At 31.8% G+C, this 72,089-nt stretch overlaps 1 protein-coding gene across 1 annotated transcript; it reads left to right on the top strand.

Annotated features, from left to right (window-relative positions):
- Nucleotides 1–30,410: 30,410 nt before the first annotated feature.
- LOC124355856 lies at nt 30,411–31,820 on the top strand. The gene has a single exon (XM_046807011.1). The coding sequence runs from the start codon at nt 30,411–30,413 to the stop codon at nt 31,818–31,820; it is 1,410 nt and encodes a 469-aa protein (XP_046662967.1).
- The last annotated feature ends 40,269 nt before the right edge of the window (nt 31,821–72,089 follow it).

Below are 72,089 nucleotides of genomic sequence, written 5' to 3'. Positions count from 1 at the left end.
GGTCGGAACAGACTGACTGAAGCTGCCATATTAACCATACAAAAATATTATGGTCTAGCAATTCGAAGAAATGCAAGCAATTTAGAAGACATGCGAAAAGCTGTTTGGGCTGAGTATTACCATTTGCTATCCAGCAATACAAATCCTCAACACGGACTTTGCCCAATAGGGAGTGAAAGTTGGTGCAAGTACCAAAAGGCTATGGCTTGTAATGAAACTTATGACCATTCCAAACATTTTCACCTTCCTGCTGTCATCATGAACAAGATAAAGCCTATTTTTACAGACCTAAGTGCACCTGATTTGCTTCGTAAATGTCTCCACGGTAAGTCACAAAACCCAAATGAGTCCGTAAACCAAGTAATCTGGTCTCGTCTGCCAAAAACTGTCTTTGTTGGCATACACACCTTGCACTTAGGAGTGTATGATGCCATAAGCTCCTTCAATAAAGGAAATATGGCAAAATGTATGGTTTTACAACATCTTGGAATGACTGTTGGACATAATTTTTGTGAAGCAATGAAAAAGCTGGACATAGCTCGCTTACAAAAAGCTCAACGCATGGCTACCGAAGTCGCAAAAAATCAAGGCAAGCTCGCTCAAGTGCCAAGAGGAAGCTGGAAGATCAGTGGGAAGAGTTGGAGGATCCTGATAACCCTATTTATGCAGCTGGATGTCATTAATATTATAATAAAGGTCAGTGAATTCACTTATTTGATGTGTGTTGCCTTTAGCTGCGATTTCCCGAAAATTAACTTTTTTATCACTTATGTACCTTTTTCTCAAGATCCACTGATCAGATTAACATAAAAAAATACACATGTACTTAAGACCAGTACACACATTTAGAGCGGAAGACATTATAAAAATCTATTTTAAATTTTTATTAAAAAAATTATAATTATAAATTATTTTACAAAAAATTAATAATTTTTTTATTTACAACAAATTAAATAAAAACTTCTTTTTTTTAACTTTGTTCCGCTCTAAATGTTAACAAAGGTCTAAATAGTAGTGTCCTAAAGTTTGATGATGATAGCTTTAAAGGTTTCTAAGAAAAAGGTACATAAAATTGGCCAAATTAACATGGGAAGGATAGGGCATACCGAACCCCCTTAATGAACAATTATTTTTACAAAGAGTATCACACATATTAATATTTTATGCATATAAGCGCTTCATGTAAACGTTCAACAGTTTCGTAAATAAACGTCAAATATACTACACTAGCATTTACCCGCGGCGTTGCACACTATTAATATTGAATAATAGGTACGTCAAAGGCATGTACTTTTTTAATGCCATAATGAATACTCCTGAAAATAAGGGATGGCCACTTGAAGATATTACAGCTTCTTGATCAAATTCAGAATAATTACTATTTGAGTTCAAATTATAATGCATTTGGGCCCTAAATTCTTACAGGAAAAGTTGGATTTTATGAATACTACTGGAATAAATAATATTCTCTGCAATATTCTATTATATTTTTATGAATAGTTCCAATAATTGCGGTATCACTTAATACACGTTAGGCAAGGGTTGATGAATACTAAGTCGGTAGAAAAATTAGTGAAAGGACTTACGACGGAATATAAGTATAATAGAACGTACACATAGAATAGAATAGAAACACTTCTTTATTAAGACGAAATCTCCACCATATGGTCCTTTCTTACATTTAACCTCTTAAAAAAATATTCTTAATAGTAAAAGATAAGGCCTTATTAATTAAAACTTGCTAACACAATATTCAATTTACTCTTCTATTTGCACAGTCACGATTCAAAGAGTAGCCCCACCTACCGCCATGATCATCCATCCGGTCCAGGTATCTTCGTCTCAGCTCCGCCACAAACTGTTCTTGGCTCTCAATTTGTTTGGCAGAATGGGATAGGGAGTTCCACAATCTACAGGCAGTGATTGTGACAAATTCTGAGACTTAGTCCACCAGACTGAGTTTTTCTTGCGCCATCTGAAAATTATCTGATAAATATTTCGGTTAATCTGTATTAATAATAGAGTACAACAATTACAAAACACGAAGCGATCCTGAATCGGCTAATTTTAGATTTGATGTCCAAGTAAAATACGGCGTAACATGATCGCTTCGACATAAATCAAACATAAAGCGAATGCAGTAATTTTGTCCTCTTTGCAGTTTAGTGCTAGAGTCATGTCAGTGATTACAGAGTTTTAGTAGTGAAAGTAGGGAAACACAAGTGATTTGAGCAACATAAATTTAATGTGAAATGGTAGAAGTCATTACATTTTTTTCAGTGTGTACACAGCAGCGAACACCCAGTTACAGGTTTAAACCACTGCATGGGTCCATCCAAGCGTGTTGTTTATGATTAGTCTTAGCCTTTTCACCCTTCCAATGTATGGTAAGAGTTTATCGTTTACAGTTATTTTCGGTGTAAATACACCAAAATTGTAGGCCACTGGACTTGGCAAGTCGTTGGCAGACAATAAAGAGTTTTGTTTTGTCCGGGTTAAGCAAGCATTTTGTAGTTTGTTTATGAACATCTATGATTTTGTAGCAACGTCTTTCAGTATTCTCATTCAATATTCTAAAGAAATGATAAATTGCTCTCTCCATCTGCACGACACTGAGAAGTTATATTTCACAGATTACCTAATCAGTAGTTTTATATCTGAGTAAATATTTTCCGTATGAGTGTTAATATTGTATAAACGGTTTAGCTACTTTTAAGTTTCCTGATGTGTAATTAAATTTATAAATTGAATTAAATTTAAACTTTAATACTTAAGTGAAACCAAGTGTTATTTCTTTTACAGGTATTAAACACATCTCAAATTATTTGTAACATTCAACAGAATTTTTTTAGACAAATTTTGAATAAAATGAGCCAATTACTTGAAACTTTATGTGTATTAATTATAGTAAAATGAGATGCACTCGTATCTATTATTCTAAGGTGTTTTTGCAGATTATCTCTCCGATTTATGTGTATGAAAATTTGAATTGATAATATTTATATTTATCTTCAAATTCACAGTACTTTAAGGCATTAGATATCCAAACATTTCCTTCCTAAAAGCAATTCAAGTTTGAAGTTATTCTAGAGAGTAATATCTCCTGATTTAAAAGACAGGATGTCAGCTCAGTTAAACAATATCTTCCAAGAACTGTTACTTACCTGCCAGTTCGATTAACTTTTATTAAAACTGCGACAAGTTACACAGCCCTCGTTATCATTTTAATGAAAAAAACATTATTGGTTTGCTTAAGAACTTCTTCTCTCAGTTTGTTTGTATAATGTATTATGAATTAAATTTATGATATAATTTATATAAGAATCTTAAAATAAAATTACAAACAATGAATTGGAAATGTAATAAATTAACAACAAAATTATATGTGAAACTATATTTTACAACACTAAATAACTGCATATCCTTTCATAATATATGCTCTATGAATATTAGGTAAACTAACATAGTACAAGTACTCGAAATAAATATTTTTATTCTTTTAATTTCTTAATTCTCTTCTTCATCGCAATTCCCACATACGGGATGGGTGAATGGATTATATTACCTCACATATGCCCTAATGACTTTTGTTAATATAAAAAATCCATATGTCTAAGTTTATTTAGAAGTTTATGTTCTCAGATAACCATAATCCAGAATATCCAATCATTTAATTGGAAAATATGATGATTAACACATTAAAAATAACCTAATGATGTACTTTTGAGGCAGTCTTTCTTAGGTTGGTATAAACTGATTATACAAAACATAAGTAACACAGGTATGAATTTATTATTTATTTTCATATTTAGTCTACACGAGGCCACTTATGGCTATTCACCTATGACATTCTTGTGCAAAGAAATAAATTCCAAAATATAGCATGCTTGATACATTTGTGTAGAACAGCAAAATATAAACTATCTAGGAAAATACTGCTTGAGTGTACAAAATACCAAGGAATTTATTAATCACTGATAGAAAACGAAATAAAAATGAATCCTAATTTTTATACTACAACAAGGACAAAAGTAATATACAAAATTAATTCCAACAAAACTAACGCCTTTAAACCAACAAATTGTTATAGCGGTCGTATTGTCATTGTTGTTGCACATGCAATACATGGATGCATTGTTTGAATGGATTGTGCTGGTTGTTAATATTTAAAAAATGTATAGTCAATAACATCATCTCAGATTATTTTAATAGTTTAAGATTTATGCTCATGATATTTTAATTTGAAATTAAATCCAATAAATACAGATATCTATTACTCTTTTTAATGTAATAAACAAACTAAGATATACATTTTTTTACGCCAGTGGTAATAAAATATACACAACAATACAGTAAAACCAAAAATAGAGCTTTTTCACGTACCTAAGAAACAACAATGAAGTCCGAAATATGGTTGAATAGTCTTAGATTATAACTGAATAAAATCCATGCCCACGTCCACATAGTGACCTAAAATTGCATTCCATGTACTTAGTAAGACCACATATTAGTATATTAGTATTTCATAAAACCATTCTTAAATAATGTAGCGAACGTTATTCTGACGCTGGTGTGTATCGGATTACCGTTACGTACCATTAGCCACGTACTTATTACCATTAAGGGCTGGCTGTCTTGACTGAACTGAACATTACCGAGTATTTTCAGTAAAATAAGTCACCTGACTAATACAATTTAGATTGTAATGAGTAATAAGATCCACCAATCCTTAAATATAATTTTGTATCTGAGCTTTGAATATAATTCTTTGGAACAAAATTAATTATAGGCCTCAATTTTATCAGACTAAAGAACAGCTTAACTCGTTTAAGCTTTTGTAGTGCTCAAAAAATCATCACAGATTTACTAGTAGTATACAAGGTAACATATATGTAGTAAGTATATGATTTCTAATTTAAAGTTTGGATACAAGTGGAAAGTGGAATTGTATTACATATTTAATTCAATAGTAACACCTTCCAATACCAAGTCATGCATGTTCTTCCCGGTTATTCCGCTTATTTACGTTTACAAGTTCTGCAGGTGCCTTGTGTTATTACGAGGGAGCTTCGTCTAAGTGGTATCAATAAAACCTTAAGAAACTGTGTAAATAACAATGTGAAATATTCTGTATACAGTCTTTTAAAAATTAAACTGCTAAAAATGAAACAGTACCGCTCAGAGCAAAATAGTTTTACTATTACAAGGAAGGCTTCATTGAAATAGTATCAAGCTGCCCCAATAGATTTTTAACATTGTTTTAGGCCTGTATTCACGATAGAAAAAAAACCAAGAGGAGAAAATGCTTTAGAGGGAACGGGTTTTAGGTGAGATTATAGGATTTTATTCTTTATTGTACGGTTGTTATACGGTGGATTGAGGTATCTCGGTCGAAAACGCTCACTGTGATAACTCGCGCACCACAAGCTAGTGACTTTTGTATAGGGTTCAAATTAATTAGTATTTGGTGAATAGAAAAATGCGTTTAACAAGAAATGCAAGTGTTACACTTTAAAATCATACGACAGCTATCATCTTGCTATCTAATTTCTCCAAATCTATAAATTCATAGAAATATTTGTGGACATGGTATGTCACGAAATCGTAAAAAACTATCAAAACTACGCACGCTTGGGAAGAAGAGTATAACGTTAAGTTTCTGTGGATGCTGTGTATGACTTTCTTCTTTCCATTGCGGATTGCTGTTGTCCCAATACCGACAATTATGTCTATTGACACTGCCATTCAACATAAATGTTGCCTCATCAGAAAATAAAATATCGTTCAAAAGGATTCGTTTTCGGTCAATTATATCCATCATTACTTCACAAAATTCGAGCCGCCGATCGAAGTCGTCTTCGTTCAGTTCCTGAATCAGATGTACTCGGTACGCCTTGAAAGCTGCATTTTTTAACACTTTTCTGACTGACTCACGAGACATTTCATGAGTTTCTGCTGCAGATCTAACTGATTCATTTGGATTCTTGACGAAAGACTGAAGAACATCTAATGATGCGGTTTCACCCGTCACTATTGTTGGTCTTCCAGTTCTGACACGATCGTTAACGCTACCAGTCTCTACAAAACGGGCCACTGTCTTTATTACTGTGGACTTAGAGATAGTATATCTCTCTGGAAATGTATCATTGAATAGATTTTTAACTGCTTCATATGATCTTTCATTATCTCCCCACCCACGCATCAAGAGTTATCCTTTCACGCTCACTAAGTGATATAACGGTAAATAAACAAATTAATAACCAATTTTAAACTTGTTAATGACTGAAAATTATTCCATCTGCATAACTAAATCCGCTGAAAGCTTCAGTGCAACTGAACTTTTACCTTTCTAACAAAATACAGATAACAACGGTTGCAGTCAAAGTTCACTTGGGGGTCAAAGTTCACTCTTCGGGAAAACCTAAAGAGCCACTTTCACATTCTAACAGTAGTTGTGCTATTGGTAATAATTATTGTTTCCTAGCTTCGATTACTACATTGTCAGATGATGGGAGGGGAACATTTTGAACACTTACTTTGATCACAGGTAACTTAAAAATTGGTTTTTACTTGTAATAATTAATAATTTAACAATTGTTCAATAGTTTTAAAATTCAAACAGCTATAACTACTGAATTATTCCACCTTTTGAAATCCGGTTTGCGGCATTGTACTCTGCTAAGTAATACCTTTAATTTGATACCAAACCTGACCTATGCTGCTATTTAAGAATTTTGTCTGACTCCTTGTGGACCGTCCCCCAAAGGGGTTATCCGGTCGGTAATTGGGCAGATGTGTGCGTTACTATCACCAGTAAGCACGTGCGAACTTTGGTATTTTTGTTATATTGTGGTTTAAAAATTAAAAAAGAGGTTCCAGACTTAATTGTCACCCTGTATAATGTTGTAATTATATGGTTTGGCTGTGAATTTAGTATAGTATTATATAAGGTTTCATGTACACATTGAGTAGTATCACCAATTTAAAACCAACGTGACGAATAATAAAGAAGACGTACAATGTGAGTGATGTGTATTCAGAATACTTTATTGTTGGAAATATTCCAATACCAAGCTGCATTTTAAAGCATTATGTACCACATTTTCCGAATTTTGCTATGAGTTCCTTACAAATATTCCCGGCCGATGGATATTTGTAACCAAATTGTGAATGTCCCTTTTCACTGCCAGGTTTCATTTAATCATTGCGTTGAAGCTCTGTTCAACTTTACAAAATGTTTCCTGAAAGGGTTTTCTGTACTAAAACATAATACATAGGAACCATGTGATATTATCGTATAAGGTTTTGCATAATAGACATTACTTTAAAATATATATTTGAAAACAATGGTTTTCAATTTATCATGTACTAAGTTAAAACAAGTTTAGTTTATTTTTATTTGTGTATGATTTTTACATTTCAGGTGACTCTGATGTCGATTCCATATTAAATGTTTGTTTCGAACTTTGTTTATTCATGGTCGAATTTTTTCCACCTCTTCATATGAACATGGTTCCAGATTCCAGAAGTCAAGTCTCTAACAGCAATACATTCCAGACGCTGGATCAAAGGAAGGTGAACTGGATCTAAACTCAACTTCTCACAAATATAATACACTACATACACCATTCAGAAAATATAACATTATTATGGGGTTTCGTATTTGTACATGGCTTTCTATAGTCTGCGTATGTCTAACATTAAGTAAATTAATTATTCTTGTGTTACTGTTACACATATAATACACTACATACACCATTCAGAAAATATAACATTATTATGGGGTTTCGTATTTGTACATGGCTTTCTATAGTCTGCGTATGTCTAACATTACGTAAATTAATTATTCTTGTGTTACTGTTACACATATAATACACTACATACACCATTCAGAAAATATAACATTATTATGGGGTTTCGTATTTGTACATGGCTTTCTATAGTCTGCGTATGTCTAACATTACGTAAATTAATTATTCTTGTGTTACTGTTACACATACAATCACCGCATTCTAGAACATGTTTAGGCTCGAAAGTGTGAAACCAATGGTCGTTTATATGCAATCTGCTGTTAGAAAACCTTACAAAAAACACATAATTTACTAATGGGTGAAAATAGAGATGAAATGATATTAGTTCCAATCTAGTAAAAGTAAACCCAAGTAAACACCATCACCTGATCCATCTTAGTTAGATTACTGTATACGTTTAGTAATATTCATGCTAAAAATATACAAATTATTTATTATTAGCTCATTACTGTAAATCAAAAACTTTTGTCTATCGAGTCTACTGTGTGGCTTAACTGAAAAACAAGAAATAATATCTAATTCTCAGGGATACAAATTACTTTCAGAAAATGTACTATAATGAAACTCATAACTGGATCGTAAGTTAATTTAGGATTATGAATACGGAATTAAAAAGAAACCAAGAGAGTTATAAGGTTACATTTTAGGTTACATGTTTGCAATGTACAGATATAACCTAGTTCAGTGGAATATTTAATAAGCACTTATAAATATTGAACATAATAAGGCCGTATTTAACAAGGCACTCCCTTATATTTGTAATTTATGTCCTGAATTCAAGATCCAATTAACTGTTCAATCACAGAGCATACATTTTTGCAAACAATAGACAAATATTTTTATGTTTATTTGAGTATTTTCTTAAAGCTAGATTTGGCACCCCTTCTTTTTTAGAATTCTAACGTGTAGCGTAATTTAAAAGATCAACAATCAATATCAATAAGGCTTTTGATTTGGTAAAGATTCACAGACCTATGAATTTTGGATGTCATTCGAAGTAAAGGCATAATTTTACCTAAATATACAACGGTAATATAAATTAAATAAGATTAGTTTGCTTGTAATGTTGAGTACACTAACATAAAAAATTTACTTTAAATACATGCTGATAGTCCTTTTATGCTGATAAATTTTCCTTTAAGTTAAATGTCAAAGACTATGCTGAAAAGTAAACGATTAGGTAATATTTAGCTTAGGCAGTGAAGGGCATTTATATTGCAATTAATTCTTGGCAGCAAACCAACCTCATCTCCTCCTTACTTCAGTGGTTTTGTAATTGACCTGTAGAAGGGGTCGTATATCTGTAACTGTCTACCTAATTCCGTTTAAAGATTCTGATAATGTTAACGTAATTTTTTTCACATTATTTAAACAAATTAAGCTTTAATTACACGTATTTACTTACCGAAATACGCATATTTGGCCTTAGGAACTAAAATTGTTATTTTAAAAACGTTAAACTTTATATGATATTATGGTGATTTGAAATTCTGAGATGCAATAGGTTTTTTTCCGCGCTTTCAGAGACTATTAATATAATATATAATACAGAGACTATTTTTCTTTACAATTTTTTATCTCAATACTTAGTAAATGTTATAATAAGAGCATATTTGAGATAGAAGAAAATCCTATTCCTAAGCTTACTGTAAAGATGTCACGTATTCCTTTAATTTGGTTGGTTTCATAAAAGGATGACTATCTTATATATGATGCTGAATTGTATGGTAAAATGTTAAATATAATATTTAAATGTTAAATATATACGAGTGAAATATTTAGGGTATAGTGATGTTAATATTAATTACACGTGTATTTAGCAAAATAAATGTTTTCAATTAATAACCCAAAATGTAAAAGAATACATTAAAAATAAACGTACTTTCCCTATGTAGATTGCACTAAAGCTACTATAAAACGCAAGATATCGAGTATAATCTTTTCTTCAGTTGATGTTACAATGATAAATGGACTGTGGTTCCGCTTCTAATTTATATCTTTGAGTAATTTCCGAAAGTAAGTGTTTTTCTTGGCTTTGACGTTGATAAAGTTTTGTACTCAACAGACTCTACTATCTGAAACCCACAGAGGCTCTGTTCTGAAATTATGGAGTTTAGACAGTAACGTCGTGGTTCTTTGTATTTGGTCGATAAAGTGAGAACATTTTTCAGATGGTATCTGTGTCTATGACCCACGCAAAATTTTATTTGATATTCTAGCGTATAAATAAGAAATAAAAGCATGTAATAGAAATAAAACAAGCAGAAAAGTAAAGTGTTTTTTAAATGATTTTTTATTTCTGCCGAGCACTTCAATTTTAATAAGTTATATCAAACAATATTATTAGTCTGTTTTCATTAAATCTTGTTACATAGAAACAAACCCTTACAATATAGCTACATCTCGTAACTCAACATGAGTAAAGAAAAATGTAACAATATAAATGTCTGCATGGATTAGCTATATACTCGTATCTGTAATTTTACTTGACTCGGACTTATTTTACTACCTGTATTTTCTAATTGCGTATCATTAATTTAAGTTTAAGCTATTAAATCCATATTTATATTAATAAAACTATATTAAAAAGTTAATATATTGAATCCAAAATTTATATTTATCTTGAATCTTATATTTTCTACAGAAGATATATAGAAATAGACAAATAATTGTTACTCCCGTTTCGTAATAATCAATTGGTATGTATGACACTATAGCGTATGAAGCAACATCTAAAAGCCGTTTCTTGTAACAAAGTTTTCTGATATATCCATAAATAAGGATAGTGTTAAATTAAATACTGATTTGGGTCCGTGGTATCTCTTACCATGGAAATGGTAGAATACAAAGTAGCTGTAAAGACATGTCATTTAAGCTGATAGAGTACCCAGTTTTTATGATCCATATGGAAAATATAACATATGAATTTAGTTGATTCCTCATTCTTTTTCGATATATAATTTCTAAAAGGAAAAACGAATATCACTATCTGTGTTGCTTTATTTACGGACAGATACGACATTGTAAGATTAGTTAGATTATAAATATTTAGATTGAATACATAATAAAAGAGTGTAACGTTATTTTCAGTTATACAAACATATATGAGATTAAATGTATTGTAAATTTAGGATTAAATTTAATAGATCCTCAGCAGGATTTAAAATACTGCAATTCTATTTTATTATATTGATTTACATGGTAATATCGTAACCGAATTACTTTATACTTGTTGGAAACTGCAGTAAATGTTTAAACATGAAGTATTCTTAGATAATTAGTGATTATATAATTACATTGTTGCATTCCTATTTTAAATGCTGTTGGTATTATCTACAGTACGAAGAATTTGTGTATCATATATGAAAGTAATTAATAGGCAGGTACAATATACTTTGTTTGGAGGACTATACCTTTCATATCAGTTAAAAAAAAAAACAGGAAATATTTTATGAAAGAAACTTTTAAGATTGTATTTCACAGTTCAAAACTTTTGTCTATTTTGTGACAAAACCCGTTTTCATATAATATTTATTATTTCGTATCATAAACGGTGTTCAAACCTCTGTAATTGTAGAGTTTCTGTCAAATCATATAAGATGACATATAGCTTATAAATCGAAATTCTAAAAATATATATCGAAATTTCACATAAAATTTATATTAACAGTATCATGCAGATAAACTTACATCAACAATGTAGTCAATTATGTACAGGGAATCCTCTGTAGTTGTCCTCTTGGAAAACGATCACACAATGCTACTGTGGTCTATTTGAATAACATTTAGATACCTAATTTCTGGCCTTTTCTAGAAGAGTCAATTGTTAGAAGATTGTTTCACTCCTATAGACAGCATTCCAATATTTCTAGCCCTTTTATCCGCATGATAATAGAGAAAATTAAGTCCAATCGGGTAGACTTCCTATATGGTTTTTAGAGAAAAAACATATAAATTATCACCACAGTGGTGCTTTGTATAATGAAAACACATTTTTCGTGATAAATGGAGTTTTTTGTAGTGTTTTCTTTAACTAAAACCTTTGTCATGCGCAATTAATACGTATATGGGAGGTTATATTCCATAAGGAGAAAGTGTTTGGCTTAACATCACCTTTCCTCCACTCCTAATTCATTCCCCGAGATACTGGCCGCCAAATACATCGGTCCATACAAGATATTGAACAAAGTAGGAGCTAATATTTATACTCTTACTGATCAACTTAACCACGAACTCGGAAAACCGTACTTCAAGAACTTAAATATGTATGTAACTTAGCCTGAGGCAAGTTTAACGGAGCTGTTGCAGAAGCAGTTAGACTCTCATAAGAAGCATGCAATTAATTAACAAAATATTCTTCTTAATTACTGTCTATAAACATTAATTCACAATTATGTTACCCTTCCCAAGTTAACCCTCTTTGTATAATGTATTTCCGTGCATACGCCTTATGAAAAACTTTCTATTGTCGCATAATGTTTTGCGTATTCTTTTAAAATAAGGAAATGTTTAAGAATAATATGGTTCCACATGAGGCGCATTCGTTATACATATCAAACTCATTGTTAGAGTTGAGAACTTGCTTGTCGTTCGTGAATATTTATGGTAAAAATTAACATTCCATATTATCATTTGTTCACACCTACACTCCATCATTTTGTCAGACTTACTAAAAGCTAACAGTTTATAATATGTATATTACAGTATATAAAAAAATTACCGACCTTATGTAACTAAAAGTGAACTCTTAAGATTTATAAAAGTAAAAGAATATAAGAGTAATAGTTATTAACTGTTTTTGTTCATTGTACGTTAAATTCGTGTAACAGATTAACTACATTTTATTAAACGTTTTTCTGTAAATAATTCTATAGCATCGCAATAAATAAGTTCTTAACTGACTTAAGTAAAGAACTTATTATATTTAGACAGTTGCAATAACTGTAGTAAATGTGTGGTGAAACTTCTGTATCAATTCGTAAATAAAAATTCTTCCTTAAAATAATTTGAAACTTTTAAGGAATTTACAAGGTGTTTTTTATCTTAGGCCTACGACTGCAGCAACCTCCGCAGCAATAAAATTGTTACTGCTCGGTAGAAGCACTAAGTATACTATAGAGCCTCTATATTTTACATTTTGACTGTATACCATTGCAAACAACGTTTTAATTTTAAGAAGTCACTTTAAATAACTTTATGACTACTATTGTTGTTTGAAAACCTCGATAACTCATAATTCACCTACGTGCTTCACCTGACTTAAATGGATGAAACAAAGAAATGTTTTTTCGATACATAGAGTTGATCCTACCAAGTACTCAATCTTCTGATCCAGCTGAGGCCTCTCAATGTAGGAAAGATCTGTGCAGTAACATGAAGTACACGAAACTTCTGAAAATGAATAAACAATAAACCATGTTTTGTTTTAATGTGCCACGCTCCGGCGATCGCTCAGAGAGAAGGTGTTTTGTGTTACGTTGGAATAAAGTTTTAGGGCGCCACCCCGTTTATTACGGCATCCATGTAGAACTCTTAACGGGGAAAAAGTCCTAGCTCAGCCAGAGCGAATATTGACAAATTGTAAGGCAGAACAAAATTTGACCTAGATAATATGGACATTTAAGTATTTTACAGATCACTTCAGTAACCATTCATAAAAGTAACAAGTAAAATATTTCACTCAATACCTGTTTATCCAAGATTATGGAATTATTCTTAGCCTATTGTTTAGCTAAACATACAGTGCAGATTAGTTCAAAATAATAGTACTACTACTGACCAGTGGCAAGCAAAAACTTCACAGCCAGATAACATCTACCATTGATATTGACCTGAAATAATGCTACTTCGTGATTCACTAAAGGGTTAAAATAAACAGGCTCCATTGATTGAAAATATAAATTTATATTGAATAAATTTGTTTAGAGACAAGTTATTTAAATTTTACAAGCCACCTTGATCCTTACGGTAATGTAATATAATAATAATAACGTCTTTATTTAGCAAGCGTTCTTCAAAGTAAGACTCTGGTTTACAAGACAACTTTTGTCATAACTTACAGGTAATTATTACATAAATTACAGGTAATAATAGTTATTCTAAATGATATAAAATTACATAATTATTCTAACTTATAAAATTATATACAAATCTCTTTAACATGATTTTTAAATGTACTATAACTAAGGGTCTTTAAAGGAGGGGGCAAAGCATTATATATTTCAGGTCCAAAGTAGCTAAAACCTTTCTTGCCAATTTCTAGGCGGACCCTAGGCAAATGAAGTAGGCTGTCCTGCCGAGTACTGCGAGAATTTATTTCATGCCTAAAAATAAGTTTTTTCCTGAGATATTTAGGTTTGCCAGTCTGAACAACCCTGTGGATTAGTTGGGCAGTCTGTAGGTGACAGCAATTTCCAATTGATAGTACCTTAGAGCTTAATCTAAATTCACTGATGTGATCAAATTTCTTGAGATTATAAACAAATCTCAGAGCTCTGTTTTGCAATCTAGTAAGAACCGTGACATACTCCTGAGACAAACAACGAGCAAAAGATGGAAGAGTGTAATATATAGTGGGAAAAATTATTGAGCGGACAATTTCTAGCTTAGAAGACACAGGCAGTACTTTTACACATCTATAAAGGGTTTTCAGTTTGGTCACAACGCTGTTACATATGGATTTTACATGGTTCGCAAAATCAAGATTGGAATCCAAAGTAACTCCAAGGATTTTTAGAGAACTGTTCATAACTAAAGGTTTGCCGTCCAAAGTGACTAACTGACTAATGCAACCATGTGGCTGACAGTTCAGAGATGATCCCACCTGCAAAACAGCACATTTGTCCGAGTTAAGCAGAAACCCATGATCATCCGACCACGACTTTACCCTATCCAAATCTGAATTTATCTTCCCTACAGCCTCTGCTCTCTCCAAAGGATTGTAAAACAATAATAGCTGTGAGTCATCTGCATAACAATGAAGAGAGCAGAACGCCAGCTGGTCTTTCAAGTATGCAGTGTATACAAGAAAGAGTATTGGCCCCAGGCAACTACCTTGCGGGACACCAACAAAACGGGGCAACGCAGGAGACAGCCGACCATCAACTTTTGTTCGCTGGGTTCTCCCCAATAAATACGACGAGAACCATCGGACTGAATTTTCGTCAAAATGATAGAATTTAAGCTTAGCTAATAACAGATCGAAATTAACCGAATCGAAAGCTATTATTACCTAATAAAAAACTTACCTAAAGCTAATATTACCGGGTAAAATAAACATACACAAACTTGAAATACTAAGGCCCAAAAATATTCTTCCTATTTTAGCACAGATAAGAGAGTTCAACATTTGACTAATTATAAATTCTAGATATACAGGTAAACACACAAAACAATGTAGGCCGGTGGCCACCAGCTGAAATAAACATTTAACATACATGAACCATCTAAATTGTACAAAAATATTATTGTAACATCAATTAAATTGTAGGCGAGGAAGTTGTCCCATGACATGAAGATCTCCAGGCTGGATAAATATGGGTTAAGCGCACTAATTTCTAAAAATCACAGTTTTCATTAATATAAGGTTCTCACAGCAAAAATATCTGAGCAAGGCAATGTTATTTGGAATAAGTATGACTTATCGGGTACGGCGAGCCAAGCACAGCTCCATTTGCGAAAACACCGCGCCGTGAGACCAGATTGGGGGTCGAAAGATATCGAGAAGAAGTTGTTGATCGGTATTGAGTCCCACTCAGTGGGGCTTACCTGTTACTTTTCCGTAACAGGTCTACCTGTTACTTCCACTTTAGAGACCTGTTTTTTCTTAACAAGTCTTAACTGTTATTTTGGGTAATAGGTTTAATCTGTGATTTTACTAACCGGCCTGAGCCTGACCCTGAACTGTTCCCTACCTGTTATTTCAGGTCTGTACATATTACATGAATTTAGTATCCCAAGAGAGAGAAATACAAATACAATACTGTTCAATCCTATAAATTACCCAACTAATCACTCTTGGACCTTTAGCTAATTAGTTAATATTTATGAATTTCAGCTATGTTAAGAAATAAAACACATGATTCAATGTTTCAAAAAATCCTTTTATTAAACCATGTAACACACAAATGAAATGATTAAGTGAGATTTTTGTTTTTAAATTTAATTACAAAAGTATTTATTACTTTTTACAAAAAACGGTACCTAATTGTTACTCAATACTTACGCTAATAAATGAAAAAATATATTTTAAATTTACAAAATAGTTAAACAACAAGACGTAAATAAATAAATAATAATTAATAATAATAACTAGTTGCTACTCATATACTAACAAACAAAACAATACTGTAAAGGCAAAATAGAATGAAATGGTGAACAATTCATAAATAATAATAAATCAATAAAAATTAATAATAATAACTAATTGGTATTGGTACGTATACTAACAAAAAATATTTTAAAGGTATAAAAATGAAATGGTGGACAATAAATAAATAATAATAAATCAATATAAATTAATAATAATAATAACTAATTGGTACACATACTGATAACAAAACCATATTTTAAAGGTATAAAAATGAAATGGTGGGAAATAAATTAATAATAATACATTAATAAAAATGAATAATAATAACTAACAAACAAAATAATTAATTAAGTTGTAACAAAATAACAACTTTAAATTTTGGGCATCAGTGTTTTAACAATTTTAGAAGTGAGTAAGCCTATTTCTTCGTCATAATCATAAGAAGAGGTATTTCTGAGTTCCACCAAGTCATCTGGTTTATTTTGGATATTTTTGTTGCGAGGAAAATTTTGATTTTAAAATATTAACCTGTTGGCGTTGTTACCTGACAGTCGGTTTCTTCTTTCTGTTAATAAAGTACCTGCTTTTTAAAAACTCTTTCACAAGGCACAGAGATTGTGAGACAACAGCCATATGTTTTGAATATATTTTGAAGATGTGGATACTGTTGTCCTTCTTTTTTACACCAAACCAAGGGATCGTCTTTCCTATCCAAATTGTCATCTTCCAAATACCTGTTTATTTCTATAATGGCTCTTGACATATTGGTCCCTTTCTTCTTTTTTTAGACAGAAAATCGTTCAAGTTTTTCAACCCAGAAAGTTCATCTGCTTCTTTGACCTCTGTTGTTGTTTCCTGATTGTTGGGTAATCTCTGATTATTGTTTTCACTATTTGTTATTTGTGAGGCAACCATGCTGATAATTCTTTGTTTAACTCGATCCCCAATTACAGGACGGGAGAAACATAAGTTTTTAAACCTCGGATCGAGGAAAGTTACTAAAGTAAGAGTTTGGCTGTTTTCCAGATTACCAAAACTCTCTTTAAATTCATTCAGCAGTTTTTTAGCTACCTCATGTACATCTGGAGAGAAATCCTTGGTTGCCAATCTCCCACAAATTGAGGCTTAAGTGTTTGTGAGCGGAATTATGAGGGATGCTGTGGCATATTTTTCACAATTTACACTTTGAGTCACTGCCAAAAATGGTATCAAGCATATCATTAGTTTACATGCCATTTTCCGCTCATTTTGTGACAAAGTGGGCAGATCTTTGTCGATGAGAGCTAGGGTTGCTTTTAAAGGCTTGTGAAGGAGCACGAACCTCTTCAGCATCAAGATCGCGGAGTTCCATCTTGTTGGAACATCTTGAATCAATATTTGGGGTGCATTGTTTTTTTGTTGCTTTGTTTTTGATATGTCAAGTGCCTTTCTGTTCCTTTTGCACTTCTTTTAAAATACGAAACTATGTTTCTTATATTTTCTAATAATATGGTAATATTATCACTCTCCTTAAGACCACTCTTGACAACTAAATTTAGGACATGTGCAAAACAACCCAAGTGTATCCAGCTTAGGATGTCTTTTATCGCCTTTGTAATATTACTTGCACTTTCAGACACAACAAGTATGATCTTTTCAATGATGTTCCAAACATCTTTCAGTGCATATGACAAATTTACAGATGTGTGACTCAGTGGAAATTGCTCGCACTCTAGCACCACTGAGATCAACTGAAAATTGTCATCAATAAAATGGGCCGTGACTCCCATAAAAATCTCTGTGATCCTTGATGTCCAACAGTCAGTTGTTAAACAAACACTGTCAGCTTTTTTTTAACATATCTTGTGTGAATAACAAACATTCCTTGAACTTAGCAGGTACAATTGTTTTTGCTATCGTTGGTAACACATATGAGGGATATAGCATTGCTATACTGCACAAATAATCCCTCATCTTCAACTATTGAAAATGGTTGAAAATCTGCCGTAAATAATTTTAAGAAAGCTTGATCAATTTTGGCTTTCCGGCTCATTGTAATCTTTTTCGGAACAAAAGCAGACAAAGACTGTTGTCAAAGCGACTCACCTCTCATCCTAGCTAAATGGTTGGTTGGACCTGCAGCGTCCGATGTTCCCAATACAATGGACATAGATGGCCAAGATATTCATGGGAATGAGAAGACTTCTCGTTTGAATGGCTAGAGGACTGCAGCTTGAGTTGCGTGCCGGGACCGGAAGACACAGCAGTAACTTTCTTAATCTTCGCCGGTGAAGTCCTGCCCTGTTGACCATCAGCATCAACAGCATCGTCGGATTCGATCTGAAAAAATTATAAACCATGTAGGATACTAACGGAACCAGTATATAATATAAACACTCTACCTAATCTATCAAAATAATTATTCTTTATAGTTTGTAGCAAAATTGTACTGTAAACCAGGGAGCTATAAGTGGGGTAACGAAGTTTGCACTTGCAGGGGGGTAGAGGTATACGTATTCGAGCCAATTCCTCCAACTAGCCATTCAAAATATACGTTGTTAAGCTTTCCCCTCCGCTCTACCATAGAGCCTGCCTACTCCATGTCACCTTGTTGTCCACACTGTGTTCATGTGCCTTATTAAACTTAAGTGTTACTTTAGTCGTAGTTAAGTCTATAGTAAAACTAGTGCTTTATTTAAGCACCACTCGTAATTTAGGAGTTATGGAAATTTATTCATAATTATTATAATTATGAATTAACAAATTTTACATATGTGTAGTGCGTATTTAAATATATACTTACTATTTATAATTGCATTATATAAAATAATACAACATTTCCTATATGTGTTTTTCAATACTTGTCCAATGCATTTAGTTTAAATGCATGAAATACATTGAAAACTACAAAAGTATCAGTACTATTATTAATACTAAATATTGTGATTTAAATAATATATTCGCCAAACTAGAATGAAATTAAAAAAGAGATTTAAGGAACGTAGAAAATATGCACTGTAAACTGGACATTGTTTTTGCAAACGTAAAATTATTAAAATAAAAAAATCTCGAAGCATATAAAACAATCTTGTTAAGAAAGAACCAATATAATTAGGTAAGTAATGAACCCGTGCCTTTCCACAATTCACCGTTACTGTAGCCTATTTGATCAAATGTAATATTAACTTTATTTTTTACATTTACACGTACGTACTATACAGGTTTTGAAATTGTATCTCCTTCTATTTTAGTAACATGAGGTTTGTTTTCATTTAAGTACACATTGTTTATATTATAAGGTGACCACTTTGATAGTACGATTTGATTTCAGTCAAAATCAGAATCAGATAGGCCTGTGGTTCTGGTTTAGATGATTCCATCGAAAACAAAAGACCCCACACAAATAAAATTGTTATTAGGCTATTATTGATTGTTTGTTTTCACATTTATTTAAGAATTCAAATAAGAACAAAGCTTCCACAATGTATTACTACATAATAATATGAAAATAGTTTACAAGACAAAAATAAAACAAGAAAATTCCGAAACAATATGATTAATAATACTATGCGAACATACATTATTTCAATTAAAGAAAAGATATAGTCACACTCATTATAACTTATTGTAATTACAAATTCATAGTCTAACATGTGCAATGTTTTTAAAATTCATGAAAAGTGATTGACAGAGAGCCCTGATGGGCGGAGTAGAAGGCACTAACCTAATGCTAGTCCATAGTCCACACGGTACGAAAATGAAAACATAATCTACTTATTTGGTCATATAATTAGGAGGAATAAATAATAGTTTAAAAAACTAAAAAACACGCTTTTATAGCTAACCAAACTAAAAAATAGAAAATAATTTTTAATTACAAAGAGTTTATATTATGGTAGTAGAAGGCAAAACAATCATTCATAGTCAATCACCTCAAAATAAAATTATAATAAAATTTAAGTTATTAACAGAATAAATTAATTCAGAGTAAAAAGCGTGGGGTGCATTTTACTACATTTCATAAGTTTCCTCTCAAAGATAATTACCGATAGAATGATTGTAATATTTAATATATCAAGCACCCCACGCTTTTTACTCTGAATTAATTTATTCTGTTAATAACTTAAATTTTATCATAATTTTATTTTGAGGTGATTGACTATGAATGATTGTTTTGCCTTCTACTACCAGAATATAAACTCTTTGTAATTAAAAATTATTTTCTATTTTTTAGTTTGGTTAGCTACAAAAGCGTGTTTTTTAGTTTTTTAAACTATTATTTATTTTTCATTTTTTAGTTCGAAGTATCAATTAGTTTCCTGTGGAAATGTGGTATTTCTTACGAATCATTCCACAATCTCATCATTTCATTTATAGCTTCACTATTGCATGGGGTATTTCCTGTTAACTTAGAGCAATCAAGTTATTCAATCCGAATACCGTCTAAAGATCTTACACGACTAAAGTGCTACATAGGCTAGTCCAGCAGCAAACAATCGCGAGCCTAGATCAAGGATGTCGGGTCGGACAGGTTTTCGCCCGCTTGGTGCGTTTCTGTCATCGGTGCCTCATTAAAGGCCTTTTCACACTGCAATCCACAGCGTCCATGGATGTCCATGGACGCCGTGGACGTGCCATTTCACACTGCATGTGGACATATTTGTAGTAGATGTGTCATTTCCCCCGTCTACTCTTACAAACGTCAGTCTTCGACAAAGAGATGATGTCTTCTGACGTGCCGTGGTGTAGTGATGGGTTTTGTGAAGACGTACCGTGGCTTGATTGTGAAAGTAGCAGTAGTGACGAAGAAACAGTACTGTTGTACAGTCTTACAAATAGATCTAAATAGGTTCACCCAATAAACAAAAAACGAGAAAAGTTTGGTGAGTACCACCATTTAATACGAGTACCACTCAAGTTGGATGACGACAGGTTCAAGACCTATTTTAGATTAAATAAGGACGAGTTCGAAGAAGTTTTGTCAATTATTGATGAAGACATCTCGAAAAAGGATCAAACTGCCGGAAAGCGATTGGTAGTCGAGAACGCCTTGCCTTTTGGGCCGACTGCGCATGCGCGTCCACTCGGATGTTCCAAGCTGATCGCTCCGAGAGCGATCTATGTGGACGCGTCCAAGACATCCTAGGACATACGTGGATGTCCATGTACGCCAGTTTGAATGGTCCCATTAAAATACATATTAACCAATTTCTTTCCATTCCCGTCCGTGGATGTCCATGGATGCCAGTGTGAAATGGCCTTAAAGGTTCTGTCCTATTAATAGCTACCAACGGGGAAATAGCAACCTGCATCGCCTCAATATGACTCCTCGAGCTTGCACTTCAGATGTCGGTTCTGATCCCTGGAGACTCGGAGCTTCGCAGTTCTCTTTAGATTAATTATTGTCGTAAAATTCGAAGGCTGGCATCTAAGCTACCAAGGAACTGTGGCTGTTTGAAACACCTTTGCCGGACTTGAGGGTTAGGTATGTGAAGTATTTAATAAACTTAATATTGGCTAGTATATATCATTTATCATTCTTACTGAGCTGTATTAAACCTATTACTTATTTGAGATATACTATTATAAAATGTTACACCCTTAACTAAGTTGAATTTTTCGTATCTTAAATCATTTTATATTTTTATCATATAATTGCTATATTCTGATCTCTCACTTTCCAGGTGAATGTGTTACCATTACACCACAGAGCCCTCACTTTTTCCGATTCAATTATTTTGTATTTGGCCGTATCTGTCACATATGCGTTTAAAAAAGCAAACTAACATATGATCGGAAGACCTAATACCTGTGAAATGACTTTTACTTACATTAAATAGTATAAATGTCAATAGCCTTATTTAATTTCGATAAACATTGAATCGCAAAAAGTATTTGCTCCGCCGGGACTCGAACCCGGATCTCTCACTTGCCGGGTGAATGTGCTACCATTACACCACAGAACTCTCACTTTTTCTTATATTTTGGTACTTATATTATTTAATTTATTAGCTATACGTCTTCGGTAATGTATAAAATAACTAAACTTTATTTGTTCAACTTTATTTTATAGTAAATAAAATTGAAAATGCAAGAAAAATTTGGATTATTGTTGAAATGGAATTAGTTAAAAAAACACTAAAGGCTTTGTCTAATAAAAATGCTATGTATGTTTCTGTAAAGCAACAACTGAAATTTTATTATGTAATGTATACTAAACAAAGAACATGCATGGATCGTGTACTTAGAGATATGGCTGTCAAGGAAACCACTGGAAATGGCAGAGACTGGATGACTACTATAATATTACTATATTGAGAGAGTCAAGCACATCCGAGAATATCGAGACGAATGGAGACTTGAACGCTGGGTTAGCGCATATCGCGTGCTAGCTGTATCACAGAGGATCTATAAAAGAATTTATTAATCCTGGCGGTCCTTATAAGGATAATGGAAAATTATGATCAAATTATTGCATTGTCATCGGTCCTTGATACGTATGCAAAGTTTCACATTAATCAGACTTCTGGAAATTGGTGCAAATTATGCTCAAAGATTCCGTTACATAGATACAACCGAAGCTAATAAAAGCGTGTTAAAAAGTACTTACCTCTTCATTATTCAAGAAAGTTTGAGGCAGAATTCCATCAATCCTAATTGTTGGGTGCCTGTTCTTCATATGCTTCTTCAAGTTGCTTGTAGTACTTGTAAACGACAACTTGTGTTTACAAATATTGCAACAAGCAATATCATCGTTATTATTTACATCTACTGTGAAAAAGTTCCAAATAGGACTTCTCAAACTTCTTTTACGTTTTTGCGACATCTTAAACAATACTCTAGCTAGTAGTACACTAAATTTAAATTTCTAATAAATAAATAATCCACTTGCTCTTGTTATTGGCAAGGCAAGAAAATAATCAAGATACAAATTTTGAAATTTACAGTTACACACACACACACACACACACACAGAGCGAGAGAAAGAAATAGCGGCAAAACGGAAATATAGAGGAATGAAATGAATGAATGAAACTCAGCCAGGTCCTAGACCTAACAATGGAAATGGAATGGATCAATAATAGAAATAGAATGAAACAGAAAAAAAAACTAGAAAGAAAGAAAAAACAGCCTACCCAACTAGTGCTGCAGTCTGGTGGCCAGATAGAAAACTGGGACCTGTTATTCAGACCTGCTTTGCTGGCTGGCTAAGACAAAAACTAGAGAGAGAGCGTGGGTAACAGTTAGACGGCCTCGGTCGGTCTGTTCTCAGTCCCACCAGTCACAGTTCTCGGGACCTATTAAGACCTGTTAAGAGAAACCGATCGATAACAGGTCTACCTGTTACTTTATTTATCTGTGAAAAAATAACAGTTCCGTTATTTCGGAACCATCACTGAGTCCCAGTAGTGGTATTTTGCCACCATGCCACCGCTCACATCTCAGCATCCGGACTGCTCCACAGCGTTTTTTTAGAACGAAATAACTACAACGTTGTATTTCACACAGTGATTGACTGAATAATAATAATATACATAAATAACATGACTGGGATATAAACACTTATTAAAATATAACGGTTTTTAAGTAAGTAGTAAATGCAATCCATTTAAATAGTGGGTGTCATTGTGATAAAGCAATGTTTGCCCAGGATACCAGTCATAGGACATTGTTTTAAAATTGAATAACAATAACTTTGAATTTAAAAAGTAAGATAATAAATTTTGTACAAAATATCAATACGTGAATTGAAGAGATAAAACCACATAATACCCCTGCATTACAATAGACAAACAAACATCCAGTGTAACACTTCACGTTTAAAACATTTCCCCAGGCAGAATAATGTACACCCTTTATAATATTACAATCTCTCAATAAAACGATAACACAAGATTATGTCTTATATTTATCAGTCAGTTTGTAAGATAGTAAACTAGGTCATACTGATTTAACACAAAGATTGAACATTAGTTTTAACTGAACAAAATTTTAATTAACTTGTATATTTAAATAGTACTAATTTAATGAACAATTATACTGACTGTACATGACAATAACATAGGAATAGTATAAGTATAATACCAAATATACAGGTACGTTATAAGTATTTTAAATCAAACAAGTTATAGTTTTATTACAAATAAACAAATGTTTGGACAAGTAACACGGAACTGAAAAATCAATTACCCAAATGAGTTGTAACGATTTAGAGATATTTATGTGAATGAAAGTATTTTGGTCAGAAATTAACTACCATAACAAAACAGTTATCAACTATTGCCAAGGTGGATAGTAAGTTACTGTATGTATACTGTAAAGTACATAGGCAATCATAAGGAGTAAATCTTTACCTTTATTAATTTTTTTAGATATGGAAATATAAATACCGTATAACATTTAATAATTCCAGCATCAAAACATTTTGTAACTACCTCATTATAATAGAACACCAATGAAACACAAATATATTAAGTTAAAACTGTAAGTAGGCAATATTTAAGATTTAAATGTTTCGTAATTAATGTCACTTAAGTGGTTTAGCTCACATAAAAACATGTTTCAACAATCAAGATTTAACACGTTTAAAACCTTTTGAAAGGTTTGAACATTTAAACATAAAGTTTAAGTATAAAATCTAAGGGAACCAGTTTCAAGAGTTTATACACATTTATATTGTACTACACTAGCTATTACAAAATCCAGTATTATATTAGCACACTTTAAGCCCAAACGAAAACTAATCCAGTTTTTAGTTTGTACCAAAAAAATTGTTTTTACATAGATATTCATCTGGATGTCAGAAACTTAGTTATATCATTCACATTAGTATTTAATAGAGCCTTTTAAAATTTAGCATAAAATAGTATTTAGTTTTAAACTGAAAAGAAGCGGTAATTGATTAATTACTTATTTTAAGTGAAAAGTACATTAAAAGGTTACTTAATAGTAGCAATATTTTGATACAATTTTTAAATATGGATTTAAATAACTAAATAAATAAGTTATTATAAGATGAGCTTTGTTTAACTCCAAATAATTAAATTAATAATACTTCCGTTCAGTTTTTACCAACAGGAGAACATGGTTTTCAAACCATGAGTAATACATAAAGGTACGTAAATAGCGTTTAAATTTTCCAAAAAGTAAGTCCAAGAAAGTTTAAGCTAAATTTATTCCAAAATGTCGATTCTGCCCTACCTCTTCTCAGAAATAGCGAAATGCTGAAAATCCTCGGCAAGAAGAAGAGGACTCCGTTCCAAGACTTGTCGGTACACAGGATCCAGCTCGAGTGACCCCAATTGCCACGTCCAAAGAAGACGCTCCTATCCAGTTGAAACATTCCACGATCCAGTTCAAACAGCCAATTCTTATCTGCCGGTACGGGTAAAGGGTCAGTTGGAGTAACGTAAGGGCTTATCGGCCATATTGATGCCAGATAGAATTTTTGCAGCGCCCACGCAGGAGGATGGGCATTTTTGGCATTCTCGAGACTATTAAGGAGTATCGAGCCACGCCAGGCGCGCTTCTGAAGTAGAAAAATCCAATTTTTGGCTGATCAGGCATTTTTTAGTTACAACTATAAATAATTATCCAATATTTAGAACAACTAGTGACCTATTTGGTTTTACTAAACATCGTCATAATATTTAATATTACGAGTTTATATAATTTTTTCCAGTAATCATTGAATCACAAAAAGTACTTCTTTCGCTGGTATTCGAAACCGGATCTCTCACTTCAGAGCCCTTACTTTTGTATTTGGCCGTATCTGTCACGTATTCGTTGAAATACTTGTCAAACGACTTATTTATATTAATACAATTTGTATCGAACAAAATAATTGAATTTTAAAAAGTAAGGGCTCTGTGGTGTACTGGTAGATTACTCACCAGGCAAGTGAGAGATCCGGGTTCGAGTCCCGGCGGAGGTAGTACTTTTTGTGATTCAATGTTTATTGAAAACATTAAACTGGGCTATTGCCATTTATACAAATCCCAGTGTAAGCACAGGCATTCTCAAGAGTAAAAAACAAACCACCCAAACCCAGCATGAATATTTTGGTAAATAGTTTTGAGACATAGCTCTAAATTATCCAAAAAATACTGTTCTGTTGGGTATATTTCTAAATTTTGAAAAATTTATTATCATATCATATAATTTTATTATTATACTATTTAGAATAATACGTTTTGTGCTTTTTTAAATTAATAATATTTTATTATTATTATTATATTTGTATAATACTGTACATTTATATTTAAATAATTATTTATAAAACTAACGATATAGGTATGCATAAACAGTTTATTCAGTTCCATTCTTATTCGTGGTATGTACCAAAAAATAACTTAAAAAATATATTTATTCCGAATTGAATATAAACTAAGGCAGGAGTACACCACACTACGTGTCATGTACCGGGCATTGCTAAGGTTCCATACAAATTATCAAATATATATTATATTTGATTATTGACAGAATGACAAACTATAATAAGAAAAATAAATGTTTAACATCACTGGAACACAAAATCATGTCAGACTACTGGCAGGCTTCAATAGCAGTAAACCAAATTCCATGGTTGGACATTCACTACCAATTATGCACAGCTTAAAGTCTACAGATTAAGTCATTCTTAAAATATTTTACCTCGTAAGCAATTAATATTTTTGTTCAGTTAAAAAGGTTTCATATTAGTGTTTAAGAAATAAAAGTCTATATAGCAAGCTACCATAACATGGCAAATGTGTTTGGATAGTTTGGTGAAAAACTAAACTAAAGCTTTTTTATTTCAACTAGATTATTTTAGTTTTAACTCGGTTGAACGAAATTTTGTAACTTTTGGCTACAGTTGTTTAAAATGACTTCTTATGTCATAATAATCAACGAAAAACATGTCATAATCCTCCCACCAAAGACTTATTTAACTATTAATTGTAATGAAGAGAATAATATTTAATAGCAGTGGTCAGAACATAGTGGTGGTTAGTAACCGAGAAAAACTGCACATAACTCTATTACCCATGATTGTATGGTTGCTTGGCTTTATTCACCATTGATTGCTCTCTTAATTGTAATAATTATTTTTATATTATTTACCATACATTTCATATGTTTAACTTTAACAAGTACCTATATTTATATTTAAGTAGGAGTTCGGATAATGTACATAAAAGTTAATAAATCCCGTATTGTTATCTTAAATTTGCAGTCAATATTTTACTGTGAAAATTCAACTATTAAATGCTATTAACGTGAAATAAGCATTTAAGTAGAACTAATTAGGTAAGAAATGTGCCGTTGTTGTATCAATTGAGTATATTTAAGTATGCATACATGGATTAATCACACAGTTCTATTCCTGTCGTGGTTGGACATATACGTATTATTAGAAAGTAAAATGAAAAAATTACTCATGCATTATATATTATTCACATAAGTATTATTATATTTTCAAATAGTATGAACTGAATAATGCAAAATGATATTGTATGGCATTTTAGATTTAGGATGGTCTAAAGTTTCTCTCATTGTAGTGGACTACAAAGGAAATATGTCCTGCATTATAGCTGTTTGACCAAATGGTAACTTCCTTTGTAATCCTTACTATTATGGAGTACAGAGCTTGTATCACGCTCTGGATCTCTACTGCAGATTGGACTCTTATCCATGCGGTCAAATAAACTCAAGAGTGGTTTTTCTTTTTCTCTCCGAAATGTTTCAGAGCCTCTTGTAGGTTACTGGATATATAGAATTTAATTATTAATTGTCCCAAATTATTATGGAAATTTAAATGACAATAATAATAAAGACACTGACAAACACGTTAGATTAATTGGGGTTTTCTTTAATTACCGTAAAGTATTCGTCTATAACTACTTCTGGGCATAGCTAGTTATTCAGAAGTAAAATTGACCAGAAATTCAGTAAGCTTGTTCTAGTTTGTAAAGACGTGGTCAAAAGTCAACCAGGAGTTTTTAGATAACAGTAGGACAGTAGAATGTGCAGCAACTGAGAATACATCTCATAGTGCGGGTCGCTTACTAATTGACTTCTTTCCATTTTGTTTCGGTCCGAGCGGAAAGGTGCCATAAGTTCATAGTATAAGAAAAGTATAAATCATGTAAGTTGTACTATATCTCAATTTTTAAGTACATAATGGTAATAATTATATGATTTTGTTTCAAATAATTTTGAAGCATTTTCCCTTTGACAACATAATTAATATTTTTCATTACTAAGCAATGAAAATGTAATATTTCTTTATGTCAAAAATATTTGTTGAAAAGGTGAAATAATAAAATTTTTAAGAGATTTTATACACCATTGGTCTTATTCTCTGGTTTTTGTAATTATACTTTTCTTACTAAAAAGATATATTAGTTGCTTAGTAAAAAATAATAAAATTGTAATTTAATAATTAACTACTTATTAATTCAGTATGAATATCATAATTAATCTTTATAAAATGTAAATTCAATAGTCAATTGTTAAATATGTTTTCCTAACCTAATATTGTACATTTAAAGCATACTCACCCGAAAATTCTATTCCAAGAGCCATCACAACCACATGTCTATTCCCCTTCTGAAACCACTCCACTGTACACTCCGGTCGGGGTAAGACCTCATTGTAAACTGTCCCTTTTAAACAAACATGGAAAGTATTTTTTTAATAATCAACAGTTAGGTCAACTGATGCGATTACCTCAATTACCGTTTCACACGCACATGTCAGCCTATCGTCAAATCTATATGCGGGCAACTAAGCGACGTAACTCCTCAATCAGAATTTTGCGAAATGAACCCTTTGATGATCTGAACTGAACGTAGGTTATCTGGAGGTATAGAAAAGAAAATGAAAGTGAATGGTACTATTAATTATCTTTAAAATATTTCCAAGGCATGTATAGTTAACAAACGATACCTTACAGAAATTATTTTATTATTACGTAATAAAATAATTACTAAAGATTAAGCAGAGAACCGTGAAAATGAAAACTTTTTGATTGTTTTACTACCTTTCCCTACATATAAGACACAGAAAAAGTAACAAAATAGACCAAACATTTGCTACTACGATATTGAACGAGATTAAGGCAGCGTTACTGTTATGAAAAACTTATTTTAAACGTTTACCTTTTTACGCAGCTTGATTATTTTATTAATGAACATAAATTGAACATGAATGACAATTATGGACTATAGTTATAATTCAGTGTTTCTAGCATTGAAACAAACTTTTATTGTAAATAGAGTTTACTTAAAGTTCACAGCAACTTGTGTTTATTCTACTATTATTCATAAATAGTACCTGCCTTTGAATAAATAGAAGTTTATAGTCTGTTTCGATGTAAGAAAAATAAATCTGCTATCTGAAGTGTGGTTTGGCCAGGCAAGGTTGTCGAAAAGACAGGCCGTATATCTCTCCTTTCCTCGGTGATCTATTATTTGCCTCCTACAACATTCTCTTAATCGAAAACATGTACTGTTCTCAAAAATAATCATAGGCTATATTTTACTTTTCCTAACTTTTACTATAGGAAGTTATCGTTACACATGAAAACTTATACGCTTTTTTATATGTTTTCGGACAATTGTTGCATCTCCAATTTTATTTTAACTATTTAGTAAAAGACTAATTTCCGATGCTAGTTGAACAATTACAATCCAATATTTAAAAATCGATGTTCAATATTCCTTAAAGCTAGTTTTAATGCACATCTTGAACCGTATTATAAGAATTAGCCTCTAATTCAAGTATGTACTTTTTAAATAACATCCTTGAGGATTTATTAGCAGCCTTATTTAAATAAAGTTATTATTTGTATAGATTATGTGCATGCTTATTTTCTTATGTCAAAAGAAACCTAATGCTGCAATATGTAAGGAAATTATGACCACAGTTCAACAATATAAGGCCATAATCAGCTGATAAGAACAGCTAAAATTAAAACAGCTGATTGCTGTGGCTCACAGACAGTGCTGTCACAAAGAGACAGTGGGTATTGTTTAGTACTTGGTTTTATTAAGGCGGATATCTCCCTTATTTTTCATCGATTTGGTATTGCTAGATTTGTAATTACATTGTCTAACTAAAGTGGAATATATGTAACATTTTAATGATTTTTCGTTTTTAAGATACTTATACGTTTAAGAAACTTGGGAAATTGCCATTTTGATATTAAAGATTTAAAAGAATTTAGATGTGTTCTGTATTTATGCGTTTAGGTTTCAAAACTATATACCAAATTACAAGTTATAAAAATCCTTTCTAAATTAAAAATGTTTATGCGAACAAACAAAATGGCAGCTATTTGTGTAATTATTGGGTTGTCAACAGTTTTAATATCATATTTTTGGTTTGCCTATGGCCTAAGAATAATACCTGAAAGTGATGATAGAGTGCTCTGGGACGTATATGTAGTATATGTGAGGATCAGGAAGACGTGTTTGCGTGGGCTGGACAATATTGTCAAAGCGGGCTGTAAGCGGACTTTGAACCTCCCTGCTAGAGCGAGTGCTGAGGTGGTCGCACTCCCACCCTCCTGGGGGGGAGCTGGCCTTCTGCCATTGGCCGACCTCTCAGACCTCGCTGCTGTTGCCCACGCCTTCCGCCTATTGACCTGCCCAGACCCCAAGGTCGCACACCTAGCTCTTGAAGGCCTCGCTGTGTCGGCCGGTCAGCGGTCTGCTGCTAGAGCAGACCGAGAGTTCCTTGTGGCCTATTTGAATGGGGACTTCGCTGGCAACTCCAACGTAGAGACCACCTTTTCTCTGGCCCGGGCTGCCCGGAATCGCCTCTCCAAGCGGCTCCCCGACCTTCGTTGGGGATGGTGCGGGGAGAGGGATTCATTCCAGCTGACTGTCCCGGGTGAAAGATCCACCTCCATTGTGGACAGGGGCTCCCGGTCCAGAGTGTCATCCTGCCTGCGGTCGGCTATGCAGTTATTTTACCGTTCTGCATTGTCTGCTAAGCCGGACCAAGGTAGGGTGATGAGAGTTGCCGCTGCGTGCCCCACCTCAAATCACTTCCTGTACGAAGGTCGCCACACGAGGTTCGCTGACTGGCGATTCATCCATAGGGCGCGCCTCAATGTTTTACCCTTAAATGGATGCAGGCGCTGGGGTGCTGGGGACCGGCGTTGCCGCCGATGTGGTCGTCATGACGAGACCACGGCCCATGTGTTGTGTCACTGTCTTCCTTCCATGGCCGTGGTCACAAAACGTCATGACGCCGTCCTTGGCCTCCTCGCGGCATCCGTTCGACCATCTCCTGGGGTTGAGGTGCGCCAGAACCAGCGAGTGCCTCTCGACCAGCTGCTGCCTGAGCGTAACGTCCCCGACAACTTGGCTCGCCTCCGGCCTGACTTGGTGGTCATCGACCGTGACCGTAAATTAATTAAATTGGTCGATGTCACCATGCCGTACGAGGACGGATGGCAGTCCATTATTGACGCACGGGAGAGGAAATACGCCGCATATGATCCCTTCGCCCAGACTCTCCGAGCCGGCGGTTACCGTGTCACCGTGGACGCCTTTGTTGTCGGCTCTCTGGGCGCGTGGGACAAAGCCAATTGGGGGACCCTGGCCCGACTAGGTGTCTCCCGGCAATATAGTGTGGCCCTCTCCCGTAAGTGTGTCTCCACTGCCATCCGCTGGAGCCGGGACATATACGTGCAGCACGTCACGGGTGTGCGGCAATACAGCCCATAGAGCGGGGGAGCCGTCCATGGCCCTTAGTTTTTAAATAGTTTTTAAATATTTTAACTTTTTAACTCGCATGTCTTTTATAAACTTCACTTGCATGTGACGTAGTTTTTAGTATTTTAACCTTAGTTGTAGTATTGTTACAGAGGCCTTTTCAATGTTTATATTATCGTTATTGTTTTAAAATTATATATTGTTATTTATTAATTTATTATCATTGTTATTAATTGTAATATGACGTTATTTAGTTTGTAAGCAACTTGCATGTTGCACTCTGCCTGTATTAATATTTGACAATTAATAAATGAACTAGATGACGAAAAAACAATTGCCGAAAAAATGAAAGGCCCAAAATACCCTATATTGTATAACTCTTAAAAACCAAGAAAGTTTAGTATAAACTGAAACAACATAAATCGCACATATATGCTACATATCTCAGAAAACCTCTAGACCGTCCAAGAAAGCGATTCCATATATAACCATGGCATATACGAGTTACCATCTCCCCAGACGTAGCATGTTCAATTTAAAGCTAACTTTTTGACATTAAATAATTATCAAACAAGAACGTAATCAAATTTAATTTGATGAATACTCATATGGTTGCTATAATTCAACTCTGCTGTCGGGTTAAGCAGAAAGATAAGCCTAGCATTACTTTTAGAAATTGCTTCAAATGAAACCGTTTATTTTTATAAATAACAATGATAAATATTGCCGCTTTATATCAATTCATACTCAATGGTATTTCTCAGCATGATAACTAAATACAGTGGAGATTCTTTGTTTGAAGCATGCTTTTGACGACGAAGGATTGTGAAGGGAACGGGATGTTTCCGGACATTTTTCACCGTTCACTGATACAAAAAAATATTAACACTATTTATTCGAGATCTGCACTCTGATCTCTTGTTCATGTAAATAACCTGAGTCTGAAAAACAGTAGTGTTAATTTGTGTTTATGTCAATCCCTCGTGTACCGGGTTTATCAGAGAAAGTTAGAAGAGCAGGTAGAAAGTACAGATTTGACCGCGTTGTAAACACACAATACTCTTAGACAAAATCTAAACAAAGAAATATCACACGGGATTCCAAAACCCGTGTTCACAGTGTAAAATGTAGTTCCAATAGGGAATACATAGGTGAGAGAAAAAGACCATTAGACGTAAGGATAACAAAACACAAAGAACACATAAGAAAGGTTCTAACAAAAAGCAGAGTCACAATATGTTTTTAAGAAGTTCATCTAGCATGAAGCAATAATAAAAAGATCAACTCCTTTTTCACCCTTTTTGCTGCCAACTTGCTTCTGCAGTATCGATTTACTTGTGGATTTACCTGGTCAGTCGTAGGTGATTTGTCGGTAAATGCAGACGTATTGTGACCTATATTGTGTAGTTCAGTTTTAATAATTAGTGTTGTGTTTTCTATTAAGGGCATGTGTTAGAGTTAGTGAAGTTGGCACACAAGAATGGTAGTTGTGATTCTTGACTTACGCGAGTTGCAACGTTGTGGTTTTATTTTTTATTTTAACTTAGTTTGTTATTATATGTTAGATTTGCTATTTACCTGAAGAATTGATCAAATTGCAAATTACGAAACGTAGTATTATGATTTTTTTTGTATCACAGAACGATTGATTGAAAATGTTCGGAAAACTCATGTTTTCTTCACAAAGTGGAGATTTATGTAGGGATTTAATATCATGAAAGTGGAAATTAGTTTACAGATTATGTTTCGTTATTTTGAAGTTAAAATAAAGATGTGTAACAAAACTGTATATTTAATAAATCGTTTTACAAATCATTTTATTAATAGCACATTAATAACTGAGAAAAGTTAAGGCTGGCTTTTTCTATAATGGTTGGATACTTTTACACATTAAATAGTGCACTGACTGTATCATGATGCGTAATTACTAGATTGTTATGTAATTAAGCATTTCTCTCCATTTACCATGTAATTTTTGAAAATTATTACGAAACCCGTGTTCACAGGTGTAAAATGTAGTTCCAATAGGGAATACATGGGCGATAGACCAAGACCATTAGACGTAAGGATAACAGAACACAAAGAAAACGTAAGAAGGGTTCTAACAAAAAGCGGAGTCACAATATGTTTTTAAGAAGTTCATCTAGCATGAACCTCTTTACATTTTTTAATAGTATATTAAATTTAGTAGTCCATAACATCAAATATAACTTGCTTAAGATATCCAATAACTATTTATAATAATAATAATAATTAGATATAATAATTATATATTATTTTTCATATAAAAAATTAAATAGATAGGGTTTAGTACGACTATATTTGTTACAATAAAAACACATAGAGAAAGACAACAAAACTGTGAATTTTAATCGCATTCAGTAATTAATATTATTACTCTTCTTATTACGATTTCCATAACTTATTACTGATATACTCCTCAATAATATCCTTTTAATAATGGATAATTATTAATAAACAACAATTAATAATGTAAAATATTTATTTTATACTAAGTTTAATATTCCATTACAAATAAAATGTGTTGGTCCCGTATAAGATCTTCCACAAAAGCTTAAATTAATTTACTTTGAGCATCAACCACATTCCTTGTAGATTTTGTACCATCAAGTTACCGTTAATGAAGACTAGCTTTATCTCAGACTGACTTTTATCTTGCACCAGTATATTTAAATTCCATCAATCCATGTGATCGCCCATTAAGTATAATATTTGTTCGTCATTAAATTGCATCTCAGTTTACACAATTTCTGACGTAAATTCAAATGAAGTAGATAAAGCTAGTTACCAATTAACTAAACAGAGTTATCAAATAACCTATTAATACATTGGTTACTGACAATCAGTATTATGCCAGTAATTTTTTATTTTCACGCCATTGTGTTTAGTTAACCTTCTGGCATATGTATAATATGGCATAATGGATGTATCCTTCTGTACAGATTAATTAAACAGTAGTTTTGTGCTTTATTCCGATCGTAGTGCTGATCCGGTAGCTATTTACACAAACTGTTTCTTAAAATCAATATTTCATTAGTCTGCTCCAATGGAGTCATTGTTTTAGTTTAGCATTGTCGTTTGTGACAGCCCGGAGGCTGTGCAAGTTTTAGCAGAGCCTAATAAAAAAACTTCAGGCTGCTTCCATATGCCAGACACTATTATCACTATCGTAATGATTTTGTAATAGCTTTTGTGTGAAACTGACTCAAGGTATGAAACAATTAGGATACTAATAGTGTGTATGCAGATACAGGTTTGAACTATAATAATTTGTGGTATGTTATGCAATTCATTATAAAATGAATTCCAATGTAAATTTCCATATTTTTTATGTATAGACAAAAACAAACAAAACAAAACACAAATATTACTTTTGTTTACGTAACATACGTCCAAATTGTAATGTGAGCGTAAAGAAACTTAAACGAGTACACACACATTACATTTAACTTTCCTTAATTACAGACAGAACTGAAATTGAATTCGTAATTGGTTTGGAACACCTGGCGTTAATCAGCTTATTCCACAAGTTTGTTATGTGTTTCAATTCTGTGGTTATACACAATCCACCCCTGTATATACAATATGGTAGGTTTATATATTTTACCTAAAGCTCTTAACTGTTTTTGCTACTATATTACTAAAATATATGTGGCTGAATGAGTGACGGTTTATTTCTTCTAATTCATATTTAAATAGTCTGCTAAAAATATATTTTTAAATATGGAAGAATTATTTTACAATGTTGTTGGCTGAGAGTATAGCGAAGAACCTCCCTTCAGTTTCTCATAAACGAAATCCAAATTCTGTGTGTCTGTACACCATAATTGTCAAACAAGTTGAAATTTGTTGCGTTCTAAAAATTATTGAAAATTGGAGATAAGGGTCAATTAAAAGTCTCAATTTCTGTATGTTAAATAGTGCACGGATTACATTGGTCTTACCGGTAGCATTTTGGAAACGAGAGACGCGAAGAATAAGCAAATTAGTAAACGCATTTGTTGATGTTGTGACATGACATTTTCTGTTTGCATATACCGGGTGTCCCAAAAGTCCCACCCCCCTCTTGTAAATTTTGGGGGTCAAGTAAAAAATTTAAATTTTAAACTCCCATCAAATGACTACTTAGTATTAAGAATAATCATTTGTCATTATATAACAACCCCCAAAGGATATTGGTTTCTTTAATTCCGTTCAAAAGTTAGTAGGGGGGTGGGACTTTTGGGACACCCGGTATATGCGTGATTAAACGACTCTGATTGGTTGGTTTCACACAAACTTTCAATAGTTTAGCTTTACTTTGAATAACACTATGTAGCAAGCTAAACGGAAAAAACTGCGTTTGTAAACAGATATTACTGGTAAAAAGTGTGATGGGTGGACCATGAATCTTACATATTTTGACGTTATTTATTCCAATGGTATATTGAATATAATGCATATTTTTTTAAATCGGTATTGGTTAGTGGTATTTGTCTCTGATGTTCTTGAAACTAAATTCTTGGGGGAATAATAACCTAATTGGCACGCGTAGTATTTATTTGTATTTTAAACCTTATAACCGTTCGGCAGCCCACCGGTTACCACCTCGTACGCTTTCTCCTTAGGTAAAGTTTACATTTTCATGCGAGTTTTAGTCCAAATTTGAGATCATCATCGAGTTCTTGAATACCAACCGTCTTTGATGATACTTCTACCTTGATTTTTTTCCTGTTTGTAACTAATGCTGCAATGTCGAACAAGACACCACAGCATGTGAGTCAACATCAACGTGAAGACAAATTTTCAAAGAACATTGGAACCATTAGCTTCAAATACCACCCAAAAGATATCGTTTTAGGTAATTACTGATCTATTTTGGCAGCAACTTGACAAGTAATATTTATATTTTAACACTTATTTTAAAAGTAGTCCTTGTGAGGTTTTATTTTCCACCATTAAACTTATAAGTCAACTTTGAATATAGATTATTTATTACTATGACTTTAGAGATATCCAACTCCACGTGTTCTCTCTATTCAGTACAGTGGTAGTTTGAGTCGGTGAGACCATTTTTTTAATAGTAAACATCGGTCCGTTAACAGTTGCTTTCCCGGGCAAGGATGTTGTCCGCTGTAGGGTGAATACAGAGCCTCTCTTGCTGACCCTACGACTGGAATGTATTTAACCTTGTTCAATTTAAATAATATTAATTACTGTTACGTAAAAAGTAAATATTTGAATATCATGAACAAAAACACTCAGTTTAAAACAAATCCGAATAATTTGTGGATTTTCTACTCGAATAAGTTTACCTAATATTAGATTTGTAATTATACATTTTATCATCCATATTATTTACCATGTACGAAAATTCGCAGCTTTTGCTTTACATTGTTTTTTTTTAGATTCAGGCTTTGTAATACTATGTTATAAAAATGTTTTAGAAAATGTGTCCAGTAATTGTATTAAAATCTACACCTCATGCAATACACCATGGATTCATCTTTATCTTTTAGGTCACAGAGACTCTTAATTTCAGATGTCTACTAGCTCAAATTAACTAAGATACATGGAACTAATTTGGGGTATGCTAAATTGGGATCCTGAGAAGTACCCACCGGATTAACGGGATAGATCACGTTATGATTTGAAGCACATCTATGAAATTTAAAGGATACATAATGTTAGTGCCTGAACTTCAACTTTAATATTATAATATATATATATATATATATATATATATATATATATATATATATATATACCATGTGCAATGTATATAATGGTTTTAACAATTAGTACAATATAACATAACATTAGTACAATATAATATAACATAACATAATTATTTATAATCTAATATAATATTTGAATTGGTAATAAGTATTAATTCGTTGTGGTTGGTATTGCTATGAAATACAATGTGAAAAAATACTAACAGATTTATGTCAAGGAACATTTAGTTTTGTTTATTCAACCCTCTTCGTATGTAATTTTGTTATTATCAGGATTTACAATAAATTTTCAAGCATTTCTTAAAAATATCCATCACACATGATTATAAAAAACTTTTAGAAAGAGATGCTGTGGGAATGACCGTGTAGTATCAAAGCGACTTGAAGGCGTCCACAAATATCACAGATAGTCTGGGACAACCTTACGACGACCACCGTCTCTATGGCCTGATATTTCTTTTTGAATTGTCTATGCTCCATAAAACGGATGCTGAGTTTATAGCACATATCAAATCTTAACTTATTTTTATGTGTACTGTAATAATAATCTTTTTTGAAAATACATGAGTATTTTCACATCACAACTGAATGAAATATACTCTACTGTACATTGTGCAATATAAAAATATTATCCATTTGCACAATGAGTTAGCATAATTTAATATGTTTTCATGTCTCATCACACGTAACCATAAGTGTGTAATCTTTAAAATTAAATAAAATTCGTATTGCAGCTTAAATTACAAATATTTAAAGAAAGATAATGGTAGTATGGTAGAAAGATTATTAAGTACGTTTAATTTGCTCGACGTTATACAAGTTGAAATTAATGAGATATGATATTGAACACTTAATGTTCCTTAGTACTATTGGAATATTTAAAGAATTAAAATAGAAAATTGCTTTTTCAAGTCACAAATGTTGTTTATCTGTGACATTTGTAACAATTAACTACTAATATAAGCCACTAAAGTATATAACCGACGTATATGAATATGATAATAATATCGACCTTTCGGATAACAATTTTATTGACTGTTAATAACTACGGTACAAGTAAACTTATTAAACTCTTGTAACAGAACAAGCAGAGAGATATAATAAAACGGCGCCTATTTTAATACTTTGAGCTTAATTTAATGTCAAGGTAATAAAAAGTCAACGTATCACAATAAATACACACACGATCATATGTATCAGGGGTTCGTGCCCCAGTAAATACAAACACATGCAAATCGAAGTTACAAATAACTATAAAGAGCTTGAGAGCTTAAGGTCATTACCACAAGAATATCAAATATATACTGTTCATTCGCAAAATAGAAGTGAACTATGCTAAATTAAACTGAACAGTTGGCTCAAGCAAAATAGAGCTATTCTCTAATAATGCAGCTATTAATCAATATATTTCACAAACAGATTGGATTTAACTATGCTATGTAATAAGATATAATAGCTTGAGCAAAATAAATCTAGCCGATAAATAGATAATTATCTTTGCAACCTAGAAAATAATAAATGGGACACATACTCGTATATCTTGACAGAACAAACAAAACAATTAATTTATGTTTAAATCGCAATACAGACTAGGGGCTATTAATAATAGTCTAAGATGATAGACTAAGAACCAAGAATACAGCCTAAAACAGCCCATATACTATTAAAAATAGTTCATGAAAATCTACCCTCAAATTGCCTAGTACTGAGCCTGTTTATTTGTCCCACAAAAATCAATAGGATGTCATCGATACAGCCGAAATGTGTGGTTAGAAATAGAGTTATCGGTTGGAGTCTGTTAAGGTCCGTCCTGGGTCGATAGCGACGTATCAAGGTCACTCAGGTGTGAAGAGACGATGCCGGCCGACCGGAGAGCAGGGAAACCCATCACAGCCAAACGTTTTTCACCGACCAGACCACGAGATCTGAGGGTATATCCACAACGTGGTCCTTGCTCCTTAGCGATTTTGATTACATCACGGTTGATAATAGCGCCAACTGACTAAAGCTTGGCTATTGGGCCAATCTATGGAGTTTTACGTTCGCCGGTAAGTATAAACGGCAATATCCGAACTTCTGTGCTAGTCATTACCCTAAGTCGTCGAACGGTTACGGGCGCGAACTGCAACTGATTAGTTATAAACGGGCTGATCAGACCCGTTTCCGAATACAGAAAAGGAATATGATTGTGAAACGTTATAACATAATCTACAAAACTTATATCGATGGTCAGTAAAGAAAAGATGCTCCTGAACTTGCTACGTATTCCCGCCATAGTATCAAATTATAAGAACACAAAGAGGTAGTAGGGAGACATCCATAATATTCCTCATAAATCTTTAATATTCAATTATACATTTCCTTTTTGGATTTTCCGTCTCTGCACATATGAATGCAATAGCATACTCAGTGAAGAAAACAGGACGTTTTCTTCATAACATTCAGTTTTTAAACTGATTTATATCTATCACGTTTGTAATAAAGCTACTGAGTGGAGCCTAAACTCAATTAATTTATATTGGAGATAGATTACTTTAAAATTGCAATTATATAATCATCCCAACATATAACTAAATAAAAAAAACTTGGCATATAGTTAATCCCTAACATTAAAACTTCCGAGCGCAAAAGTACATCCTGGAACTAATTTTAAATAACACGTCATCTGTGAAACTAATTAATATGGACAATTTAAAACTTAACATGTATCAAAATCTAAATGTAACAACAAAGTTATGTTTAAGTACGCCGTAGCACGTTCCAGAATCCGTGAAAAAGGTGATATACACAGATTTAAATGCATAGTTAACATGTTACCCATTTCAATGAGCCCTACAAGTTCAGTACTTCTTAACTTACTCCACCCAAACAGCTATGATAACTGTCCTTACATACCTTGGACAAATTTATAACCCAATTATTCAATTACAAGTGTCCATATGGTAGCCATTTAAATTAAGAGATAGGAAAAACAAGAAATGAACGAAAGCCTAGTACTAATATGAATGAAAGGCAAATTAACATCTAAATTAGACGCTGATACTTTGCACAAACAGCAGTTTTAATTTTTTATTATTGGTATATTTAAAACTTGAATTTATTACATTTATATGAGTATAGAGAATATAATTATACTTTCACATTATACTCTCAACGAATATTTGAATCACAACCTTTGTTTTACCATTTCTGTTCGTGAGCTTTCCTTTTCAAAAAATATACAACAATACCATTTGTATAAATTCTTAACTAAGGACTACCATTCAACCTGATAAACAAAGAGAAGATAACCAGAGGGATGATATTTTTATGTATATTTAGTTAAAAAAGGGTAGATCTTATGTTTCTTGGTTTGTGTATGTATGTGTGTGTTTTACTGCCAAATATTTTTATAGACCTAATCAAAGAATATAACCCTACAGGCATTAGTCTCTATGATTATATTGAAACATAACTTGTGTTTGTTGCATAATTAAACCCATGTAAGCCCAACATTTACTAGACCACACCAGTCACCAGTGAATCTTTTATACGATGTGACACACTAGAATGTGTAATAAACAGATATTAAAAAATAATACAACATACGTTGGTTCGTGATAATTAATTACACCTAATTTAAATTCACTATAAAATTGCAGACTTGACTATGTTATGTCCGATTATTCTTTGTTTATATGTTATATGATTTAGAAAATATTTGGAGCTCTCTACATTATTTACAGTTGAAACATTTTTTCCCATCAACTGATGACAGTTTTGCGTTTATAATTGGATAGTAATATCATAGCTTTAAAAATCACATTTTTATCTGTCCTAAACGTGGCATTATACAACTAAATATTACAACTTCATTTTCTGCCCTTTGCCTAAGATCCATTAGGCCCTTTAACTTAGTGCTTAAACTATTTAAATATCGCATTTTTGTAAACACTGTAAATTCTATATAAACTGTATGATAGCAGCTTATTTATTCTTTGTAATATGGGATCCATAAAGCACGCTTACTGTAACGGGAAGGAGAACATTATCAACTCGTAATCCGTATTACCTATTAGAAAAATAAGTACAACACCAATCAGGCAAAAACTTTTTATTTTTAATTTGACTCTGATGTGTTTATTATAATTTATTTGTAATTTCCACCTTTTTATATGCTTAATCTTATGATTTATGTAAACTACCTGACATCTATGGTGAAGAGGATAGATATCAGTTATGTTTTTTTAGTAGTAGTAATTGTAAAATCGGCAATCTCCAGTTCTTGTTGTAGTAAGAACACAAGTATTAAAAATGTCCATACAGCTATAAATTACGAAGGTAGTGATTAATATTTATCTGAAATATTTTGCTTATTTTTCAAATATTTTTCATTTAGAATTTAAAAACTAATATAGCTTTCAAGAAATAAAGTCACAAAATGATACGCAACACAAATTTATTTTTGTAACTAATTTTTATTATTAAAAATTCTAACAAAATTAACTGAATGGATAGTCTAAATATGATATACTATATTGGTATATTATTTCAAATTTTATTTATACAGTATAAGCAAAATTAGATGTAGAGAAAACCTATATTCCTCATACATCATCATAAACATGAAACAAGATTATTTGGCTGGTATTGTATAATACTACCACAAACCTATTAATACATATAAAAAGCTATACAATGTGTAAAGTAAAAAATATTGTATTATGTTTTAAACACGTGACGGGGAAAGTTGAAGTAGATGTTTTTAATGCGTTGTGTGTTTCTTCCGTACAGATTAATTTCATAATGCATTATATAATTTAAATTTATTTATTACATTTTTATAACAAATTTTTATTTATTTATTATTTTTCTATTGTGTAAACATTTAAATTCGAAATTATTATTATGTAAGATCTGTACTTTGATTTAGACGAAACCAACCCAAACGGTTTTATACCAATTACTACTTAAGTATTTGGGCTACACCATTTTGGGATAGATGTTTAATTAACAAATTGAAGTGTAATGACATTAACCCCAAAGTATTGATAGTCATCGAAGTAGAATGAGTACGAATGCATATTAAACGATCGTTTTATACACAGCTACTTAGAACATTATATACACGCAAGCATATCAAACATAATGGGGGTGGCATATATTCATGGAAAAATACTTCGCAAAAAGAGAATATTGGGTCAGAAGAAGCAGAATTAAAGTAGACCTACTTATCTGTCGCGGATTCTATGATACTTATGTCTTGAAACTTATTGTGAAATCAAGCAGCAGAAAACAGAGTTTAGGTAAGAATACCTCAGTTTTAGTGTACACTTATAGTTTTAGTAACTGTGTACTACAGTTCTATAAGTCTTTTGATTGTTTTTACATTTCAATCTGTATATTGAATTATGTGCATTGTTCGGTGTGTTAGCTATCTAATAGTGTTCATTGAAATTATATTATGGAACTAATAACTAACAAGTAAAAACTTGAACAATCAAAAAGATACATACTATTCTTGTTATTGTGATATATAACATTTTAAATAACGTACCATATTTAGTAGAAAACTAATTTGCATAAATTATTATTGTTGAAATAAAAATAAAAATATATTTATTTACTGATACATTTGGAATAGAGAACAATATACATAGAAGGTACAATCATGTATGGATTTCTGTAGATATCCAAACAACTAGGTTGTCAAACAACGGACAGGGATTAGCGAATATTTTCCCGGATCAATTATACATAACCCCTTGTTCACACAACGGTATCAAGCGATTACTGTGTCGGTTTTTACGTTAGTTCAGTATAAATTACAACCAAATGTATCGCAATGTTACGTTACATCTGGTCTTGTATTTTAGAAACGTTGCATTTCCCATCTTTATTCTAGATACGAGAGAATGATAAGTTTTTGTTTTTCTGGGGTAACATTATGCTGTAGGAACTACGTGGTCAAGGTAGAATTTTAATCTTTAATATTAATATCATGCATCAATGTCATTATTTAAATCTAAATAATATTAAAGGTAACGGCTTAAAATTATTATTTAAAAAAATATGTTGCAGTGCGATGTTACATTGAATCTTTTTATCTCAAAAGACATGTTTTAGAGGCATTTCAAATACTTTACACACGTGCATAGCTCAGTGTAAAATCATAAAGTGAAGTGAAATATAGAAATAAGTGTTTTCGTAGGAAACGCGAGCTGGAAGAGAGCCAGTCACGTCCAGTGTGGCTCATGACAGGAACCACTCTGTGGTACGTACGTCTGGGTAGTTGATGTGTGGAAGTGGATATGGTGTTTTTGACAACCACTGTTTCACGTCTAAAAGTCTTATTATATCACTTTGACTTCCGGTATTTATTTTTAAGAGATAACTTTTGTGGTTTAATGATTATAACTGCTTTTCATCCCCAATTACATGAGATAAAACGGTGATTTGGATTAGAATAACTTACGTAACTTTCTTATTAAAATCAAGATATTAGTTTACACAAATTAATTGAACTTTAATAGAAAATGTATTAACTACCTATGTTTTTATTTGGTACCATTCTGTGAAGAGGTATAATTACGGTAAGTTTTATGGTTGTAGGCACGTCGTATAAATAAACTAATAACAATTTTATGTTGACTTGTTGGAGGCGATACGCTTTGCTTCCACTAAACGTAACAATTGTGTCAGCCTACTATGTCCTTCAGTCTCGCTAAGACAAATTCCATGATTGGATATGCACCATCATAAAACTTATTCTTATCTATGTATAAAACGTTTCTTGCAAGTTTCTGCAAATTATCTGTATCGAGGCATTGACTTAGATTTTACACCAGGATTGAAGAAATAAAAGATTTTGCAAGGAAGAGTTTACTCATGCATTCATAAGTGCGCTTAAAATATGTTTTATTACTAATTTTAAATTGTCATTGCCATTCTATTATATATTATTCTTTTAACTGTATGAATAATCTACCTGTGTTTATAAGTAATTGTTTTAATTTCATTTCATTCTACTCAGATTGTTTACAAAATTAATTGTTCTGATATTTTCGTCGCTGTGATGGTTAGCCATAAGACTAATGCAAAAATTCTAACTAATGCTCAGCTAAATCCAAGGAGGTACATACTTCCTCATCGAACGTCGTGATGCTAATTAATAAATGAAGCTACATTCAAAATTTTAAGTCTATAGATCAATTTATTTTAGAGATATCGTGCGGACAGACAATACAGACACACAAATAGATGGGCAGACAGGCAAAAATACATTCATACATAACTTAGACATATTTAAGCCCCTAGGCTACGCTGAAGCTCAGCTATCTATATGTAAATGTATAAAGCATTTATTTAGGGCTCATTTTTAGTTTTTAAAGAAATTATTATTAATAAAATAATGTATACTATTTTGACGTAAATATGGTTATATTTGCAACTGAAATGTAAAACAATACACAAATTATGTTCGTAATGAATTCAGAATATTCTTTCAAACAAGTAAAATTCTTTTTTTTATTTTTGTAAAAAGAAAATGCATGTTGAAAGAAGCAAAACAACCAAAATGTCGAAATTTCAATTGCAAGAAGACAAACGGTTCTGTATCCGGGATAAAATAAACTTTCTCCTTGTTTCTTTAAAAAGAATTGTAGTAGTTTTTCAACAAGGATAGGTTAAGAATGTTGTAGTAAGTGTAACCTATGAGATTAATTAGAAGATTAATGTAAAGTTAGATATTATTAAATGCCTTTGGGTATCAATAATTAATGCATATAAAAGTTATTGGCCAAGTAGATAATTAAACGAATTTAAAGTTCACTTACTGAAGTAACTAGAACAGTATTTTATTGTTGGAGGGAGACGGATCAGTGAGAAGGTTAGGTTTCCACTGCAGTTAATATTTAATTAATTTCCTTGTATTGTAAATCAACACAATTTCCAGTTATTGGTTATTCATGCTTCAACCACATCAGGTCTCAGGTCACTGAGTCATTCAGGTGTTATGACTTCATATATTGCTTCAATCCATTGAAACGATTTATTTAGAGTAAATGTTTTAAAATTGCAATTGGATTTAAATACACTTCAAACATACATAGTTTTAATAAATTTGTTACAATAATTTAAGCAAATAATAATATTTGCTATATAAATAGCACGAAAAATTTAATTCACACATTTAACTTGCTATATTATAAACTAACTTATTTTTAATTATTATTGTAAAAGGTTTGGTTTAAAGCTGATTTCACAGTTTAAATAATGTTGTTAAGTAGAACTAATGTACGTATTTTACCTCCTGGTGGGTATACATCTAGCTGGTTTATACATGCAATTGAAACCTATATTTCGCATTGAAAAATATCGGTATGTCAGACGTAGTACATCACTAAACGTATTGTGAAGATATTCCGTTAAATATCTGTGGTCGATTGGTCCAGTTTACTGCAGAGGGTAGCTCTAGGAGTGGTTGGGACTCCTCAGTGTGAAATGTGTTTACGTAAACATTAACGTGAGACAGTTTTGTTTCTCTGGCCGCTTTGACTGAAAGAGGCTGAAACCAAGCCCCCCCTCCATCTTACTGGGTGACATTAATGAAATTCTGTCCATTATTTTTGCGTTGTAAATGAAACTTGAATCTCGACAGGAGGCAGCTCCTAGTCCTACTCTCATCCTAACTCGTCCTAAATATCCTGCTACTCTAAATGAGTGCGAAGTTCCTTCTAGGACGCAGTGCAATAATAGAAACCGCAATAATAAAATATGCAGTGATAACATTGCCGTGGATATAAATTAGTTCCTCAACTTTTAGTTCTATGAGAACAACAATGAATTGTGTCATTCTAAAGCAATAAAACTAGTTATGAAAAATTCAGGGTTATTTAATGATATTATATTATAGTTAATAAGAAACATGCAGTACAATTATTCGTGTCGTTGTAAATATTCGAAAATATTTGCCTTTTGCAATAAAAGTACCATCAGGTAAAGTGAAAACGTATAACATAAGAGATAGACTGGAAGACATACAGCAGCAATAGTACATTGTGTGTCGGAACTGTAATATCGAGTGTAACAGCTCCAATATCCTGCACCGTCGCTTCAGCAGGAGCGCACAGTTGGGGGTTACTTCTGATGGTTTTTGTAGTTCAATAGTACATTGTGTGTCGGAACTGTAATATCGAGTGTAACAGCTCCAATATCCTGCACCGTCGCTTCAGCAGGAGCGCACAGATGGGGGTTACTTCTGATGGTTTTTGTAGTTCAATAGTACATTGTGTGTCGGAACTGTAATATCGAGTGTAACAGCTCCAATATCCTGCACCGTCGCTTCAGCAGGAGCGTACAGTTGGGGGTTACTTCTGATGGTTTTTGTAGTTCAATAGTACATTGTGTGTCGGAACTGTAATATCGAGTGTAACAGCTCCAATATCCCGCACCGTCGCTTCAGCAGGAGCGTACAGTTGGGGGTTACTTCTGATGGTTTTTGTAGTTCAATAGTACATTGTGTGTCGGAACTGTAATATCGAGTGTAACAGCTCCAATATCCTGCACCGTCGCTTCAGCAGGAGCGCACAGTTGGGGGTTACTTCTGATGGTTTTTTGTAGTTCAATAGTACATTGTGTGTCGGAACTGTAATATCGAGTGTAACAGCTCCAATATCCTGCACCGTCGCTTCAGCAGGAGCGCACAGTTGGGGGTTACTTCTGATGGTTTTTGTAGTTCAATAGTACATTGTGTGTCGGAACTGTAATATCGAGTGTAACAGCTCCAATATCCTGCACCGTCGCTTCAGCAGGAGCGCACAGTTGGGGGTTACTTCTGATGGTTTTTGTAGTTCAATAGTACATTGTGTGTCGGAACTGTAATATCGAGTGTAGCAGCTCCAATATCCTGCACCGTCGCTTCAGCAGGAGCGCACAGTTGGGGGTTACTTCTGATGGTTTTTGTAGTTCAATTGGAATCAACTGTTAATGCACTATTCTAACTATTAATACATAACATTGTGTAATTTAAAACAGTAAGAATTTTAATGAGTAGATCCCGGATGACACTTTTATAAAATCTTAAATGTTTGTGGTTGAAATTTCATGAATAGTTAAATTTCATACTACAACTACAGGTTTATGAGTAAAAAGTAGGAGTACAAAACACCACGTGTCGCGCGTAACAAACTTTAATGCAAAATTTTATACCTACAGTATATAAGCTCATTTCACTATCGATATATCACCGTAAAAAGAGGACACAATTCCACACAGAAAAAACTTTTACTTCCCCTCCCATCTGACAGATTAAAGAGGCAATGTGTCAGCCTGCGGGCTAATAGGATTTAATAAAGCGCAGTCACATTCCATGGTTAGACATCCCCCACCATAAAACCATTTGTGTCAATTTAGAAGTAATGTTTAATGGAAAATTGAAAGTCTGCACGTGAAAACTTTCTTATGATAACTTGCTGCGTGATACAATCACATTTTATTCATTTAGTTAGGTTTCATGTTAATGTTCAAATAATAAATTTTACGATAAAGTAGAGAGGATATTAAATCGCATGAATAATGTAAAATATGTTCTCAACCGTTTAAAAAATCCCTTCTACTGACATGCACCATCATCAAACTCAGTGTTACTCATATTTATGTAAATGAAGTTTCATGCAGTTTTAAGTCCACATGTTACTTCGTTTTCTAGATGTCGTGAGGACAGACAAGTAGATAAACAGAAATAAAATACCTCCAGCCTCTCGAGTGATAATAACAGACCTATATCTTAGTTTGCATTATCTACTGCTCATTATCTCATTAAATGATTAATAACTTTGTTAGCATTACAAAAATTAAACATTATTAGTCACGAAAACAAAATAAAAGTAATACAAATGAGCTAATTTTAACTATAGTTTCTTGTATAATGCGATATGTTAGATAGCTAAACAAGATATCTAAAGCAAATTTAACTTGATTTAATAAACACTGAAGTAAAGTAGTGAGGTATTGTGTGATTTGAATGCCTAAGTAATTAATATTTGTTCAAATTAATAGTTTTATAGGCGTATTGATTTATTTATACTGTAACATATTAATTTATAATGCACAAATATTATTAGTTTCTAGATACGTTTATAGTGATAAAAAGAAATAAACCTTAAAATTATTTATGAGTGTTTAGATATTTGTAATGCTTTGTTTCTTAACTCTACATGATGAAATTAAACTATAGGAAGAGTTTAAAATAGATTTTACAAAACCCAAGTTTTATATGGTAGGTAATATTAAGAAATATATATATGTTGTTTTCGTGATTTGATATTTGTTAAGTTGCAAATGTTATATCAAATATTGTATGGTATTACTAAAACCAACTATATTTATAATCGTTCAAAATGTAGTTTTATATTTTTATCACAACAAATGTATTCATATAAATAATTCTAATATGTAATAGATTTAAATATATGTTATATTTGAAAACATGTCAACAGAGTACTTTGGCATTGCTCGTGTATAATATCAGATAACGAACCTAAATTGGTTGACAGGTCTTGTTAGGCCAATTTCTCAGAGGGTTATTATGACTCCAACACAAAACACCGTCAACACAATCCTTAAAAAATACAACTGTACTACGTATCATTTTCCTCAAACGTACGTCAAGCAAATTGTTATTACAATTGAGACGATAATAACGAGTAGATGGTTAAGACGGTAATCTACAAAATATTTATAGTGGACTTCCATTGATTGTAGAATAGTAAGCAAGCAAACATATTTGAGTTATATATTTTTTTAATTTTTTGTAAAAAATGTACCTATCTAGACTGCAATATAAAAAGCGTAGTTGCTGTTAATAGTAGGTTTTTCCAAGATTAATTCCGATACCAATAATTTTGTGTTTTCTTATATACGGGCTGAAATGCAATATATACTATCTAATATCGTACCAAAACCCATATGTTTGTATGTTATCTCAACACCTTAGTCTGTAACTAGAAATCAGCATGATAGAATTAAATAGGATAATAAAGTAATGAAGGGATAGTCACTGTTAGTCACATCGCACATAACTTTATTCCATGACACTCAACATATGTAAGAGAGCGAAACGGATTATACGGCATCGAAACTCTGATGGTCATTATATTTAATGTACATAATGTGATTTAGTTATCCAAGAAAACCCTTATCTTCATTTTCTTACGCAGATAAAACTAAAAGTTCACCAAAAGCCAGTTAGTTTCGAAGCCAATGCATAACGATGGTGGTTTCAGATTTAGACTTTTAAAACAGATCTAGTCTTAAAGTATAATATTTTATTATATTAGTCTTTTAAGAATACAAACACGATAAAGATGGATCAGAAGTACAATTAAAACAACATTATTTTACCTGATATACTAAAAACCGTTAGATTTCTCTCTTTCGACTGCCGGAAACCTAATCAACATGATCAAAACTGTTTTGAGAAATAAAAACTTCCAAACTTTTTTGCAATGTCTTAATTGTTAATAAAATGTCCAGATTGTATTGATATACAATAACATTCAGATATTGGTTTGGATTTGGATCATTTAATAGTAGTGTGAATAAAGTATTATGTACAATTTATTATGTTTAGTTTTCAATAATATTTTAACAAATTTTCCATTTAATTTATGTTTCAGCACTCCTCCCGAGAAAGGGTATAACGCATTTACAAGAGTGTACAGTTATCATATCAATAATATTAGTTTATTAATTAACCATAAGTAATATTTTGATACTAGAACTGTAAAATGAAGTATTTGGTTTAAGAATAATAAAACAAATTCTAAACTTTAAGTAAATTATTTAAACATTATAAAATACTAAATAACTTATAAATAAATTCAATTTTGTATTTCTTTTATATGCATATTCCTAGTAGATTTATTAGTTTACATATGATTAATATGGTCCTCAAATTGTATTTAACTGTTAAAAAACCCATACAATATAGTTAATTCTAAATTTGATAACAAGGATACTAATGTACAAATAAACTAGTGAATAAGAATAGGTATTGCTAATAGTGAACTGTGACAAGTAAGCAAGTTCCGACGCCCTCGGTAGCTCGTAGACTGTTACAAGATTCAATTAGTGGAGTAACTTCATGTGAAAAGCGTCTCCGTCTCTGCAGTTTGCATCAAACATCTGGTAACAAATGTGATGAACTATTATCTATTATATTTGAAATCTGTATCTATACTATTATTTTTATAATACGATATTTCATAGCATTAAATTTAAAATAAAAGCAAATGAATTATATTATTAAGATACAATACTTAATACTGTAGTGTGATTGAAAATTATTCCAACCGTTGGAAACATTTGTAAATAACAATAATTTTCGTAAAATTTATGCGTATCATTTGTATGATTTTGGTTTATGAGTAGCATAAGACAAAATATTAAGTTTACATTGTTTTGAAAATGGATATAGATAATGGAACTAGGGTGTTATGAAGAAACATTTAATTACGTAAAAAGCTTTTTGACATATACATTTCTATCCGTCAAATACTAAATATATAAGTAAAACTTACACCATTTATTGAGATTTTAAAGAGTCAACACTCACTCTATTTTAGTTCATTGGATTATACAGGTATAATGTATTACAAATAATTACATATATTTAATACTTACTTCAAAATGCTTATTACATTAGTGTACACCTTTATATACTTACTAGCGATACAAATATGCTTCCATATAATAAATCGGACTTGAAAATAAGATCTAATTCAAATGAAGGACACACAAACATATTGTAATCAAATAGTAATGTATTTCTAGTAATTTATACATGAAATTAGATATAAAACTTAGATCAAAATCACCATAACCTATTAGTTTAGTAGGTCAATTAATATTGAAAATTATTTAACATAAACATATTAACGTTGATTAAAATTTAATTTCTCATAATATTTTAGTGTACAGTATAGAATAAATTTAAAATAATGTGAATAAAATGTTATTTAGGACTTTTTAACTGTACCTTTATATGACCTACAATACTCAAAAAATATTAAGTAGTAACAGTTTTTACATTAGTTTGAAAACAAAAACATATACTATAGAAAATGGTTTAACTAATTCAAATGTATAGTAATTTGTATACAGTGATATGTATAACATTTTACTTAAAGTTAAGTTTTCTGAAAAAATTCACAAAATATATCAGCAGTGACGAAAATTTTAATGGTGATTTCTATGCCATAAATACTTTACAAATATTAAAAATTGGTTAAATGTTTTTATTATTTCATAGTCCGACCGTACATATTTAGTATAAATTAAACAAAGCAAGTTTAAGCAGGCTATAGTGGGTTAACGACTTGCTGGGACTTGCAGTTTAGTGCAGTAAAACATCTGCCTGAAGTTACAGGATTTGAAGATTCGTGGCGTAAATGACAGTAAATAATATATATATATTTATATAATTGAATCGGAAAAAGTAAGCGCTCTGTGGTGTAATGGTAGCACATTCACCCGGCAAGTGAGAGATCCGGGTTCGACTCCCGGCGGAGCAAGTACTTTTTGCGATTCAATGTTTATTGAAATTAAATAAGGCAATTGCCATTTATACAATTTAATGTAAATAAAAGTCGTTTGACAGGTATTTGGTCTTCTGATCATATGTTAGTTTGCCTATTTAAACCCATATGTGACAGATACGGCCAAATACAAAATAATTTAATCGGAAAAAGTAAGCGCTCTGTGTTGTAATGGTAGCACATTCACCCGGCAAGTGAGAGATCCGGGTTCGACTCCCGGCGGAGCAAGTACTTTTTGCGATTCAATGTTTATTGAAATTAAATAAGGCAATTGCCATTTATACAATTTAATGTAAATAAAAGTCGTTTGACAGGTATTTGGTCTTCTGATCATATGTTAGTTTGCTTATTTAAACTCATATGTGACAGATACGGCCAAATACAAAATAATTTAATCGGAAAAAGTAAGCGCTCTGTGGTGTAATGGTAGCACATTCACCCGGCAAGTGAGAGATCCGGGTTCGACTCCCGGCGGAGCAAGTACTTTTTGCGATTCAATGTTTATTGAAATTAAATAAGGCAATTGCCATTTATACAATTTAATGTAAATAAAAGTCGTTTGACAGGTATTTGGTCTTCTGATCATATGTTAGTTTGCTTATTTAAACTCATATGTGACAGATACGGCCAAATACAAAATAATTTAATCGGAAAAAGTAAGCGCTCTGTGGTGTAATGGTAGCACATTCACCCGGCAAGTGAGAGATCCGGGTTCGACTCCCGGCGGAGCAAGTACTTTTTGCGATTCAATGTTTATTGAAATTAAATAAGGCAATTGCCATTTATACAATTTAATGTATATATATATATCTTCTTTTTCTATCACATTCTAAACACTCCTGAAATAATTGATAGTCGTTCGTTCGTGAGCCTCTTGGCTGCAATATGAAGGTGTGTACCATATTTCCTGCCTATATCTTTCGTGATATTTGCTGGGTGTTGAAGTTATTTATTAATGTTTATTTATATGGATGAATCTGGATAAACTAATTTGGTTATAAACACTCAAATTCGGTCTGTTAAAATTAATTTTCTGTCTAATATATTTCCAATATTATTGTGGAGTTTACCCTGTGCTCCGATCAAGAAAATATATCAACAAAAATCAATTTTGATCATAAAGCGTCTTCTTTCGTCTCTTTTCATTTACCTTTGATCTAATCAAATTCGATAACATTGTGTGCAAATATTCACGGCTTTTAAAATGAGGTAAATTTAATAACAAACGTTTAATAGTATTTGCATTGCATCACATAGTTTATTGATCATTGGTTCAATCAAAATTGAATGCAATCTGCATTACACTACGGATCAAGCACTTTACAATAAAAATTTTCAAAATTTGAAATGTAAAAATATTTTCACATCTTCGATGAACTTCATCTAATCTGACAGCTGTTAAGTACCAGTTCATTTTGTACTACGTGTCGTAGTGCAGTCTGCCAAATCGTAGGTAAAACATTCAAAAATCAACAACAAATTTATAAATAAAGCATTATTGAAATAAACAACTTAAATTAGACTTCTTGTAAATCTAAACCTTTCTCATATATATACTTATTAGTTATATTGTATTAGAATAACGCAAAATATCCATCTATTATATCTAATGTTTTATTCTGAATTACAGAGAGAGAGAGAGAGAGGAGAGAGAGAGAGAGAGGGAGCGGAGTGAGTGAGAGAGAGAGAGAGAGAGGGGGGGGAGGGAGGGAGGAATTTATTCGTTTACATCACAAATGTTCTTACTACATAATACGTTTAGGTCAAACACTAGATAGTGTTTTTTTTTTATTAGAAGTAAATGTTTTTTTCAAATCCTTAAATATTTTGTGTCTGGATATAATGCTTACCTAATATCAACATTGTTTCTTTTTTACAGCAGTTTTAACTTTTTTACACAGATTCTCGTGGAACTCTCTGACAGGAATTAATACTATATTAATTTTAGGTTTTCATTTGTCCTTTATATAACAGTCCAACAGTTTTGCTATGATTTATACTTTTTCAAATGTTACTACATTTTTTTGACACTTTATTACAGCGTATCAAAATATACAAGAAGTTATTGTTTACTCATTTTCATTTAATACCATAAATTCCTCTTACAAACATGTTTAATCATTTATATACTTTACACATCTGTTTTTCCTCAGTCGAATTTTCTAATAACTGCGTAGATTATCATAAGAAATATATCTTTGTTTTATCTTTTCATTGTATCTGTTACTTTGACACTAAATGCACAATTCTTTTATTATTTAAACATTTAGAAATATTTTAACAGTATGCATAAAAAGTTCTGGTTGATTACAACTGCGAAATATTACATTTTTCTGTTTATGTCCTTATAAATAAAAACAATAAGGAGTTACGACCGGTAATTTGAAAAGAAACTAAATTGTTTTAAAATAGAAATGCATTCTGTAGTGTACTGTAATAAAAATATTTTAGTCTATAATTTACGCAAGTCAAGTTTTCATACAGTATTTTTTTAAATATTTCATCGTTATTTATTAGACTGAAACATGAGCAGTATCCTCTCTATTGACTATGTATTCAAAATGTGTGGCCAGTTACGTGTATGCATCTTGTTTTAAGATACAAATAAGTACAAAGCTTATATTTTTATTGAGAGAGAGAAGAAACGGATATTATTGAAGGACTTCAAATAAGGATGTTGTGCTCAGAGATGTTTGTAAGTGATAAGGATGCGAGGGATAAGGATTATAGAGATCGTAAATTGGCCCTAGGAGAAGATATATATTCTTACTGTTATTAAAGTGTGATATTTAATCCCTTATAAAAACGTCTTTGAGTAAGCTTAAAAAATGGATTAAAGAAATAAATTTTCTCTTCAGACATTAAATACAGTTTTAATAAAATGATCTGAAATTATCGTGTTACCAAATATGTAGAGACAGATTTTAGAATTTAGACTCTAAAATTTGCCTAAAATTTCATATATACAACAATGAGTTTTTTGGTGCGTAACTTTGTATGATCTTTTTTATTTTTAGTCTGTTTGCTTAACTTTCCGCAGGACAACTCGAGAATTGAATAAACTCTAGATTTTTTGGATGCTACTTCAGCGAAGTCTGTTATGACACACGGTGTGGTGTTCTCCTACGTTTTTTAATTAATAAGTAAATTTGACCTATCGTCAAAGTATCTATTTTCATTCCATTACCCATTCATCCCAGTCTCTTGTGTACGCTCTGTGATGGGTTGGTGTTTATATAACATTTATAACAACACGATAATGATATAAATATAAATAAATAAATAATGATATAAATGTTCCAGAACCAATTGTGTGTTTAGTCTGAAACCATCTACGATTTCCAATCTTACTAAGGAGCGGTTTTAAATAGCTATGTGTTACTTTAATATTTTTGATATTGTAGTAGTTGACATCATGACGTTTAGTATAACAGGCTTCGCTGAGGTTGTCTGCAGCCTTTCTATAGCTCATTTCATTTTTGAGATTTCCAGCATGAAACAGGCAAACAATCCAATTGAAATAATTAGACCTCAATGGCAGGCAAATGAGAAACTGCGCCAGACTAATAGGCGATAGGCTTCAATAATGATCGATCAAATATCAAGGATACACCGTCACAGAACTTGTCATTAAAGTTTCGTTTCTCCAAAAGCACCTAGATGGAATCTGCCTCGTAATACGTTGTGGATATTTACGCTGCAATATGTGTTAATACGTTACTAAAGTTTGTTTAAAAATCTATTTATTCTGTAATTTAATAATTGTAATCATGGTTACCTATAAGGCCAATGTGAAAATGTTTGCTATCGCTCAGCCGAATTCCATCAAGTGACATGCACAACGAGTGTTTGATGCATCCTGTAAAAATGAATCTTCATGCGGTTTTTTTATGTATTTAGGTCAGTTTGTTCTTGAGACATCGTACGGACGGATACAAAGTAAAACAAAAATATTTTTTTTCTAGACCCGTGAGTGATGTATTCGCTAACGCTTATCTAATTATTCTTATATTGAAATAATACTACATTAAATGTAATAACTGTGTATGCTGTAATTTTAACCTAACACACTTAGAATAAAATCTTTTACCTGTGCAATCAATTTCAAAGTACATGGCTTATTTTGTTATTCAGAATAATCATAAATAGGTTGTTACTAACATTTTGCAAACAAATTCAATCGGTATTATTTCTTAAGATATGAACTAAGCAGCTTTTGTTTGTTTATTTTAAATTAAAATGTATAAGTAATCAACAAAAGGACGTCCGCACTAATCTGATGTTATCAAGCTCTAACTGATGGACCTCTTTTGGGTGTAGGTCCTATATGTTGCAATATATTAGTCTCTCGATGGACTGATTATGCGTTGATGAGGTGCTTACAGTAATGGCTCTTTCTTTGTTCTCTATTTGGAATAAAAAATATGATATTGCCTTTACTGTATTTACTAACTGTGAGCAAGATTTTTGAAAAACAAACAACAAAACCAGCTGTCTGAAGACCAATTTGGATTCAGAACGGGAAAATAGATGATAGACGCATTGGTGAGTCTGTTCGAAATGGGTGTAAAGGGGTTAGAATGTCGGAATCCCATCATAAGTGTGTGACTTATCCAAACCAATAGATTATGTTAACCATAAAACACTTCTTGGCAAACTGAAATCCTATGGCATTCGAGGATGTGCCCCAGACATGGATTAGATCGTATAATGGGTTTGAGCTATAGAGTTCCCCAATGCTCTATTCTCAGTCCAATATTTTTGTGGTCTATGTCAGTGGCATCGAGTCATCACTTCTGTACGGTAATCTCGTACAGTATGCTGATGACACGACTCTCTGTTTCAAAGAAAATCAAAAGAAGTTTGTCTGCCTACAACAAGTTCGTGTAGTGGTGACGGCTTATCACCTGTATTTTCCTTTAGGTGCTATTGATATGCTTAACATATTATACTCAAGCAACGCTACTGATGTGCTTCTACCTAATTTCAGTAACAATATTTTAAGTTGTACTAAGTAGTTATACTATTGTTGTTCTCGTAATTATTTTTGACGTATATAGACAAGATATGAAATCCACCAGTCTGCCTTCTCACTATATATAAATTGTGAATTCATTTTAACAGGGAACGATACAAGATGGATAAGTATTTTGTATTATAAAACTGGAATGAATGGATCTGGCTTTTTATTCCATGATACATATTTATTCGTGAATTTATAGTGGATATTTTTAAAATGTAACTTTCTTTATAATGTCTGGGATAGAACTAATATCAATTTAAAATTAGCTACAACTTTAACTTGCTTTTTATATTATTTACCATACCTCCATACTGGCAATGATATTTAAAATAAATAGGAATGAAAAATTGTGTGTAGGAAAAGAGCAGGGATGAGACCTTAAATTATGACAAACAGCCACTCGGTTTAACCTTGTTGTTTTATTATATATATTTTAATGTACATCAGACATAAAAATTTATAACACTAGTTGGCAATAATGCTCACTTACTCAAGAAAGTTTGGAAAGTAATTTTCTACAACTATCTTTCAGTATCTGCACACATCACATACCATTCGAAGGAGAGTAATTATGTCATACATAATCTGAATATCTAGCTATTAAAAATCACATAAATTTGTTTTGTAACACATTAATTAAACTGTTAAACCTATAATGCAATATGGTACCTAAAATAATGTGTTTAAATTTAAACGCGCTATGATTTCTTTTGTTTCTTTATCAATGAAAACATAAAATATATTTTTGAAATTAAGTTAAACGAAAACTTTAGTACTAAAAGACAATTACTACAAGACTATCCGCATCATTATTTAGTCTATACTGTAGTTATTGAAGGAGACAGCTTACTTTGCTTTCCCATTGATCATTTAAAATTATACCGAGCTTTAATGAAGCAGCCACAAAGTTTTCGTATTTGTATTTGTGGAAAGCGGATCAGCCAAGGCCGCTTTACCGCTTTCATAGATTGTTTCTCGTCTACTTAACGAGCGCACATTTTGTTTGCTTTATAGAAGCTTTGCTAACTGGAGGGGTTTAATTGAAGAGTCCCCAGTGAGGATGAGGAATGGTCATGGATTAGTTTAAATGGTATTGTTAAAAGAAAATTTACTTTAAAATGAAGGACTTTATCAATACCTTTTAAAACGGGTTAGTATAGGTAAAATAACTGTTATTATAACGTCATTTTATTATTAGGTAATAACAAAGCCTTCCGGCTATGTGAAATTCTAGAGGCTATTAAAAATAACTTTCGGGGCTGATTAATACTCTGGTTTATTATTTAACTACTAAGTACCGGTTATTGTTGTTGCTCTTTTGATTATGTTATAATGTAGAGACTGTTTATGGCTCTTTCCTAATAACAATGGGCTAATACGTTGTTCTCTAACTATATAAAATATTTATTGTTTACCTATACTATCAACATTTTCTGAAGTATTCATGTCGTATGACATAGTGTCTAAATCTAGGGAAAGGTGACTAGACGAGAGCACTAAACGATATCTTATTAAATACTGGGGTCTAATCTTTCTTTTATATTGAGGGACCAGAATACTACTATTTTTAATCTGCCCCAAAATTTTAACCCAATCGTTTTCGATGTTAGATTTATTTAAAATGCTGGCCACAGACACCACAAGGAAGGGCCCTTTTCATCTTTCAAGGAAGCAAAACAGGGAATGTTATTAAACTAAGAGTTCACTTACCACCAATACAAAATACACAAAAGTACCGAGAAATATCTCTTTAGAGAGTAACTTAAAGAAAAAACAATTTGCAAATCATGAGAAACGAATAGAAATCACTTCCTGTAGCTTTTTATTATGTTATATAGCTACTATATTAATATCGCAGTAAGGTTGCCCGTGCTAATCTAATTTATAACTGATAGCATCTGTTTTCAATCACTTCTTTAAACTTGTGTATCGTTAGAGATTATACAATAACTATGACTTTTGTAAACTGTTTTGAGTACGAAAAACGAAAGTTTTCAATACTCCATATGTACAGTATGAACTTTTTACTATGTTATATAGCTACTATATTAATATCGCAGTAAGGTTGCCCGTGCTAATCTAATTTATAACTGATAGCATCTGTTTTCAATCACTTCTTTAAACTTGTGTATCGTTAGAGATTATACAATAACTATGACTTTTGTAAACTGTTTTGAGGTACGAAAAAACGAAAGTATTTTCAATACTCCATATGTACAGTATGAACATTTTTTTCCGTTCACATTATACCTCCAGGCATATCGCAGGGGGTGGGTGATTCCATGAAGTTCTCTCCCTCCACTTCTTACAGCACCATTTGTACTTAGTAAAAAATAAAGAAAAAATGTTATATTAAACATTGGTCCGAAAACGCTTCGTTAGCGAGTCTACAGCTTAGGCGAAAGATTTCGCCTGAATTCCTGGGTAAGAGAGTAGAAATAAAGCCATACTGAACTTTTGGAAAGGTTAATTTAAGATAAGAAATAGCCGTTGGATTCCTTAGTGTATTTTTTACTCATTAAAGCTAAATTAAAAAAGGTTTCAGAACTGTACCTGTAGTAGTTTTTTGAGGGATTCAGGGTTTAATTGCAAAAAATTGGGGATCCGCAACTGGAAATGTCCACACGAGCACCGACGACAACGAACCATGTTGTTTTGAAAGTTTGATGGACAATAACTTTGTTAATATTGGTAATAAATACATATAAAATCAACAAACTTAATTGTAGAGAATTTTAATTCTGAAGGAAATATTGATATCAATCAAAGTCTAAAATAAAACAGAATAAGGTACCTAAACAAATCGATTATTACTTCAAGTAAAATAATACATTTACTAGCTGTAAAGAAAATACCGTAACGGTAATTTAGTTTAAAATTAAAACAACAAAAAACAAGAATGTTTGTTCCTTATATGATGAGATAAATTGAGGGAAACAAGATTAACCTGTTTAAATAAATTAGATTTGTTTGTAAATTAAAAATTATCATGTTTTATTACGTTGTATTTTTTTATAAATAAAAATTTACATCAATATGTTCGAAAAATAAAATGAAAGCAAAACCATTTTCCCCATTATTGTTTACAATCATACGAAATGCAGGTTTTTTTGTTTTATTAATTTCAAAGTTGGTTTGGAAGCCGCAACGAATCAACAGCTGATCGACAATGGTATTCGGGTACTGTTACGTTGATGAACTGTTGTATTTATGGTGTATTGCAAGCTAACAGCAGGAGATTCGGGTTTGCACGAGTCTCCTCACTGTGTGATATTTAATGGGGTGTGATCAACCGAGGCGGAGAGGAGGACTAAGATGTGGGGATGGATGGGGCCCCTCCAGCCAACACGATGCTAAGCCGTCGTGATGAAGTCCGTGTGAGGTGTCCAGTGTCTGTTTTGGATCCATCAGTAATATACATAAAACATAACGCTAAATGTGATATGTGGACATTTTTTTATCTAACCACAATTGTTTGTAAGAGTGTTCTTTCTCGTAATTTCTTTTTACTGTACTTCTAAATTGTGGAATTAATTATATTAATATAGAACTTTCTTTTATAACTCCACAGACCACATTTACACGAAACATATCCTGACCAAAAACATTAGAAATTATAGTCGAATTTAATTCTATTAATCTTGAACTTTCTTTTATAAACTCCAAAGACTCTTACACAAATGTGAGATGTGCACAACGAATTAAGAATGTCATAATTCTTTTTGTAGCTAATTTGGATATATTCAAATTAATAGGGGCAAAAGCAACATATTATAATGTGGAGTCCCTTAATTGGTAAGTAAATAAATTAATAATTACTCTACAAAAAATCTGTAATAGAGAGTTATGTAATAGCTGTAATAAACTAAAGGGTATTAAAATAAAGATTAAAAAAAGAAAACTTGCGAGTAAATAATCAACCAAAAACATAATAATCAGAAATATGACAGAAACCAATGACAACTACTACCTGACTTAAATTTTTTTGTTAATTACCTAACATAAGCACGTGGAGCATCATTAATTAAATACAAAATTTTGCCTTTAATTATTATTATATTCCTGTAACTGACAAATTCAGTTTAAGATCATATAATGAGTATATTTTAGTTTTACAATTTTAAACATGTTATATTTATGTAAGAAATATTACACTTATATTACAGAAATTTTTTATGTAATCCAGTACGGATTGATGAACATTAAATTTATGTCCTACTGATACCTCTAAACACTACGAAATATAAAAGATTTTATGATACAATTCACAATTACACAAATTTCATTTGAAGACGCATTAATTCGGTTATATATCAAAACGACTCATTAATTCGTTAAGTAAGATAATTAGAAATCAGAACCGTTCCGAACTGAGGTCGCTATTAGCCGCATATGTACAGAGTGTTGTCAGAATTTTACGGGATTTATCCGGTACTGCTCGGCTCCTGCTCGGCCTCTGTCCCCACTACTTTTCCTCTCCCGCCTCGGTTGATCACCCCATTATTAAATCTCAACCACGTGAGGAGCTCGTGATTGCGGGTTCTGTGAATTATCGTGTTAGTATAAATGCAAATTTTTTCTGTTAGTTATAATTCTATTCGTCTATTTAGCGAAAAAAAAATGCCGATACTTATTATATATATATATGCATAGGAATAATACCCTGATTATTGGTTTTTTATTTTGGTGTTACTGTAATTGGTTAATGCTAGAGCGGCTGTAGAAGAAATATGAACTACGTTTACCCTAATAGGAGGATTCCAGATACCAAATGACAATTTCAGGAACATTTTGCGTCCTACTTCGGTGAAACAGGATCACTACCAATTTTGCATTTCCTTCTAAGGAGGAGTAGCCGCAGCTTGGTATAGAGAATGTTCCTTTTTACATCTCAGACAAAATTTTGTACTTTCCAGCAATAACGGAGGCACCTCCCCACTTTTTCACGTGCCGTTTATCTGCTTACTTTAAATCATCAATTTCCTGGACACATGGATTGGTCGTGGAGTAGGCCCTCCTCACCCTTCATCCAAAATCACTCAGATCTATCTCCATTGGTATTATTGCTATCTGGTATGGATGAAAGACATTGTAAACAAGACAACAAAGTGAATTCTCGTTGATGGAATTAATTGCCCGTGCGTATTATGGGATTTCGGCTGTGCAAGATTACAGGGAAGCTCCTGAAAAATTAAGAATACGCACAAAAAGCAGTTACCCAAAAGAGCTGCAAAAATGTATTGATAATTGAATGGCCACAATTTTCGAACATCTATTATAAAAAGAATGCGTTTTACGGTTGGCCAACCTGAATTAAATTTTGCTTTAAAACTAGTTAAATGTATTGTTACGGAATATCAGCTGTTATTCGTGCGTTACGCAACTTAGAAGATTAATAAAACATAAAACTGCATTTCGATGATTAATAAACAATTAATGGGAAAAAAATGTTTTGCTTCATTTTATTTTCAAACATTTGATGTAAATTTTTAGTTTAAAAAAAAAATACAAACGTAATTAAAACAAGATATTTTTTATTTACAAAACAAATTTATTTAACAGTTAATACTTGTTTTCTCAATTTATCTCATCATTTAAGGAACAAAACATTTTTTTGTTTTTGATTTTAATTTTAACTAAATACCGTACGGTATTTCTTTACAGCTAGTAATGTAATTATACTGAGTTAAAATCGATTTTTTGGTACTTATTTCTGTTTTAAATTTTAGACTATTGATTATTATCGAATTGTCTCAGAAATTTATAATTCTCTACAAATTAATGTTTGTTGATTGTTATGTATTCTAATTACCAAGTTTTAACAAAGATTTATTGTACATCAAACTTGAAAAAACATATGTTTCAGTGCCCCAATTTTTATGCATTTTAACCACCCTGGATCCCTCAAAAACTACTACAGGTACAGTTCAGAAACCTATTTTATTAGCTTTATCAGTTAAAAATACATAAGAAAGCCACGGTATGTCTTACTTAAATTAACCTGCTTCCAAAAGTTCAGTATGGCTTTATTTTTACTCTTTAACCCAGGGAGATTCAGGCGAAATCTTTCGCTTAGCTGTAACGCGCTACACGAAGCGTTTTCGGACCAATGTTTATATAAACACCTTTTTTTTCTTTATTTTTGACTAGTACAATGTGCTGTAGAAGTGGGGGGTGAGAACTTCCATGAATTCACCTCTGTATATTCCTGAGGGTATAATGTGAACGGAAAAAAGAAAAAAAAGTTTCATATCTGTAACATATGGTGTAGTATTAGAAAATCTTTCGTTTTTCCGTACTCAAAACAGTTTTAACAAAAGTCATAGTTATTGTATAATCCTCTAAATCGATACACAAGTTTAAAGAAGGTGATTGATAAAACAGATTGATAATCAGTTATAAATTAGATTAGCACCGGGCAACCTTACGGCGATATTAATATAGTAGCTGTATAACATAATAAAAAAGTTCATACTGTACATGTGGAAGTATTGAAAAACTTTCGTTTGTCGTACTCCAAAACCAGTTTACACCAAAGTCCATAGTTATTGTATAAAATCCTCTAACGATACACAATGTTGAAAAGAAGTGATTGAAAAACACGATTTGAGTATCAGTTATAAATTAGATATAACACGGGCAACCTTACTGCGATAATTAATATAGTAGCTGTATAAAACATAATAAAAAGTTCATTACTGTAACATTATGGAGTATTTGAAAACTTTTCGTTTTTTCGTACTCAAAAACAGTTTACAAAAGTCATAGTATATTGTATAATCTCTAGACGATACATCAAGTTTAAAGAAAGTGATTGAATAACTGATGATGATATACAAGTTATAAATTTTAGATTAGCACGGGCAATACCCTTTAAACTGCGATAGTTAATATAGTAGCTGTATACACATTTTAATAAAAAGCTAACAGGGAAAGTTATTTCTAATTCTGTTTCTTTCTCATGATTTTAACAAATTGTTTCTTACTTTAAGTTTACATTCTAAAGAGATATTATCGGTACTTTTGTGTAATTTTGTATTGGTGGTAATGTGAACTCTTAGTTTTAATAACATTCCCTGTTTTGCTTCCTTGAAAGATGATAAAGGGCCTTCCATTGTTGGTGTCTGTGGCCAGCATTTTAAATAACATCTTAACATCTGTAAAACGTATTGGGCGTTAAAAATTTTTGGGGGCAGATTAAAAAATAGTAGTATTCTGGTTCCCTCAATATAAAAAGAAAGAATTATCGACCCCAAGGTATTTAATAAGTTATCGTTTAGTGCTCATCGTCTTAGTCACCTTTCCCTAGATTTAGACACTATGTTCATACGACATGAATACTTTCAGAAAATGTTTGATAGCCATAGGTAAACAATAAATATTTTATATATTAAGAGAAACAACGTTATTAGCCCATTGTTTATTAGGAAAGAGCCATAAACAGTCGATACCATTATAACATAATCAAAAGGTTGTGCGGGCTTCCTTCGGGAGCAACAACAATATACTTGGTACTTAGTAGTTAAATTAAAAACTAACCAGAGTATTTAAATCAGGCTCCCGCGGAAAGTTGTATTTTTAATGGGCCTCTAGTAATCTTCACATAGCCGGGATGGCTTTGTTATTAACCCTAATAATAAAATGGACGTTATAATAACAGTTATTTTAACTCTATACTAACCCGTATTTAAAAGGTTATTGGATAAAAGTCCTTCATTTCTAAAGTAAATTTTTTTGTTAGTCTCTGATGTTCGGTTAGTAAAATACCTCTATCTACTGTCTCTTTTTTGTTGTCTATGGATATAATGAAGAACGAAAATAAGTTTTTGATCAAACATTTTGCATGACATCAGTGCGGTCTGATACTCGACACCTGGTATATCAAACGCTCATCTTGTATACTGGACATTCAGAGACTAGTCAAGTTGTGAAGCCGTGTGGTTCCAATCCGCAAGTATTGTGCTAAATAAGACGGAAATGATATTTAAAGTTTTTTTTTTTAATTGGGTTGCTGCTTCTATCATGTTTGAAGGTTTTTTATTTCGTATAATGAATAATACACGAATTGTTAAATATAATTTCAAGTTACCGATAACTCTCAAATACAAGACTTCTATTTTATGTAAATAAATAGTTATAATTCTTTTGTAATTTATTGTGAAAAATAAAATTATTATTTAATTCTCAAGTATTTTAAGAAAAAATTAATCCCCATTTTTACGCTAGGATTTAATATTTAAAAAGGCTCGAATTATAAAATTATATCATTAAAATATTATATAATAATATTATAATAATATAATATTATATAGTAAATTATATCATAAAATTAAAAATACAAATTAAATCTCTAAAGCTATTTAAACAATTTACAACAACTTTTACAGTCTATATTCTGGAGTATCACCTAAATGTTATCATTCAAATACCTTCAAGCAAGTTTATTAAGTAGATTGCGGTAGATGAATAATCCACATAAATTACTTACATACTCTTGTTTATAAGCGTATTGCAAAATTAATAGTAAATAATCCAACCTCACGTATATAAAGAAACTTTTATTGGTTTCAATATTAATGATATAGTAACATAGCAACCAGAAAGCGAGATAATACCACATGTCATTACGCACGTAATAAATACGTGCATACATTCAATCACATTAGTAGTTTAGGTGATTATTTCAAGGTTAAAGAATCTCCGTTACAGTTGAATACGTAATGAGTTTTATTTCATCATTCCACTTAACTTAGTTTTAGGATATTTTAAAAATATAATATCATACATTTTTCACTTTTAACTGCTCTAGATCTGGTTTGCATTTATTCTTAATAAAAATCATGTTATATTAGTAAAAAAACTTACCATACTCTTTTTGTACAACATATTGAGGTTACGGGTTTTTGGTGCAATATAACAAGCTTGTTTGAGAAAAAAAAATTGTATCGCTTCCATTGATTAGTATTTTAATTAATTACGTTTAGAGCCACTTAAAAATGTTGTTAAATGTGCGTAACCTAATTATAATGCTGATTCATGTTATGCAAAGAATAATAACAATTTTAGTTAAGACTCTTGACGTATTTTATTACGTACGGATATCTTTGCAGTAATTATGTTTACTATTTGTGGTGAAAATAATTCTACTCTGCTCTAACCTATTGTTTTTTGTGCCTGGTTACTAATCACAAAATAAAAATTAACAATATATAAAAAATTTAAAGAGGGGAATAAATGAAGTAGATATTTTTATCACTTCTCTTTCACAATTTGACAAGATTGCAATTATAATTTCACAAAAAAAAATATCTCTGAAATGGTTTATCCCTAAATTCGAACCGTCGTATTTAATTTCACACAAAATAACTCGTGTATTAGTAGCTATGCACACTAACAGTAGTGTATAGGACCAGCAATGATAACGGTGAACGTATGTAAGGACAAGTCCAAGTCAAAACTATTGGTGATTGTGAGAGTTGGTAGTTAGTAGCTATGCACACTAACAGTAGTGTATAGGACCAGCAATTATAACGGTTACGTATGTAAGGACAAGTCCAAGTCAAAACTATTGGTGATTGTGAGAGTTGGTAGTTAGTAGCTATGCACACTAACAGTAGTGTATAGGACCAGCAATTATAACGGTTACGTATGTAAGGACAAGTCCAAGTCAAAACTATTGGTGATTGTGAGAGTTGGTAGTTAGTAGCTATGCACACTAACAGTAGTGTATAGGACCAGCAATGATAACGGTGAACGTATGTAAGGACAAGTCCAAGTCAAAACTATTGGTGATTGTGATAGTTGGTAGTTAGTAGATTGAGAACTAATGCTAACTTGTGATATTTATAACATCCAAGTATTAAGATGAATTAGAGATAATGGTTTAAATGACAAGAATCTTTAAAGAAATGTATTTTTGTGTGAGAAATGTATTACATCTAAAATTTTAATTTCAGGTTTCCAATCTATTAGTAGTCAGTTAATGTATAAGGTGATACATAACCATTCCATTCAGCACTAAAATCTCTACGTTTGCACAAGGACTGGGAGCTTTTCTATCACTCTCGTTTATCTCACTATTTATCAATTTCCTGTTCTTTAAATTTCGGTAGGTCTCACCTTGAATCTATTCATAGCGCTTATCCGTTCAGTAAACACTATTGGCGCAGGATAATTGTTCAGCGGAGCATTTGCTACGCAAATCTATCGAAATTCTCTGGGTTTTGGCTTGAAAGAAATTTTAACCAATTTAATTGTACATTATTTCATTTAGACTAGTTTTCAATCACATTAGATTCCATTGCTATCGACAACAAGCATCTTTTAAATAATATACTTTGTCCAGCGGGTCGCATCTAAAAGATCACAATCTCTCGCCGAACACAAGCGCTCTCACAGCACTAAAAGTCGAATGGCTGTCTGACATGTCTATATGTTTTCAATATTCACTTACTAGGTTTATTACCTCTTGATTACTTCCGTTATTCGTATTACATAGGTAATCATTAGACGAGAATCGAAGAAATTAATTGAAATATAATTGGCTGAGCGTTTAGCTAAACCACTCCCACCAGTCGCTTATGATATGTAATCTGATTTTGTCTGTCTGACCGTAGGTTTACTGTCGAACGAGTTAATCTAAAGGACTCAAATTTAGTTTACAACCTGCCATGAATGCCTCAATATTGCTTTTGAAAATGGTACAAATAGGTCTATTAAAAGTCTCTATTTAAACTAGGATAGGAACCAAAAGCGTGGAACAAAGAAGCAAAAAACTAAATATATTTTCAATGTTAATTATATGACATATTATAGAAACTGGTCAACATATGTGATGAATTTACCTAGTTTGATTTTGAAGAAATGTTGTCTTTATAACAAGCTAAACGATACAGGGCATTTGTACTCTGCTATGCTGACTGTGGTCATTGATGAAAACTAGGATTAACAACAAGCCGGGAGCAACAAATATTATTTTCAGTTGAGAGGCATCATTTGTTTTGCTATGTATGTTGCTCCAGGCTGTGCAGGCGTACCTTTAAAGTGGTCGAGTTCGCTTATGCTTTGATGGATTTCGATGGAAAATGTTCCTTTGATATTGTAATACAATTTTAAAATAGTTGGTATCCATTAAATGTTTTTATAACTATATTTATTTATTTGACTTACAACATTTTAAACTGCAACCATTTTGGTAATATTAAAGTAAATAACAAAATTACTATTTTTAACATTTTTCTTATTTGTCAAAACTTACGTGCGAAGTTTGGGAACTGCAGCTGTACTACTTCTTAAGATAATAGTTTATTGACTACTTGCACTATTATATATTGTTGCTACCAGTAGTGGTATCACAATAAATGTCTTTACCAATAAAACATTTTGTTGTTATAAAAAGAGATTTTGTGACTATATTCAGTGAAAAATTATCATTTCCAAACTATAGTCCATTCAGCTAAAATATCAGACAACCATTGGGTATGATGACTCCAGCGGGAATACTTGCACACGAGTACCTGCAGATATTTTATATTTGTTCTGTTGATTTTGTAATAGTTAAATAAATTTTATCAATCCTCTCAGACAAGAGAATAAAATTATGAAAATGTGAACACATTAAAAAATCCAACTCCGTCTTTGGTGCAATAGTCCCGTAAGCTCTGGATTAGCTATATTTTGTTGCTTAAGCTATAGTGATTCCTACGTTCATCACTAACAACGGGAAACTTTGCAAAAAACAAATACAAATTATATGTTTTAATTTCATGAACTATGCGAACAGTTAATTAAAATAAGTTTTATTTAAAAAATGCTGGTAACGTAGATTTTTATCTGGGTCTGATAAGAAAGGTCTGACTCTGAACTTGATATATAAATAAATATATATATATATATATATATAATATATATATATATATTAGGGATATGTAAAGATAATGTTAAATATAACTACGCCACCACTTAAGGAGTGTGTTCTACTATTATTTTTAATGTATTTTAATATTGTAATTTCTATAATTGTTATAAGAGATCTATAGTAAAATTCTACGATACATTTAACAATAATAAATGTATACAATACACCATAGAATTTCAAAGTGGGACTTATGATTCAATGCCACTTGCTATCAGCAAAACAATAACTCAGCTCATATATTTCCTCTATCATCATTTATACTACCAAGACAGTTTAGAGAAAGACACTGATTTATTGTCTGCTAAACATAATAAGACTATGGTTTAAATGTACAATAGTTTCTTTACTTATCTTTGTTTATAAATCTTACTCTTATATTTGAACATTAAAATAACATAGCTTACAAAATGAGCAGACTATAATACACGTGAAGTACTTCGTAATACACAAATAAATATAACACAACGTACTTTGCGTGTAACTTAAAAGTTTCAGACCTATGTAGCCTCTTAAAAATACTGATTTAACTTGCCATTATTATAATTTAGATGTATATTTCAATATTCTTGCCATAACTTTGAATAGGTTTTTGTAGTTATAAGGATCCTAGATAAAGGCGTATAGTTGCCCATCCTTTTGCTACATTTGTGATAAATCTTGATAGAGAGGTGTGTTGACACTAGACTTGAAACTTTAAATGTGGTAAGTAGGTTTCTATTGATTCATGAAAAGGTTTTACTGATTTTGGAGTCAATAGGTCAACTTATAGCCAATCCGTGTATATGATACATCTTGTTAGAATATTTCTAGAAACTTGAAACAACAAACATAAGTTTATCTTGATCCACAGAGAAACGTTGTTGATTTTGGGATCAAAAAGTAAAATGGAAGTCCATCCGTTTGCCTGTTAGTCTGAGTGCTAGTTATTGTCAAGAAGGTACAGTAAAAATAACAAGACAAAGAATTGTATAGTTTTCAAGCATGAAGGTCAAAGCGCAGTCCGTCCAAATTTTTAAGATAAATAAAGAATTCTTAATCTTTCGATAATTCAATGCTTTGGTTATATGTCAAGGATTTTAACAAACCATTTTGAACGATGGCAATGGTATAGTATGTAAAACTAATATACAACAAAAGTAATATTTATATAAACATTTATATCAGAAAATAAAAATTTGCTGCATATTTTAGTTTCCAAAAATAATTTATATAGTCGCTTTAAGGTCGAAAGTTTTATGCCTTAATTTTTAGTCTTAAAAGAAAAATAATTGTATCAGTGTTCAACATATGAAAAAACTAAGTGGCTACGTTAATGAGCCCTTACACAAGGTTTGTTTGTTGTGTTTTAATTAAAAACAAACCGCTCGTTATTTTAACGCTCTACTCGTTTTATAGAGTTAGCAGATTATAAAGATGGCTACAATTAGGAAGATTTATAAACCGAAATAATTGTTTAATTATATCACACTATAATAGCATCTTTAAAATACTGGTGCAAAGGATTCTTCCCAAGTTTTTGGTTTATATTTAAATGACAACGAATTTACCATTAACTGGTTTGTATACGTTTTTGATACCAAATCATTTGTACTTTTATTTGTCTCGTGTTCATTATTAAAACTATACTTGGTGGGGCACACAACAGTTCGGTATTTTTAGTGGTCATAAAAAAGTGTATCAGATGCTTGTTATCTCTAATTACACCTAATGGAACTCAATAAAATTATTTCAAACTCTAAAAACCCCAAATCCAAAAATGGCCCGATTTGGAAAATGGAAGTAATTTTTGAGATATATTTAAATGTAAAGATGGACTGTGTGATATATTATTTTAACTGTCTCATTACGCATAATATTTTGGAATATATCAAACTTCTCAAACTAAACTAACTTTAAACAGTGTTTACACGTTAAGCCAAATTTTATAATTATGACCTAATTAATATAGTAGCATACATATTAACAGATGACACTATTAATACGGAATTTGACACGATTATTATATAAAAACGTTTCAACTTTGTATTAATCTAAAAAAGCACCTCAGTAAACATGATTGAAAAAATTTAAATTATATTTTACTAAAACTATAGTTAAATAACTTTTAATTACGCTGATGTCTAAATAAAGTGGTCTCTCTCTCTCCCGCTCTCTCTTCTATCTCTTTTTCTTTCGGTCAATCTGACCATCCCCATGATGTTTCGAGAACGGATTAACCTATAGACGAAAATGTCGGCATGCATTAGGTAAATATTAATGCAGCGTTCATGGTTAGGACGATTATAGGTTAAGGTACTGACTCTTGGTTCAGGTTGTGCTTGTAAAGGAGCTCTCTGTTTCGAATGAATTATATTTCCTACGCAACAGCTGAATTTGTCTTTTCCTGATCAAGAAAAGATATATACAGTAGGTCTGAGTAATCTACTTTGGTAAAAAAAAACGTTTATTTTCAGTCCTTGAAATCTAATTTCGGTCTAAGATATTTCCAATGTAATAGTTTAGTTTCCCTTGTTGTCTGGATAAAGAAATATAAAACACTTAGGTCTAATAAGTCTACTACGGTTTAAAACCATCTACTCACAATAAAAGGGAGAAATCCTTGCTAAACTCATGGAAAATTTCTAAATCTTTATAATTTGTTTTAAGCTAAACAAGTCTTGTTATTTTTCCGACTGCAGTCTGGGAAATAATGACTCTTTGAGAAACGTTAGTCTCCATTTCTCTCTTCAATAAGCCAATATAAAATTATATAAAACAATGTCAATGAAGATAACATATGTAAGGTGTGATTACCTATCTCATATGCAAAAGTTCTCAGCTTTGCCACTAAGCAAAGCTGATAATGAGCTTTTTTAATACTTTTCCTAAATAGTATTAAAACACGTTTACGAAAAAGAATTTAAAAGTATTTCCAATACATTATATGTTTTTATGATAAATCATTGTGTACTCAATATTTAATAAGATTAATATGTAAACAAATGTTTTAGTCTCTTTTGTAAACTTATGTTGAAACATTAAATACAG

Source organism: Homalodisca vitripennis, chromosome 2 (genome assembly GCF_021130785.1).
Source record: "Homalodisca vitripennis isolate AUS2020 chromosome 2, UT_GWSS_2.1, whole genome shotgun sequence".
Classification (NCBI taxonomy): Eukaryota; Metazoa; Arthropoda; class Insecta; order Hemiptera; family Cicadellidae; genus Homalodisca; species Homalodisca vitripennis.
The sequence above is the reverse complement of the archived record's forward strand: the minus strand, read 5'-3'. Positions and strand labels throughout refer to the sequence as shown.

Bases quoted from the DNA above. Each gene is read 5' to 3' on its own strand.
- LOC124355856 (XM_046807011.1), top strand. From the start codon at position 30,411: ATGGCAGCTATTTGTGTAATTATTGGGTTGTCAACAGTTTTAATATCA.